The sequence below is a fragment of the Mastomys coucha genome, unplaced genomic scaffold (genome assembly GCF_008632895.1).
Source record: "Mastomys coucha isolate ucsf_1 unplaced genomic scaffold, UCSF_Mcou_1 pScaffold21, whole genome shotgun sequence".
Lineage (NCBI taxonomy): Eukaryota > Metazoa > Chordata > Mammalia > Rodentia > Muridae > Mastomys > Mastomys coucha.
Genome location: NW_022196904.1, coordinates 25,952,737 through 26,006,049, shown reverse-complemented (window position 1 = coordinate 26,006,049; position 53,313 = coordinate 25,952,737). Strand labels below are relative to the sequence as shown.

Here is a 53,313-nt window from a genome sequence, read left to right as displayed (position 1 = left end):
TGGCCTCGAACTTAGAAATCCACCTGCCTCTGCCTCCCAAGTGCTGGGATCAAAGGCGTGCACCACCACCGCCCGGAATAATGAGTATCAAATATTCATCTGGTTCCCTAGGGGAGGGAAAGAGTGGATCTAGATATATTATATCCAGAGAATTATGCAGCCCTTGTGATGGGGCCATGAACTGGGGACAACAGGGCCCCCAGACCTGGTGGAATGGCAGAGCAGGTCTGGTGCCAAAGCAAGGAGAATGGGGGGAGGCCTTCCTCCAGAAGCATCAGACCCAGGTCAGGGTGCCCGGGTCTCACCACTCTCCTATTGCTGTCTGACTGACATCTTGTGCCATCTTGTCTTTTTTTTTTTAAACTGGGGTCAGGGCTGGGGTGGGGACAAGGGAAGGACCTTGGAAAGGACTGCTGCCAAGCCTGGGAGCAGCCATGGGAGCCCCTCCCAGCTTTGGGGCTGGCCCAGAGCCCTAGGGCAAGCTTTTAATAAATTGTTATTCTGACAGACAAAAAAAAAAAAAGCAGTCCTTTTATATGCTGCCCCCAACCCCACCTGGCCGGGGCAGGTGATGACATAAGTGGTTGCTGGGTCCCTGGGAGGAGCCTAGTGGAATCCCCTGTAAGCTAAGAAGACAGCCTGAGTGTGGGGTCGTGTAGATCAGACTGGCCTGCGATTATGTCTGTGAGGGGTTGTCTTGATTGTTCACCACGGACCTAGGGCTGAAGGAGAGTAAAGAGCAAAGGGAGGAGCAAGCAGGCAGACTGTTTCTCTCTGCTCTTGACAGTGAATGTGGTGTGACCAGCTTGTCTCAAGTTCCTGCAATAAGGACTGAAAGCTTAAACTATAAGCCAAATAAACATTTTTACCTCCACCCCCATATTGCTGTTGGTCACAGTATTTTACTATAGCAATAGAGAAGAAACTAGAATGAAGCTATAAATCATACAGATGTAACAAAAAAAGTATGAGGCACATATGAAGAAAGGCAAACAACTAACAAACACTACTTTAAAAAGACCCAAAGATGTATCTCATTAAAGAGATGCTGCCCTTCGCGCGCCCGAAACAACCCCCTATTGAAGATACTACTTTTTTCTAAATCTATCAGTGTCTACTTGTTTTTTTAATTGTCGTTTCAAAACCTTAAAGTCCCAAAAATATTTCCATGGGAGACTGAAAGGAAATGCTGAAGTTCACTGGACAGAGCAGAGCCTCTGAGCTGAGGGGCGTGGCCACACGGACCTGTTAACCTACTGATGACCTCTGTGCCTCAGCCTGGGGAGGACAGCTCATCCCCAGAAGGATCCTACCCTACCCTAGTCCTGAAGGAACACAGAAGGCATGCTTCCCTGCCACTCTTGGGTTTCTTCATTTGTCACTGAAAGGTTGGCTAGGGCCACTACCGTCTTCAAAAAGGGAACCTGGAAGCCCAGTTTCTCAGGAGGGCTGTGTAGACTAGACCAGAGACTGAAGACCCAAGAGGAAATAAAAAACCAATTCTGTGCCATATGGGTCTTTTCTCTGTGCTAAGGGTGTCTGGCCACTGACCTACCATGGACGTATGGACAGACAGACCTAAGTCCAGACAACAAATGACCCAGAAACTTAGCTCCTCCTGCCTGCTGCCTCCATGCTAGATCTGGATTCATTTTGCTGCAGAATTCATGGCAAGGCAGGCAGGGAGCTGCAGGCTTTTTCGCCTTGGAGCCGAGGTTACACACAGGATTCATGGGTGCCATAAACCCGCGCCCTATTTCTGCTCTAATTGAGGCTATTTGTATTGTGACTAAAATAATCAGAGACAATTTTATGGGTATATTTTTAAAAATAATTATGTCCCATATATTTAAGTTATATAACTGCAGTGGCAATTTAGTTGGGCTCCCCAGGGTCCCTAGCTTAAAGGGCCTATGCTGGGGGACATTCATCTGGTCTTCGGTGTCCTGCAAGCTCCCCAAATATCTCAAACAGAGGTGATGTTGATTGATATAGGGCCCTAAGGCCTGAGGCATAGTCAGGGTCCTTCCTGGGAACATGTGGTAAAACGGGCATCCACACCTGCTCAGTGACCCTAGAATGCCATAGGATAATGGACAAGAGGGGGCATTGGGGAACACTCCTAAACCTCCGGCCTTTACAGTGGGCATCTGTACTTTACCACTCAACACAGAATCTTTTGTTTTCTCTTCGCCGCATTCACCCCACCCCCCTTCCCTCGTTCTATGTCTCTCTGCTTCCTCAGCTGCTGTAGGAACTCAACTCTGAGGTAAGCCAATCAGACATCGCATTCCCCAGTCAAGGGTGATTGGATCAAACCTAACCATGTGACTCATTCTGAGCCAATGAAACAATGGCTGTTCTTTCCATCCCATTTACTTCTGAGTCAATGACAGTCTGGAACCAGGGACAGCCATTTTGTCCTTAGGTGGAGCCGACATGGAGAAGGCCTAGACAGAGAGACCTGGCGCAGAGAAGGTCCTGATGGAATATCTGGGCATTGGGACCTGGAGGTTTGGCTGTTGCGGCAACACCACTCTTCCTTTTGGTTTATCCTGTTGAAGCTTGCTTTTGCCACCACATCAGACATCTATTTCTATGACTTGAGCAACCGTCCATTTCTCCAGCAGCACAGGGAGAGAAGATAGACTTGTTGTAATGGCCGTATATGGGCGTTCCCTGTGCAAGTCACCAAGCACAGCACTTGATTGGAGGAACTGCGCAATAAGCAGTGGCACTGACTTCCGATAGGAGTTGGGTGTGGAAAAAAGAACCACGAGGAGATACCACAGTCCAGGAAGAGGCCCCACCCCAGCAGACCCCCAGTGGGCAGGAGCACTTTTCCACAGGCCTAAGCCTATTGATTGCACTCAGCCAAGGCCCCTTACTGTGCCCAAGTCAATTCTGCATTGATCCTCTGTACAAAGCACAGGCTAAAAGGAATGCCTGGGGCAGTGGGAAGAGGGGTACACCGCACCATATTTTAATCTAACTTTAGATAGTGGACCATCTGGGGCTTTGGTCACAGTGGGAGGTCCCGGGGCTCTTTAGCATTCACCGAACTCTGTGTTCTGTATACCCATACCCAGGAGTCTGCAGATACCCTGGGCTCCTGCACACACACAGCTGAGTGGTGTGTAGCCGGCATGCCCGTCAGCCACCTAGACCTACCAGGCCCAGCAGGCCAGAAGGACATCCAAACTCCACCGCTCTGAGCAGATGCTCTCTACCACAGCAGCCTTGGCCATGGAAGTCACATCAGTCGAAGCCACGAACAGGACTGCCCCAAGAAAGCTGCCCCATTGGTTTCAAACCCTGTTCTTGGTGATGAGGGTCTCAGGGACAGCCACCTCTGTTTACATGTGGAAATGACACCTATATTCCTGCTAGTTTATCTGACACTTCCCCCACCTGGCTGGAGCTAGGACTTCAGCCAGCTCTCAGAGCCCCAAGCCCTCCCAAATGCATAATTTAGTGCAGACACAGAAGCTTGTAGACAAGCACGTTCCCACACAGGCAGAAATGGACCCATGCACACCTTTGCATGTACACATGACTACTTACATATGCACACTATCATAGGTGCACACATGTACATACTTACCCACATATGCATACATACTTACCCTCATATGCACACATTCAAATGTGTATACATATACACATTCTTACAGATACACAGCATATAAGCTCACAATACACTTGTATGTTCACTTACACATGTCCATACACATACACATGTACATTATCATGTGCATACACCAGCATGCTTACATTTTTATATAACATGCACATTTATATATGCACATAAACAATATACTCTCACATGCATATAAGCAGAGTCATATATATGTGCACATGTATGGACATGTTCATACAAATGTACACTCTCACATACACATATACACATCTACTCATGGACACACACATACCCACATATCAACATCTCACACATGTATACCACATACATGTATACATTCATGCATGTGCACACACACATGTATACATATATACAATACATTGATCACATATACACACATGCCCATGCTCAGCTACACACACTTTCATATATGCATGTACCATACATGTGACCCTCAAGTATACACATGCACATTTTCACAGATACACATATACATACTAACCTGTGGTCATACTCATAGATATACATACATGCACAAACACTCTCAATATATATGTGCATGTACATGCTGTTGTATATGCACACATGCAAATGTACACATTTATGCATGTGGACATATGAACATACTTACATGTATATACAGTTTCATATATGCACAGACCAATACATACACACATTCTCATGCACACCACCACAGTCACACACATTCCAAAATGCTTGCTGTTCTTGCCAGTAGCCGAGTGGAGAAGCCTAGGCCATGCCCTTTCATGGTATTCCATAGGATCCACTCACTCTAAGCACTGTTTGTTGCCAGCTTGGGAGACTAACTATGGCTTGTCACTGTGCCCTCTCCACTCATCCATGTCTCAGCTTCCACTGTTTCTTATAAATATTGACCCTCACCTAGTCTATAGGAGGACAGTCTCCTTGCCCATGCCCAGGAGCCTGACCAGAAGGCCTCTCATTTCCAGCATCCTGTCATCAGACCATAGATGGTCCAGCTACCTTCACTGGCCTAGGCAAGGGGGTTCTGAGGACAGCTGACACAGGAGGACATAAACCCTGTCTCAGGAAGAGAACAGATCCAGAAGAGCCTCTGGTACAGCCCCAGCGTGTGTGTGGTGGTGTGTAAAGGATGCACTCTGCTCTCTGGGTTACATACTGTCCTTTTTGGAGTAGGGTCCCAGAGAGGACAGCCTGTCTTTTCGCAATGACCTGAATACCTCTATCTCAGTGATGATGACCCCACAAGTGACCAGGCATCACCCCCTCCCTCTGGGATGCCCTCCCCCAAGCACTCCACAGAGCCAGACAATTATTATCTGGTTGCTAGAATGTCTTACAGACTCATGCATTTGAACATTTGGTCCTCAGCTGATGGAGCTGTTTGGGGAGGTTGTGGAACCTTTAAAAAGGCCTCTCTGTAGAAGATGGGCCCTGGGACGGGGGCCACCTTGAGGGCTATAGCCAGCCTTTCATGTCTCCTGACCCACTGAGATGTGAAGTGTCCCAACCCAGGGTTTGTGCCACCATGAACTCCAACAGACTTTCTCTACCGAGATGGTCCCAAGTCAAAATAAATCCTCCCTCCCTCGAGGTTTTTCTGTCGAGTGTTTTATCACAGTGATGTGCAAGGTAAGTAACGCACCCACCCTCTGCACACTCAGGGCAGTCAGTGTCCCCTGTGGTACTGCACGGGGTCTCTCCCTCTCACTGTCATTGTGGCTACAGGGCATGTATCTACAGACCTTGGCAGCATCTTAAGCACATACCGGTGCACTCCTTGTCAACCTTACCACTTTAGTATCACTGGGCCAACACTACCCCACTGAGGGACCCCTGGGTCCCCCCAACCTTAGCCAGGCTGCTATGCCCTTCCCACACTCCAGAATGACAGGTTTTAAAGAAAGACAAGATAGCTGGAGGGCCCAGACACGCCAAGGAGCTAACCTGAGGAAGACCACATCCCTGACCTTCCTCTTGGCAGGAGGCCTGGGTCAGGACAGAAGGTTCTTTTGTTTTTGTTTTTGTTTTTTTCAAGACAGGGTTTCTCTGTATAGCCCTGGTTGTCCTGGAACTCAGTAGACCAGGCTGGCCTCGAACTCAGAAATCTGCCTGCCTCTGCCTCCCAAGTGCTGGGACTAAAGGCATGCGCCACCATTGCCCGGCAGACAGAAGGTTCTTTAAGGGGGCATTGCTGCATTGTGGCCTTAAGGGTAGACATAGAGCCAGGCCTGCAGGAGTACAGAGCCCCAAGGTATTGCTTCTGGGCTTGTGACTGGAGCTTTGGGAACCATTGTTCCTGTTCCCTGCTGGTGCTGCTGGACTGGTCCAGATAACCTGGAAACATGCAGAAGAAAGAGGGAGGGAGGGAGTTTGGCATGCAGATAACTTTTCTATAGTCTGGAGCTTGGAGAGAGCCTATGAGTACCCAGCTGGTAGAGACTGTTAGATGGGCAGGCAGAGAACAGTTAGGCTTGTGGCCCCATGGTCATGAATGGGTTAACCTCTGTAAGGATTCCAGAAGACTGCTTCTAGGACCTCTGAGGTAGTGCTCCTAAAGACTCCCCTCCCCTACTCCTGGTCTGGAGATGGTCCTGAAGCCCAGAGGTGATGTGTCTGCTTGAGGTTCCACCACAAGAGACCAGAACCCAGGCCTCTGGCTAGCCTCTTGAACCGTAGCCCCAAATCACTTCCTTCTTCAGCCCACAGTTTTCCTCATAAGCAAAATGAGGCCTTGGGTCATGCAATACTTAATGGTTTTGCCAACCCGATAGGATTAGAGTCATCTCAGATCACAAGCCTAGAGAAATACCTGTGAGGGATTATCTAGGTTAGGTTAGCTGAGGTGGAATGGTTTACCTTGGGCGATCGCATTCCCTAGGCTGCCATCCTTGACTGAATGGAAAGGGGAAGGCAAGTGAGCTTCCTGGCTGGAGATGCCATGTGACCAGCTGCCTCAGGCTTTTGCAGCCACAATGGATTGTACCCTTCCAACTAAGAACCAAAATAAACTCTTCTTCCTCTCAATTGCTTCGGCTGCTTCTCGTCCATCAGTTTGCCCCAGCAATGAGAAAGGTTAACTAGACATGGCTCGCAAGGCCTTTAGTGCACATTGTGGCTGGGATATGCATATTTAAGACCCCCCTCCCGCAAGCCTGGGAGTGAACAGTTAGCTCCCCTTCCTCCCTCTGTCTCTGATGTTCAGTACATAGACCTTTTAAAACAGTGGCTCTCAACCTTCATAATGCCACGGCCCCTTAATACAGTCCATCTTGTTATGGTAACCCCCCCCAACCATAAAATTACTTTAGCTGGTTCTTCATAACTGTAATTTTGCTACTGTCATGAGTCATACTGTAAATATCTGATATGCAGGATAGCTGATATGTGACCCCTGTGAAAAAGTTATTCGACTCCCAAAGAGAGACCCATGGGTTGAGAACCCCTGTTTTAAAAACGTTAGCTCTGGGTTAGGCCAGTGAAAATGGCACAGGAGCTAAAGGTGCCTGCTGCCAAGCCTGAAGCCCTGAGTTCAACCTCACAGATTCACACGGTGGAAGGAGAGAATGGCTCCCACAAATTGTCCTCTGGACTCCACGCGTACACCATGGCGTGTGTACCCCACCCCCACCAATCTACATACAAAGAAATGTAAAACAAAAAAATTAAATTAGCTCTACAAGACTCTGAGATATAGCTCTATGGTAAAGTGCCTGTCTAGCATACACAGGGCTCTGAGTTCAGTCCCCAACATTGATTTTTTAAAAAATAAATTAGTCCCCTGAATTATAGAGGGAATGCCTACTTGCTTGTTAACATACTTCAAACAGTAAAAAAAAAAAAAAAAATACAAAGTAGAAGCCAGAGTGTCCCCTATCTTCCCAAGCCTACCTCTGCTAGGTCCCATGTGGCCTCCAGGATGTGTGTTTCTGCTTGAATAAATCCCCTAGCAGAGTCCCATCTCCCTCTACACATCATCAGCCACTCTTTCTACAGGATTAAGGAGAGGGCACAGATGAGCCAAGGACATCCCTGAGCTCAGGTCTGGGAATCCCTCACCAGTCCTTTCTAAGCACCATTCACTCCCCCAGCCACGCCAGCCCCCTACCGCTGTACTCATCGGTACTAGCTCATTATTCTGTCCTGCCTGCCTAGGACGCCGCGGAGTGACAGCTGTTCTGTGTTTAATTACTGATGGGCTGAGGCGACGCCAACCCATGAATAAAATTACAGTTTTTCTGCAATGCAAATGCCGCAAACTCCTCGGTGGAGGGTCTGTGAGGTGCGGCATCCTTTGATTGGCTGGCTGCGTTTAATGAGGAAAGTTGTATTACATCTTAAAGAACATTAGTAATGATGCAATTCACACACCTAAAGATTTATATAGCACCACAAATGAAGAGCGGGGGTTGGGGGGGGAGTTATTTATAACTCAACTCCCTCCTGCTCTCTGATTGCATTGTTTTAGGGAGCCCAGAATCTTTAGCTGATAATTGCTTTCATGATAAATGTGGGAGCTTAGGCCCAAAAATATCTGAACTGTCCTTAAAAGGTGAGAATCTCGTATTTGGATTGGAATGGTGGACACCGTTGAGGGTGTGAACGGGAAGTTTGTTCTTTAAGGTTCCTGAGATACTGAGAATGAATTGCCAACAGGGCCAGGTTAGCAGAGAGTTTGCTATCTGTAGGTGCCCGCCACACAACAGTTCGGCTTCTGCAGACCAACTAAGGGATGTGACTCCACCCACAAGAATACTTCTTCTCCTGTTATGGAACCTTCCCATGCCCCTGCAGCTGGAAATCCCATCTGAGCCACAGCTGGATGATAACAGTTTCAATTTGGCTATCTGAGGTGTACAGACTCAAACACAGAACATCTGCTTTGATTTTCCCTTTTGCTTAGAAACTGGAGCCTCCCGCCGAAGCACCTTATAATGAACAGAGGTTGGGAGGTGCTACTGCTCTCTAGGTAGATCCTGCTCCCTGAGACATGGTTGAATTCAGAAACCCATGCAGCAGAGGGGAGAACTATGCAAACAGAACAGAACCAACTTCAACCTAACACCGGTGGTGGATGCATTTGCCCCTCGATCCTGCCGGCATATATTCACAAAGGGCTTACCCTGAGCCAGGTTCCCTGCATACTCAGATGAGAAGATAGTCAAGGCAAGGGAGACACAACCAAGTCTCAGTAATCTTCAGCAGGACAAGGAAAGTATTATGGTTTGAATCTGAAGTGTCCTTCACAATTGTCTCCTAGCTGGTGGTGATCCTGAACTATAAAGGAAAAGAGAAAGCTAGAAATTAAAAAGCTAAAAGTTGGCGGGAGGTGAGCAGCTCTGGGTGCATGGAATCCAAGCTGCTGACTTCCTGTCCAGTCACGGTGCTGTTAGTTTGAAGGCTGGGGTGAGATGGAGTGTGGCTGAGGAGAACGCTCTCCTCACTGAGGTGCCTTCTGCAGCTCAGAGCACGGATGCTTGGTGGGGGTGTAGCCAGCAGGCAGCTAGAAGGTCAGTTCTTGAGTCTGCTCCCCTTTCCTTTGAGGTCTCTAGTCGGATTGGCAAAGGGTCTATGCTAGCTAGTTTTGAAATGTCAACTTGTCACAACTGAAAATCTCCGGGTGAGGGAGGGGGAGCTCGGATGAGGAACTGTCTAGATCAGCTTGGCCTGTGGCTGTGTCTGTGGGGACTTGATTGTTAATTGGTGTAGGAATATCTATCCCACTGTGGGCAGCACCTTTCCCTGTGTGTTTGGGGTGGGGTGGGAGGAGGTGCCCCAAACTATGTAGAAAAGGAGAAGCTAGAGGCAAGCAGGCAGGCAGAGTGGGTGTATTCCTTTCTCTCTGCTTTCCACTGGGGATGTGTTATACCCAATCATCACAAGCTCTTACCACCGTGACTTTTCTGCAGCCATAATCTGGAATTGTAAGCCAAATAAACCCATTCTTCCCTAAGTTGCTTTCGGTCAGGGTATTTTATCTTAGTCATAGAAAGGAAGTTATAATGGGGTACTTTCCTGCAACAGGAGCTCGGAAGGTGAGTAAGCAGGATTTCCAGAACGCCAGCAGCATCTTACCCCACTTGAGTATGAGTCTCCAAGCATGACCGTTTGCTGCAGGTGTATAACTCTGCATATATGGGCATGTGTGCATGCTTTGTGTGCAAATGCCTATCTATGTGTGTTTGTACTATGCAAGCGTGTGCTTCTGTGTTAGTGTTTGTGGAAACGTGTATAGCATGTTTGCATGTGTGTATGTGTGTCTCTCTGTGTGTATCTTTCACATGTAAACAGGAATGCTCAGGTGGCTGAGTATGGCATGACTTTAAGGATGTGGGGCTTTGCAGATTTGAGTGTGAGCACAGGTACCTGCATTTATCTGAGAGTCTACGCCAAGCCAGACAGTGGGGTGGTGTTTTCTTTTTGTGTGTGTGTGTTTTGTTTTTCATTTTTTAATAAAGTCTGACACTCCGGAATTGACGCAGTCTGACACCACCGCTGGAGATTCTGAAATGAATCCCATACAGCTCCGCGCACAGCTCATGCCCTCAGGCAGCTCGGGTTCCAGGTCTCCTTGGTGAAGAGAAGAAAATGGGAAATTAAACAGCAATGTCTGCCTCCTGGAACAGCCCAGGCCAAGCCCAGGGCACTGGGACAAGCCGGCATCTAATGATAGCTAGTCTGCTCTTGCTATCGGGGCTCATTGGAGCCAGGGGGATGGGTGTCACCCTGGCCAAGGGGAGACTTGAGGAGGAGAAAGGCATTTGAATTCATATAGAGTTTGAGAGGATATGCACATGGGTGTGTGTGCAGGATGTATATGTGCAATATGTGTGAACATGTGTGTGTGTGCATATCTAGGTAAGCATGTATCCATGTTGCAGATATTCTCCACGTGTACAATGTATCCTATGTTTCCTTTTCCGGAGACAACCATCTTATTAACTAATGTAACCCAGAAGTGCATTGAAGTTGGTAGGCACAGGGCAGCAGGGCACACATCTTGTTCTTGATATACCTCAAACTAGCCCAGACTTTCCAGGACTGGCACCATCAGGGGACAGTCTGTGCTAGTGGCTCCAGAGAGTGACCACTTGTTACAGGACATACTCCAGGGCTCACTACAGGGTACTACAGTGGGATAGGAACTTACCGTCAGCAGGGTGTCTGTCTGCTTCTTAATGGCTTATTTGGGGTTTGGCTGGTGGCAGGCATGCAGTACAGGGGTCATTATTGGGTCTCTGGAAGAATCCTGGGTTCCTGAAAGAACTGGAGTTCTGTTTCCCCTCCTCCAGGCTGATGGGGCAGGGGTGGAGGAGGCTGGGGCCTGGGTGGCGTCAGAGGGATTTGGTGACTAAGTGAGTGGAAATTGCCAGCTGAGGTCAATCCACCGGGCTAGAATAGGCCTCGTGGAGAAACCTGTCTGAATTAAGCAGGAGTATCTATAATGACAGTTAAGTGGAGAAAAGATTTGACAGCTAGACAAGCCACTGGGCCACTGGAAACGAGGTATTTAGTGGATTCTGCATGATGCCTTTCCCTACAGATACCCAATTTTTCAGACCCACAGATTACAGCTCCGAGAAGTTGATAAGCTGCCTAGAGCCTATCACCAGGTATGGCCAGAGCAGAGCCAACACTAAGGTCACATGAGCCTATAGTGTTGACTACTCCATGCAGCCGCCCCTCCGAAAACAAGAGCAGAAGAGCAGTAGAGGACAGTACGTAGCCAAGGGAAAAGGTGAGTCCTGGGGGCACCAGGCACACACATGGTGCACATGCATACACACAGGCACAGACCCAGACACCCACAGAGAGGGGAGTATCAGGGATCACCTGCAGTGGTGCAATAGCATCCTTGACACAGACACTGGACCACCACGATGCTAAAGAACACACACGGTCTCTTTTCCTCTCGTCCGCAGGATACAGAGACCCCTTGCCAAAGTCATGCCCCCTTTGCCAATTGTCCTTTGAGGGGGAAGCTCTTATTTTGAATTTTTGGAAAGAGTGCCTGTTTGTGGGTTGTGAGGCCGCATTCGGGGACTCAGGGGTCTGAGCAAGAGAAGAGCCTGATTCTTACTCCCAAGGGAGAATCCCGTCTAGTTGGATGTTGTGGAGGTTAAAGGTGGGCATCACTCTGGCTGTCACAGAGAAGACATTCCTTTGCATGTGTGCATGTGTGTCACAGGCAGGCAACCTTTAAAGTTGGGATCACATTCCGAGAAGTGTGTCATCTGGTGGCTTGGTGACACAACACCAAGTCTAGATGATCTAGGTCCACTTGACACTCCTTGTTGTCACAAGAGATGCATGCAGCTATATAGCTGGCATAGCCTGGTACGCCAATGTTTTGTAGGAAACATTCTTTTAATTCATAGAAGAGGCTATTCTAAAATAATGATTAAAATTCCATCTCTAGCACCCACACGGCAGCTCACAACTTCTATAACTCCAGTTCCATGGAATTTGACAGCTATGGGCACCAGCTATGCATGGCACACATACATACACACAGGCAAAACGCCCATATACATACAATAAAAATAAATAAACACTAACAAGGCAGCTTGACAGCCACTGGGTAGAACTGCCCTTACTCAGAATAGCGGGCGTTTAGGAAACCAATCATTTCAAGATCCACTTATAAGGAAAGTCTTGGGGGTCTGCTGATCATCTGAAACCCTTCCTTGTGTAAGTCCTTTGACATGCTACTTTGGCATGTCAACAGGTATGTGCACAGAATGTTTTCCTGACACTGGCTTTCCAGGCTGAACAGTTCTGAAAGTCTACAGCCCTTACTTGGCGTTTGGCTCACATTTCATTCCGAATCTGGAGAGCAGGGTAACATCTGGACAAAGTCATTTAAGAACGGGGGTGGGGGTGCTTTGGATTGCCCTCTACTTTATTTCATTTTTATTCCGACTCTTGCATTGCTCTCTGTTGCATCCGGGATTTCATTCCTGGTGAGATTTGTGTCTCTTGCCGTGATTCTCAGTTTCTTAAAATGCCTTTGAGGATTCCTGTTCATGTTTCATTTTCTTGCTTCACCCCATCTCTCTTGTTTTGTTTTCCTCCTCCCTAGTAGTATTACTATTTCTAAGTGCTCTAAATGCTGGTTTTTATGCAGATGGTTTATGTTAAGCTTTTAACACTTGAGATTGTACTTTTTTCTATAGAAATGCTTGTAATTTTCATTTCCCCCTAATGGATTTAAACTTCACTCTTATTTACTATAAAACATTAAAACTACTCGTGCTTGCACAAAAAAAATAAATAAATCTTTAAAAAATACATAAAATAAGCCAGGTGTAGAGGTACATACCTGCATTCCCAGACAGAAGGATTGTCACCTTGAGGCCAACCTGGACCACACAGCAAGACCCTGTCTCCAAAAGCAACTGTAGAAAAGTAGTGGAAGGGGCTGGCGAGATGGCTCAGTGGGTAAGAGTACTGACTGCTCTTCTGAAGGCCCTGTGTTCGGATCCCAGCAACCACATGGTGGCTCACAACCACCCGTAATGAGATCAGACACCCTCTTCTGGTGCATCTGAAGACAAAAAAAAAAGAAGAAGAAGAAGAAGAAGAAGAAGAAGAAGAAGAAGAAGAAGAAGAAGAAGAAGAAGAAGAAGAAGAAAGAAAGAAAGAAAGAAAAGAAAAGCAGTGGAGGATAGGAAGCAGCCAAGTGCAATGCTGGGGCCTGTGGGATTAGCTGATGAAGAAGCTGAGGCAGGAGGATAACTTGAATCCAGGAGTTCATGGCCAGCCTGCATAAAATAATGAGAACTTCATCTCAGAGAAAAATAGCAGTGCATTTTACATATGTATAAAGTACATATACATACATATATAAACATCATAAAGGAGTCCAATATTTGCACACTAATTAAAACCAACAAGGAAAAGAAAAACATGGCTAGAGACATGGCTTAGCAGGTAAGAGCACTAGCTGTTCTTCCAGAGGACCCAGGTTTGATTCCTAGCTCCCGTGTGGTAGCTCACAACCATCTGTAACTCCGATTCCAGGCTCTCTTCTGGCCTCCAGAAGCACTGCATGAAGCAGACACACATACACATAAGATTTTTTGTTTTGGTTTTGGTTTTTTGGTTTTTCGAGACAGGGTTTCTCTGTATAGCCCTGGCTGTCCTGGAACTCACTCTGTAGACCAGGCTGGCCTTAAACTCAGAAATCCACCTGCCTCTGCCTCCCAAGTGCTGGGATTAAAGGTGTGCGCCACCACCGCCCGGCTAAGAATATTTTTTTAAGGAAAAAAAAGCACAAACATTGCCATATTGCCACATTTTTAAGCAGCAGGCAGGGGCTCTTTAAAAATGGTTTACACCAAAATGACCATAGATGACACGTGCCCAGTGCATCTTGCTGTGATGTGACAGTTACACCATCCTCAGGTGACAGAAAATAGCAGCTCTGTTAAAACCTTTAGAGACCATTGTCACATTCATGGTCAGTTGTGGATGGAAATATCACTGCACAGCACCCTCACAAACGTGTATGTTTCCTATATTCTTCTTAAAAGTGTCTGGGACAAGGTTCATGCAATGGGTTAAGCCAAACCAGCCCAGCAGTTTCTCCATCCCCTCAGCGGTGGCTTGCCTGCCCATCAGTGGTCTACAGTCAAAGTTCTTTGGGCTTTGAACGCTGGGCAAGAGGATGATTCCAACCTTAGGGCCCTTTTGTATTTTAGAGATTTGCTATGTGTGTAGCTGTAAATACAGAATGTGATTCGACCGTAGCATAGTGATTTGACCTGAGAAAATGAGTTGCAACCGGAAGAAAAGTGATTGTTTTTATAGAGTAAATAACACACCTGAGAATTGCTTACCCATCTCCCCGTGCAGGGCACTGAGCTAAGCTCTTTGTAGGCGCAGGCTCTCTTAATTACTTTCAGCCAGAGAACTTGAGTACATCCTATTATTTTCCCCATCTTCAGAGCAAGCCAAACTTCCTCTTTCCCCAAACATGTCATCAGCCTTTTATCACACACACAAAGTATTTTTGTCCCTTCCTAACGTCTCAGTGGGAAAAATGACTCACTAGGTTTCTTAGCCATGGCTGACATGGTGTGCCAATTATCAGGCGTGAGGTGTGTAAATGAAGACGATAATGTCAAGAAAAGGCCTCTCCTCTCCTCTCCAAAATGAGAATAATTGGAGGAAGACAAGTTGGATGCTTGACTAAAACTTCTGCACCAACTCCAGTTTGCAGTCACATTACTTTTGTGTGAATGTGACCAAAAATATTTGACACACACAACTTAAAAGAGGAAAAACCAGAGAAGGGGAGGAGGGTGGTACATGCGGGGATAAATTTTGGCTCACAGAGGCTTCCGTCCATGGTTGCTAATCATCATACATTTGGGTAGAACATTAGGGTGATGGGAGTGTGACAGAGAAAGTTTTGTTTCGTTTCCATTTGTACTGTTTTGAAGACAGGGTCTCTCTATGTAGCCCTGTCCATCCTTGAACTCACTATGTAGAGGAGGCTCTACAAATGTATGTATGTATGTATGTATGTATGTATGTATGTATGTATGTGTGTGTGTGTGTGTATGTATGTATGTATGTATGTATATATGTATGTGCCTCAATCTATGTAGATCTGCCTGCTGCTGTTGCCTGAGTGCTGGAATTAAAAGCCCGTGCGCAGCAAGAGGACCTTCTATACCTCACGACAAACAGGAAGTATGGCATGAGAGCAAGACAGAGAGACAAAACACACAAGCAAACAAAAAACAAATCCCAAAACCCCAAAACAAAAAAAAACAAAAACAGAGACAGAGACAGAAATAAAGGTCAAGATACAACCAAGACCCGCTTCCTTCAGCCAGGCCCAACCTCTCAACGTTTCCAGAACCAGCTAAGATAGTGTTGAGCAGTGGACCAAGCTCCAAGTGAATGAGCCTTTTGGGGACACTTCATATTCAAACTCTAATAGTATATTTCAGGGAGCCTTACTAGGTGTGGGACAGCAGACACCAGAGTGGAGATGGTTAGTTGAAGTTGCTCTAGATCCCTTTCTACCTAAAGGCAGCATGGTGTCGGGGACAGGCAGACAGGACACACTGGAACACCATGCACATCCTTTCTTGTCCTGATGAGTCAGTGAGCACAGTCATAGGAGTATGTGGCCACAAACTGCCATATTTCAAGAATTTCCGAGGCTAGAACCCCAGGATTACAGATAGGCTTGGCTGACCCAAAGCTTGAGGTGATCGAAAGTTTCCCTGACCTTAGGTAGAGGAATTCAACAGTGTACCTTCTCTTACCTCAGAGAGGTGATCTAGATACAATGGAATCTATGACAGTGCTATTGATGGGGCGGGCTTGTATTCCCAGGTTCTCTTGAGGCTGAGACAGGAGAATCACAAGTTCAAAACCTAGATGGGTTACAGAGGGAGTTCATGTCTTTTCTAGTCAACTTAGTATGACCATGTATCTTGCTAAAAAGAAAGGGGTATGGCTCAGTGGTAGAGCCCCTGCCTAGAATCCTCCAGTGAGGGGCTGAGGGCATGACTCAGTGGTAGAGCCCCTCCTGCCTAGAATTCCCCAGTGAGGGGCTGAGGTGTCACTTAGCATAGCCTGCAGAAGTCCCTGGGTTCCATTGCCATAACGCATGCACATGTGTGAACTCACACAAACACATGCGCATGCACAGCAGGAGGGGATGAGGAGCAGCCCTTTGCATGTGAACCTCTTGCCACAAGGAAGCTGCTAGCTTAAGAAGACCCAGTATTCTCAGGCTGACTCTGTGGCCAGGTTCTTCTTAGACTGCCCTTTACCACTACACTGAGCTTAGCCTGATCTCAGTGTCCTTTCCTGAAAAGAGGGGAGCAGCCTCACAAATGGCATAGGCAAAAATCCACTTTGATAGGCAGAAACCTGAGTATGAGAGTAAACTCCATTCAGCACCTGAAGAGAAGGCAGATGGAGCAGAAAACTGTGCTGCAATAATATTAAGAAAAGAGAAAGAACAAAATTCCAAAAATATTTACTCCAGGAAACAGATTTTGTCACTGTTGTTTTGAGACCGTTAAGGCTGGCCTGGAACTCATCATCTTCCTGCCTCAGCCTGCTGCGTGCTGATGTTACAGGTGTGTTTTACCACACCTGGCAAGATACAGGGTTCACTTTGTTTTGTTGCATATGGTAATTGACTCTCAAAACCAAAAGACAAAAGAAGATGAAAACAAGCTGTGACTGAAACGATGCTGGAAGCTGGGTAAATAATCCGAAGAAAAACCGCTGAATTTTTTTATGTTTGCTTTTATTTTTATTGCTTGTGCTGAAAAGATCAAACTCCGGGCTTGAATGCACTAGACATGTGCTCTACCACTGAGCCATGCTCCCAGCCCCTCACTGGGGGATTCTAGGCAGGGGCTCTACCACTGAGCCATGCTCCCAGCCCCTCACTGGGGGATTCTAGGCAGGGGCTCTACCACTGAGCCACGCCCCCAGCCCCTCACTGGGGGATTCTAGGCAGGGGCTCTACCACTGAGCCACGCCCCCAGCCCCTCACTGGGGGATTCTAGGCAAATGTTGTACTATTTAGTTACACATCATCCTAAACAGCACTTTAAAACAAACAAACAAATAACAACAACAAAACCCCTGCTGATTGAGAGTATATTAAAAAAAGGCCCGTGGACACTGACATTTCAAAATCTCCAAAAAGGTGAGAGAAGTAAGGAGAAGGTAACACATCTGAAGAAAAAACATTGGAAACCCAATCAAGATAAGGAGTTTTAATAATGAACAGTATAACAGGTAAAAGCAAACATCAAAAATAAAGAGATGAAAACTTTGTTGAACTAAAAGACAGATCTCTATCTGGAGATTGCCAGAGCTCTCTGAATAACAGGCAGAACTAATAAGGTTTCTAGGGTTTGAATGCGCCCCAGATTCATGTGTTATAAACTTAACCCCACATTCCATATTAAATTTGTTTGGGAGAGGAGCCTTTGGTTGAGGTAAATAATTAGAAGAGGTCATGAGGGTGAGACTGACATGTATTAGTGGCTTTATAAAAGTGGACAAGGGGCAGGCAGGATGACTCAGTCAGAAAAGTGATTGTGGCACAAGAATGAGGAGTTGAGTTTGAATCCCCAGCATGGATGTGAAGGGGCAGGGTTTGAAGTGGAAATTTCTGGTTTGTTTGGAGACTCAGTTGTGCCTCGTGATGTTTTTCTGGAAGCTGTCTGATGAGAGGATGTTTTGCAGGAGCAGACACACGATGTCTTTCTGGAAGATGTCTTTTGAAAGGGCATGTGATATTTTGCTGGAGCAGATGCTTGAGAGGACACGTGATGCTTAGAAAGGATATAAATATAACCCCACAGACAGTGAGAGGACACTTTGCACTGGTTCACCTTGCAGTGCTTTGCTGGTCTTCACTGATCTTCATGTGTTGTGACTTTGTAGAGAGAAATGCACCAGAGAACTTCCCATGGTATTTTGGTCGCTTCTTGCTGTTCCCTTGGACTTGTGCTGGTTCAGTGGAGCCTCGCAGTTTCTTCTGGATTGAACCGCTGCTACTGATTTGTGTTTGATGTTTTGGACTGGACTGCTGATATCCTGACAATGAAGGTTGGAATCACCCCCAAAGAAATACTTCTAAGCAGGTCCACATCTCCCTCGTCTTATTAAGCATCTTCTTCTGCTACCTCTGGTCAGTGGGCTAGAAGGGAGGTTGAAGCTTTTAAGAACCCTAATTAGAATACATTTTGACAAAATCTAAGCCTACAAGGAGTGGTGGTATGAACCTGCAATGCTAGTCAGGGGTGGATGGCTACAAAAGGATTTCTCGAGCTGGCTGGTGGGACAGTCTGGGTGAATTAGTGAGCTCCAGCTTCAATGATAGACTGTGTCAAAATAAAGTGGAGAACAATAGAGAAAGACACCTGACTTCCACCTCTAGCCTCTACATATAAGCACATACATGTGCTCATGTTCATGCACACACATAAACACACACATGGGGAGGGGAGTGAAAGAGAGAGAGAGATTGGAGCTACCACAAGAACCCTTACCGTGTGATATCCAATGCAGTGGTAAGATATAGACACTGACTGGGAGACAAGCAGGTGCCAACACAAGGATCTTGGTTCTTCCATGACTCTAGAACCATAAGCCAATTAACTTATAGTCCTGTAAATCCTGAGGGCATGGTGGGGCATGTCCTCATCCTGAGCCAGATGGCACACTGCTGATTCATCCAGGCTAAGCCAAATGCCACTGACTGCACTTCCAGAGGTCCTGAGTTCAAATCCCAGCAACCACATGGTGGCTCACAACCATCTGTAATGAGATCTAACACCCTCTTCTAGTGTGTCAGAAGACAGCTACAGTGTACTTACATATAATAATAAATAAATCTTAAAAAAGAAGAAGAAACTGAGGTGGGAAGATAGTGAATTTGTGGCCAGCAGGGGCTATGTAAAGAGATCAAGGCCTGAATACACTAGACATGTGCACTACCCCTGAGCCACACCCCACGCACTCACTGGGGGATTCTAGGCAGGGATTCTAGGCAGGATTCTAGGCTCTATCACTGAGCCATGCCCCCAACCCCTCCCAGTGGAAGGAGGAAGAAATGGAGAAAGTAGGAGATCGGAGAAAGAAGAGGAGGGGAAAAAGAGGAAACAAAGGCCCCATCTCAGGCATTGTGTTATAGGGACACAAATCGATTAAGACAGCCCACAAACGTTGCATTGGCTGTTTATTAGCCAAACCTCCCAGATTAATGAGAAAAGTAAGAGTAGCCACAAAGGTGTTAATACAGGCTGGCTCTGGGTTCCTTCCTCGCCTCTCTGTGTTCCTGTTTTTCTGGCATGGCCTTTCCTTGCCCTTTTAGCAACTTCCTCTGCTTTTAATCTCTGCTCACTGCATTTGTTTTGGGCCTGTCATCAGGAAATTGGGGCTATTTATCTGCCTCAGGCAGGGAGTGAGTCCTCTGGGAGCACAGGCTGTCCATGCTCTGTAAGCTTAGCCTCAGCTGGCCACACCTCTCCAACAGAGTCCCTCTGCTGCAGGTGAGACAGGCAGAGAGAAGGGACCTGTCCTGCAAATTCATGTCGACGATGGGATGAGCCTTGAATAGAAGGAGCCACAATGGAGCCACGTGGGGGCACGTTTGAGACCCAATGGGTGCCACATGCTAACCAAATGGATGCTGCACACACACCAAATGGGTACCCCATGTTCCTGAGACAGATGGCACACTGCCGATTCATCCAGGCTAAGCCAAATGCCACATAGTGGGGTGAATTCCCTGACATGGAAAGGAAAGAGCCACTACCCAGTCTCTTCTGCAGAGACATAATTAAAATTTCCAGTGCCTTTTCCCAGGGGTCGCTGCAGCGGGAGTGCCTAAATGTCATAAGGGTATGAATGTGTTGCATTTATTATTCTCACCATGGAGACGTCCAAGAAAGCTGACCTTTTCTGCCTCAATAAAAACGGATTTTTGCTGTGGCTCCTTTGACAGCAGCTGAGATCATAAGCTGGGCTGAAACGCAATATTAAACGCTAAAGGACAGAAGAAAGAGATGCCTTCCCTCGGTGTGTGAGAGTGATTGGCACCTGTTCACAATTAGATGGAGAAGAGACCGAGCCATTCCTGGACCCAAAAGGCTCAGGTTTCTCCCCTACATCTGTGTGGGACCTGATAGTCACACACTCAGTTCAAGAATATTTTTACTTGGAGAGAAGACCCAGAAGCAGACTGCTCCGGAGTTCTGTGGGACTGAATTCTGCCCTGTATGAGAACCAGCATTCCCTCCTTGATATGCCTGGGAGCACAAGCCACCCCATTTTGAAGCAGCTTCCCAGAGAGGCAGACCATAGCTGACCCTCTTGCAATGACTTGGCCACAATGGTGTACAAGACCCTTCCAAACTCAGGATTCTACTTCTTCTGACTGTGAGAGCCAGTATACAGAGGAACATAATAGCACTCCCTCACAATGGCTGCTCCTTACAAAAGAAGTGTAAGATGGTAAAACAAACAGAGAAATACCCCAGGTGTTCCCTTTAGGGACACATGGATAGGTCTCTGATACCCCTCTGTCTGATCTTGTCACCATGAAAGCAAAATCTTTTAGAAAGACCAGATGAAGACAGGCAGATGAGGAGGGCAGAAGGCAGTCTGACTGACTAGAGCAGAGAAAATGACATTTGAGGTAACTCAGGGAGGAACAGGAGGCATAATTGGGCATAATGGTCATAGATGCATAGGCACTGACAGAGGGCTAGGAAGGTTCTGGAAGCTGGTGCTGAGAGAAGGGGGTTAGGCGAATGATAGAGAGAAGTGAAGTCACAGAAGGTGACAAACAGGAGAAATGAGTGATGTCATAGACAGTGACAGTGTTGGCAGCCACAAGGACCTGTCTCTCACTCAAACCTTTGTTGAGCTAGCAACAGCTGTCTGAAGCAATTGTGTAGAACTCTGCCATGTAGCTGAACACTTGTAGGATTTGAGTGTGACAGAAACACTGATTTTATTGCTTATTTTTCTCATGCTGTGAAGAACATCAGACACAAACATCTTAGTAAAGACATTTACTGGGCTGGAGAGATGGCTCAGTGTTTAAGAGCATTGACTGCTACTCCATAGGACCTGGGTTCAGTTCCCAGCACCCACGTGGCAGCTAATAGTCTTCTGTAATTCCAGGATCTGATGCCCTCGTGTAGACATACATGCAGCAAGAAACTGGTGCATATAAAATAAATAAATGCACCCCATGCATCCATCCAGGTGCTCTTGGAGGCCAGAAGAGGACATCAGGTCACTTGGATATGAAGTTACAGGTTGTTGTGACCACCACGGGGATGCAGGAAATTGATCCCAGGTCCTCTGCAAGAGCAGCCAATGCTTTTAACCACAGAACCATCTCTCCAGCCTCAGTTTTTTAAAACAGAAAATAATAACTGTTGGCAGAGATGTCAATAAATCAAAACCTCATGTATACTCCTGGTAAGAGTATAACACAGAAAGTGGTAGCATGAAACCCAGTGGGAACCAATCTGAAACTTAACTAACTCTAAAAGTTAGAGAGGGATTGGCTTGACAAGAGGGACTCCATTTTGCATTCATGTGTTTTCCATACTGTGCTATTGAAGTAGCTGTAGAATATTTATTACTGGTTTTAATGTGTCCTGGGTTATAGCATAAAATTAAATGTGTTTCCTTAGTGATGCCACCAACCCCGCTAATACATACTTCTTTAAAATATTTATTGTTCATCATCATCATCATTATCAGTGTTGGGTGGGATGCATGTGGAGGTCAGAGGTCAACTTTGTGGCATCGCTCCTCTTTTCTACCTTTACAGGGTTTCTGAGGAGCGAGATGAGCCTGTCAAGCTTGTCTGGTAAGGCAGTAGGCGCCTTTACCCACTGAACCATCTAATCAACCCTCCCCCTTTTTAAGTAGGATCTTACCATGTAGCTTAGGCTAGCCTCAGGTCTGTGATCCTCCACCTTGGACCTCTCTAATAGATCATAGACATACATCACCATGCCTAGCCTTGTTTTTATTTTTAAAAATTCATTTCCTTCCAATTAACATAAAATTGGATAGTGTTTCTCTTTCTCAAAAAAAAGTTGAGGGACCATGGAGTTGATTCTGTGGTTAAAAGTACTAACTGCTCTTACAGAGAACTTGGCATTCAATTCCCAGCACCCACATGACAGTTCACAACCCTCTGTAACTCCAGTCTCACAGGATCCAACATGGCTTCTGGCATCCACAGGCACTGCATACACATGGTACACAGACATGCATGCAGGATAAACTCTCATACACATAAAACAACAAAAAAAAGTTTTTAAGCTTAACACAGAGTTCCCATATATTGACCAACAATTCTGTTCTTGGGTATATATCTAAACTATCTGAAAATAGAGACAAAGGAAGATATTTGTGCACCAATTGTTCAACAACAGCAGAAAAGGTGGAAACGACCCAGGTCTCCATCAATAAATGGACGGATAAAGATAATGTGCTCTACACACAGTGGAATGTAACCTGACATGTATGTAACTGAATTCAGGGGCATGCTACAGACACACACAAAGCTAGTAGACACTAAGCTGAGTGGAAGAAGCCAGGCGTGGAAGGGATGTTGTATGTTGCATGATTCTGCTTCCATGAAACACCTAGAACAGGCAGATGAGGTCCTTGGTAGTAGGAGCAGCAGATGAAGGTGGACCCCACTCAATGCTCAGGAGGTGCAGAAATATTGTGTGGGATAGTCACAGTTTTCTGGAGATGGATAGATGTGAGGGCCATGAACATTGAAAGCACACTTAAAACCATTAATCTGTACACTTAAAATAGAAAATGACCCAAGGTCATGAGAGCAGGAGAGCTGGCCCCACCCCTCACTGGCTGAAGCACAGTAGATCCGGCCCTAGTAGCAAAGGCACAGGTGAGCTGGCCCCACAGGCAGGAGAGCAGGAGAGCTGAGCTTGCCTCTTGCTAGCTGCAGTACTGGCAAGAGGCAGTGCTGGAGAGCTCACCCTGGTGGTGCAGATGCAGGAGAGCTATTGGGCTGAGCAACTCAGCTACCTCCCAAGCTCAGATCCAGGGCTTTGGGATGTCCATCCCAACATCCAACCCATCTATGACCCACTGGAGCACTAGAGTGAAAGGGCCATGCTGGGCAGTGGTGGCACATGCCTTTAGTCCCAGCACTTGGGAGGCAGAGGCAGGTGGATTTCTGAGTTTGAGGTCATCCTGGTTTACAAAGTGAGTACCAGGACAGCCAGGACTATACAGAGAAACCCTGTCTCAGGAAAAAAAAATAGGGGGCAGTCCTTCAGATACAAACCTGAGCATTTCCATGACCCAGGGCAACAATGGGATATCTAAAAAGAGTCCCAGTGACAATCTAGTATAGATGCTGTAGCAGAAGCCAGAGGCCTCGAAACAGACCAAAGAATCATTGTAATGAATGTTTGAAAGTAACAATGTGTGGACAAAAGGGTATGCTGTGGGACACACTGTGACACACCACAGTTTCCACAACAAGATTTTTATATCTTATATCTTATTTTATTTTATGGGGAGGTTGCAAGGGCGGAGGGCAGATACAAAGGGACGAGAAGATGAGGGGGAATGTAGTGCATGATGTAAAATTCACAAAGAATCAATAAAAAGTTTTTTAAAATAGAAAATAAGCCAGGTGGCCATGGCACATGCCTTTAATCTCAGTACTCAGGAGGCAGGGGCAGTCAGATCTCTGAGTTGGAGGCCATCCTGGACTACAGAGCAAGTTCCAGGACAGCCAGGTATCAGGTCCTAAAGAAACAAGGGACAAAATGGCTGTCTGTGGTGCCTATTAGCACCAAAGCACATGCTGGCCTCCAGGCTCTCAGCATTGCAAGTGCCTGTTACACAGACCATGCTGGCATTCTGGCTCCTCGCAGCTCTCCTTGCTCTGTCCCCTACCCTAAACTTCTCTCCAGATCATAGGCTTCCCTTTCCCCAACTTCTCATTCATATGGAACCCTGCCATTTGACCCTGCATGCTCTTGGCTCTCTTGGTCCTCTTGCTCACCTCTCTTGCCTTCCTCATTTCCTGTCCTGCTCCCCCTGCTCTCCCCTCATGGCCCGATTCAGTTTGCTGGCTATATCTAGTTTATTTTCTCTCCCTGCTCTGGATTCTTCTGGATGCCTCTGGCTGTGCTCTCCCTTATATCTAGAATAAAACCCTTCTCCTCAACCACACCTTGGAGTGGTCACATCCTCACTTTATACATCTGATACCCAAATACCTACTTTATACACCAGGCTACACAAAGAAACCCTGTGTTGGAAAACCAAAAACAAGAAGAGGAAGAGGAAGAAGAAGAGGAGGAGGAGGAGGAGGAAAAGGAGGAAGAGGAAGAGGAGGAGGAGAGGAAGGAAGCAAATAAGAAAGGTAGGAAGAAAGTAAGGTAAGAAGAAAGAAAGAAAGAAAGAAAGAAAGAGAAAAAAAAAGAAAGAAAGAAAGGGTGTTTTATGTTTGTGTGCATGTAGCCAAAAATTTTAAAAGCAAATAGAAGTTAAAAAACAACAACAACAACAACAAGAATTGATGAAAGCTACAGTTAAAGTTCTGAGAAAACCTCTCCCCTGGCATTCCAATCAGGAAATGGAAGGCTAGAGATTCATTTTGTTAGGGAATTGAACTTCAACTCATCAGACAGAGGAGAGGCCTGTGGACAGTGAGGATGGCCAGACTTCCAACTGGCCAGAGATGGGATGTCGTCCATCACACAACCTCATACCCACCCACAAACACACATGGTGACCCACTATGTACAAACACACATACTGACTCACTACACACACACATATGAATGAATATATATATGTGCCATTCTGGCTAGTTTTATGTCAATTTGACATGAACTGTAGTCAGTTGAGAGAAGGGAACTTTAACTTAGAGAATACCTCCTGTAAGATCAAGCTGTAGCAAACCTATAGGGTGTTTTCTTAATTAGTGACTGACGGGGGAGGGCCCAGGCCACTGTGGGTGGTATTACCCCTGGGCTGGTGATCCTGGGTTCTATAAAAAAGCAGGCTGAGCAAGCCCTGAGAAATAAGCCAGTAAGCAGCACTCATCCATGGCCTCTGCATCAGCTCCTGCCTCCAGGTTCCCATACTGTCTGAGTGCCTGCCCTCGATGCTTTTGATGATGAACTGCTACAAAGAAGTGTGAGTGAAATAAACCCTTTCCTCTCCAAGTTGCTTTTAGATATGGTGTTTTATCATAGTAATAGTAACCCTAACTAAGGGTTACTGATCACATACGCGGCCAGGCGGTGGTAGCACACACCTTTAATCCCGGCACTTGGGAGGCAGAAGGCAGGTGGATTTCTGAGTTCAAGGCCAGCCTGCTCTACAGAGTGAGTTCCAGGACAGCTAGGGATACACAGAGAAACCCTGTCTTGGAGAAAAAAAAACACTGAAAAAAAAAAAAAGCACACTGAACCCACACATATATTGCACTGTACCCATACTCACACCACACCCACATCCACACACTATTATTGTGTATACATACAATACATACACTGCACCCACAGGTCATAGTAATACATTCACGCAATCATATACATACCACTCCCCTACATGTGTGTGTGTGTATATATATATATATATATATGCACATCATACTCAGTACATCCATACAGTATATCCATAAAAACATATCACACTCATAGACATATACTGAATCCATACATATACATTCATATGTCCATTGAACCCATACGTACATACTGACTGCACTTGTACAAACACCCACATTCCACATGTACAAACATAAAACATCCACACACATATCCATCCACCCACATACACTACACTGAAACACACACAACAGCCATACACAAATGCCCATCTCTACACACTTAAAACACCCAAACATATACCACGTCCACACATCTACATTACAACACAACACACACACACACACACACATACACACACACACACACTACACCACATTCAAGGACATAGACAAAAGTAAAAACATTCACTATGCTATGCATACTTTGTACAGACAGTACATACACTGCACACAATACACATGTCCACATCATCCCCACATACACACATCATGAACCCCACTGATGTACTGAATATACACACCCACAAGGAGATCACATGTATACACACACCACAAGCTCTGGGCTAGAACTTAGCCGGTTCTTCCGCTATAAGCAGGCTGAGAGAAAAGCCACATAACCAGTTTCAGACTCAGACCCCCTAGAGGTCCAGAAAGATAAGAAATCTGAAAAACTCAATCTAGTCTACCAAAAGAAGTTCAAAAGAGAGCTGCCTGTAAGGAATACTGGGACGCAGAGAAGCAGGACTATTGTCCCCATGGTATGTCCTTTGCTTTCCGGGCTATGTGTGTGCATGTATAATGCTTTTATAACAACATTTAAAAGTCAGGCAGCATCCACCCCTCACAGCTATAACCTGGGTGGCCCTCAATCTACATACAATTTCACATGCACCCAAAATTCTAACAACTCAACCAAGACTCCTGCAGATCTGAGCATGACAGCCCGGAGATGGATTGCTCTCTCATGGCCCTTCTGGCCTGGCCGCTGACTCTGCCTAATTCCTATCCTCTTTGCTGTCTCACGCCTCTGTGATTTACTTGTCATACCTTGCCCAGCCTCTCCAAGTCAACTAGGAAAAGAGAGTTACTGGCTTCTGCAAGGAGCCGTTTGCTGGGCAGCTCCCTCCCCCCACATCTGACCAGGGTACTGCTTATCCCCCACATCTGACAAGGGCACCTCTCTCCCCCACATCTAGCCCTGGCTCCCACCTGATGCCAGGGCCCACTGACTCCTTGCGCTGTGTGCTGGAAGATGCCTCCAGGTGTGCCCAGCTCAGACATGGATGACATACATACATATACATAAGAGCCAGTGAAGAAGAAAGCAGAAAGGAGACTGTTGGGTGAGTGGTGTATGCTGTAGCCCCAGCATGCTGAGTTCGAGGCCAGACTGGACTGGAGAGTGAGTTCCAGGCCAGCCAGATCTACATAGGGAGACCCCCCCAACTAAAAAACACAAACAAGACTCAGAACTTCATTCCGTCCTCTTTAGAGAAGAGTCTTCGTGCAATAGATGGTAATTAACACAGATCCACAGCTGGACAACGTGCAGAGAACAAGACACTTAGGAACTCTCAGGTGTAAACCGGAGGTCTTCGTCGAAGTCCTCGGGGATGTGTGTGGAAAGATTGCTAGAGTCAGACAGAAAGCAGCATCTCCCAGACACAACAGGACTAATGCCCACATGAACTCACAGAGGCTGTGGCAGCAGGCACAAGCCATGCAGGTCAAGCCAGATAAAATCTCAGCACCGAGGGAGAGGTAGACATAAAGTCCCATCCCTGACCAAGAAGCTATTTGCAATTGATACCTGCAGAGAAGAGGGACATCAGGGTTTTTTCCCCCCAGTGGACTGTCACCGTGTAAATCAGCCACACTTCAGGGCAGGCCTGTGCCCAGGAGTAGCTAGCAAACACAAAATGGTCTCCATGTCTGTTGTGTGTACACTTTTAATTTTGTTTTGGTATCTTTTATCTTACCGGGTTTTTGTTTGTTGTTTGTTTCTACTTTTTTGAGAGAGAAAAAGGGAAAGAACATGAAGCTAAGTGAGTAGGAAGGTTGGGGGGGGGGCCTCTGGAAGGAGTTGGGGGAGGGGATAAATATGATCAAATATATTGTATGGGAAATACTTAAATAACCCAGTTTAGGTAAAGACCTAAAATGGTCTTTCCTTCACCCAACTCCACCTCTCAGAAAGAATGATGGTTACGTCACAATTCTTCCACTGCGCATCATTCTCTCTACACACTGATGACCATGAGAGCCACGGAGATGGTTCACGGCAACAACCAGCCAGCAGTGTGCACTCTGGTGATGACCATAGACCTCTTCCCACAACTGGTGGCACTACATACTCATACCACAACATCTCAGGACTTTGGAGGACAAGTTGGAAGGACAGAAGCATCAGAAGTCCTGAATGGCAAGGACCCTGCTAGGCCTGGAGAGCTTGTTCTGTGCTCCAGTGCCCAGCCCACTTCCACGTACTTTATCCCATTGGCCAACCTCTGGAGGTCTCATCTCAGGACTGCTTGCTGCTTTCTCCAGAGCCTGCCTACTTGCTGCTTGGGAAACACAACCTTCCCAACCCATCCAGGTTTCTGAGTGAATCCTTTAAGGTTACTGGAATTAATTTTTTTTGGGGGGGGGGGTTGTTTTGTTTTGTTTTGTTTGTTTGTTTGTTTGTTTTTTGTGGGGTTTTTTTTGTTTTGTTTTGAGACAGGGTTTCTCTGTGTAGCCCTGGCTGTCCTGGAACTCACTCTGTAGACCAGGCTGGCCTTGAACTGAGAAATCCACCTGCCTCTGCCTCCCAAGTGCTGGGATTAAAGGTGTGCGCCACAACCGCCCAGCAGTCACTGGAATTATTAGGAAGACTCCATACCCCGCCCACTCAACAGCCCCACTTGATCAGAACTCCCTTCTAGAAACCTTCCTACAGGTCATGGGAGGCAAAGACGTTGAGGGTGTCTATACCAAATGCCAATCGCATATCTGTACCTTGGATGCCCTTGAGCATAGTAGGTTTGCACCCAGCATTAGGAACCAGGGGCCATAGGGCTGGTATCGTGTTCTAGTGTCATGCTCCCTTCTTTTCCCATCATCAAGCAGGACAGAACCCTGGAATGTACCCAGGCTGGTTAACTGGTCTTCTCCTAAGCTCTAAGACACTTCCAAGGTCCTTGAGTCCTTAGTGGAACCCCTTTATTCTTGGGGGGCTGGGCTAGAGCATTAAGTGTACTATCTGTGGTTTTCTGAGCAGGGTGGAGCCGCGTGGGAGTCACGTTGTCCTAAGGAAAATCTCCGTGTTATAGAATTAGTACACATCCCACCAGTCAGGAAACTCTCACCTCCCGCCAGCCCTGCTGGTTCTCTCTGGCCTCTAAGTCACTGCCAGGTCTGATCGATACCAGTGTAAACAGCTTTGTCCTGCGTTGTTGGTTGTCCTTCCTGGTTTGGGATGTAATCCATAATTCAACTACCATTCCCTGGTTCCACGGGAGCCAAGAGGGTGCTAAAGAGAGGAGTATCAGGTGAGGAACCAAGGTTTGATGTTCTTGGGTTTAGTTCTAGAAAAAAAAAAAATACAGGCCTATCCTGCAGGATGGTAGCCGCCCTGATCTGGATAGATGCGAGCCCCTCCCCGAACGTAGCCGATCTCACGTGGCTCAGCTGCCCTCACGTCCCTGTCTGTCAAGCTTTCTAAAGACAATTCGTTAAGAAACATCAGCTGAGCCCATAATGAGGCTCAGCCCTTCCATTCCTATTCTGGTTGGGGGTGTTACACGGAAGCCGGCTTTCCAGGGATGTTCATGCATGGCCGTGCCGTATCCTGGCAACCAGATCCAAAGCCAAGTCCTCCTGAGATCCCGGCTCTGGTCCAGCACTGGGCAGGGTGGAGGGGTGGCCACCGCACAGGGTTACTTTCATTGTACTTGAGGGGTTCCTTCCTATCAGACCCTGATCTGGGGCTGTATTTGGCATAGAGAGGTGCTAGCTTAGCTCCCCATTTTTAGCATGTGTAGGATATTGTACCTCCAGTCCTCTCCCATGCACCCTTGCTGTACTAGAGGCCTTACCTATTTTAAGGCAAACAAGAATTCTCCCACTGAGTTATGTCCATCTGAGGTTCAATCTTACTAACTCAGGCTGACCTTGAACTTATAATCCTTCTCCCTCTACCTCTCAAGTGTCTAAAATGACAGGCAGGTGTCACCAGGCCTGGCTGCCTATAAAGTTATTTAATAGCTGTTGAGATGATAGATGAGGCTTGGGTTCTGCAGAATTCCAGATAGGAACCTCCCTGGCCTCTCTCACAAGCTCGACTCATATTCCCTGGGCCCCTTTCTCTGCTCTTCTGATCCAGGAACTGGATGAGGATTCCCAGCACACTCCCAAGCCAGGCCCTAGGTGAGCCCCTTCTGGAGAAAGAAGTGTGATGCAGGGCCTTCCTTTGCCAGAGAGTTCTGAAGAAGTCTATTTTGCTCAGTCCGGCTGACCGCACTTTATAGTAACGATCCGATTCGGGAGACCAACCCCAGACAACAGTCCTCCATGTACAGGCCGACAATCCTGTTCTTGGGTTGCTAGGAGTTTCCTGCATTTGTTTCATTTTCTTTTTATTGATTCTTTGTGAATTCCACATCATGCATCCCAATGCCACCCATTTCCTCATCCTTCCATACCCACCCTCCTCCCTTTTCACCTCCCTACAAAACAAAAATAAATACTGAAACAAAACAAAAACATTTCACCGAGAAAGCTGTGTCCAAGCAGCTTTACTTGTAAAAGTTCATTGCAACGAGTGATTGATCTGGTTCGAAGCCTCTGGCTTCTGCTGCACTATCAATCCTGGACCCTCCCTGAGAGTCCTCTAAGATATCCTGCTGTTGCCCTGGGTCCTGGAGATCCTGTAGCTTTGGGTCTGCAGGACCAACCCTGTCACCTGCTCCAGCAGCTCATAGATGGGGTAGATGTTGGGGTGGGCCAGCTCAGAATCCTGAATCTGGGCCTGGATGGTAGCTGAGCTCACCAGGCAGGGAAGCATTGCTTCTTGGTCACAAGCCCTTTGAGGGTGTCCCCATTTCCAAAGACTGCCTGCCCTATATGAGAATACAAAAGACCTGCCTCTTGCTCCTGTTTGGACAGCTTTGACTGGAGGGCAAGGCTGGGGCTGGGGAGATAAGGAGCAAGAGCATGGTGAGGGGAGTCTGGGGAGGGGGACAGGGTGGATCTCTTTCAGTACACTCTTTTCATACTTCCTCCTGGTAGCCTGGAGCAAGTGTAAAGATGCTCAGTTCAGTTTGAGTGTAGTGATCCAAGCCTCAGACACCTTTGGGCACTAGGGGAACTGGGCAGTTGCAGGTACCAGGCACTTGCTGGGCTTGCCTGCTCAGGAATTTTTCCTGTGAGCTCAGAGCTGTTAAGCCCTCCTTAGCTGTGAGCTTTATGAAGACGCCCGCCTACAGTGAACTCTACGGTGGTTGCTTTCCTCCAACCCCCTGTTTTCAGATAGCATCTCAGGGCCTCAAACTTCCATTTTCCTACCTCTGACTCCCAGGTACTAGGGTTACAGAAATTAGCCGCCACCAGTGGACACTGTGGCATCTGTTCCCAGAAGCCCTCTGTTTCCCTGTGCCTTGCCATGTAGGTGTTTTTGCTACTCTGCAATTCCTGGGAGCATCCCTGCCCCCTTGACACTCCCCTCCTCAAGAGGCACAGAGTGGAGAAGGCTAGGAGCTCAAGCACCCCTGGGTACTTCTTAGAGAAAGCTGATGGGGTAGAGAGCCCAGTTCCCCTGCCTCATGGGGACAGTGACAGTTTTGCAGGATCCCACTCTTGCGTGGCTCACTGCCTTTTCCTGTCTGTGGATGCTCCATCTGAGGCTCTGCCCCACCTGAGACCCTTCACTTAACAGGAGAGAGTCCAAAGAGCCCTGAGACCATGCACATTCATCCCTTTGAGTCTGGGGAACTTTTAATTTGTCAGCCTGGAAGATGTTTCTCCCACCCAAGGATCACGCACCCACAGGTTCCTGCATTGTTTCTGAGATCTCCATTTGTTATCATGAGATCTTTAATCCACAACTTGAATTTCATTTTGGTACATGGTATAAGAGAAAAACCTATTTAATATTTTTTCATAAATGGTTAATTATCACAGCGCCGTTTATTTATCTGTGTAATTTTTAAATTAAAAATAAATTAGAACATGAAATAATCCCGAAGAAATTATTAAGTAAAAAGGAAACTAAGAGGCCAGAGCAGTGGGTTTAATGAGCTGTTGTTTTGCTTGTTTTGCTTTTGTTTGCTTGTTTAGTTGGTTGGTGTCTTGAGACAGGATCCCGCTCCTCCTCGCCTGGAACTCACTGTGCCTCCCAGGCTGACCTCCCACGTGCTGGAATTATAGATGTGAGTCACATTTCTTGGCTTTTATTTGTTTTCAAGAAATACATACAGAATGGATGGTGAGGTAGTTCAGTGGGGAAAGGCACCTGCTACCTACCCCGAGGAGCTGTGCTCCATCTGAGGGATTTCCTTCCTCCGTGTGGAAGAGAAACAACTCCCATGAGTTATCCACTGACCTACACACCACACACACACACACACACACACACACCACACACACACACACACCACACAAGCCACACAAACCACACACACACACACACACACACCACACACAAACCACACAAACACACACACACACATACATACTAAACAAACATACACACACACATACATACATACATACATACATACATACATACATACATACATACAAGAGATTGTGTGTTCATGGGCAGTTTTTCAAAAGATTTATAAAAGGTGTCAGCTGAGTTTGCCTCCGGATCATAGGACAGGGGTCTGGTGTAGACAGGAAGCCTATTGTTCATAAAGAATCCTTAATTCTTTGTGGCATTCAATTATCACTTTTTAGTCAAAAATGAGTTAATTAAAAACTTCAAGACTCATTGGGCACTGTAGTACACACCTTTAATCCCAGCACCCTGGAGGCAGAGGCAGGCAGATGTTGAGTTGGAGGCCAGCCTGGTCTACAAAGTGAATTCTGGAACAGCTGGGGCTACACAGAGACACCCTGTCTTGAAGAAGAAAAAAAACCACACAAATAAAAAACTAAGACCCTGTTAGTTACAAGGAACAATGGGTGGCAGTGGCAGACTTCAGCATCGAGCGTGCAGTTTCACTGTGTGACTCTTGACTCTGAGGTCCTCTCCCCTCAGTCTTCTGAGTTCTGGGATTACAGGCAGATGCCACCACACCCAACTGGGGTGCCCTTTGGAACGATTTTGAAGGTCACCCTGAAGCCCGTGCTGGAAGGGCGGTCAGTGTTGGAAGTCCAAGGACCAGAGGTATAAACCTTGCAGGGTGCCCTCCTCTTGCCTGTCTACCTGTTTTGACTTGATGTCACCAGAAAGTGTCTGAAGCTTGGCATTTCTGATCACCCTCCTGGGTACAGAGTTCATTCCCTTCTTGGAGGGAACGCTTGCCCACCTCCTCTGAGTTTGTTCTCCATAGTGCCAAATACAGGCAGAGTTCTAATGACATCTCAGCATATTCCATGGACATAGTGAATTTTATTATAAGAAAGGCCATGTTGGACAGGAAAGGTGACTCAGTGGCTAAAGAGTGCATAGTGCCTTACAGAGGAGCCAGATCTGGTTTTGAACGCCCACATTGGGCCTCTCACAACCTCCTGTAACTCTAGTTGTAAGGGGTTCTTATGTCTCTGACCCCAACAGACACCTGCATTCATTTGCACATATTCACACACACATGCACATAATTAAAGATAATTAGAATAAATCTTAAAAAAGAAAAGCCACATCGAGAGCCTTCGAGGGACAGAAGCATAATTTGGTGGCAGGATGCTTTTCTAGGAATCTCAGGATGCTGAGTTTGATCCCCAGTACTGAGGAGGAAGAGGAGGAGGAAGAGAGGGGGAAGAAGCTTCTGGAATCGCCTTGCTGAATGTCATTTCAGCAGTATAGCATTTGATCAGCATGCTCAGCGTACTGGATTCAATCCCAAGCATCACAAGAAAGAAACTTGCAGAACAGAATTCCGGTCTACTCATCTCTAAAGCTGGTGACATCACTTCCTGCCCTGAGAGAAGGAGGCAGTAAGAGAGCAAATTGGTTTCTGTCCTTCCATAGTTCTTTTCTGTTGAACTGTTGACCCTGGGGTTTTCTGCTGGGCATGGAGCAAGCTCTACCCAAAGTCCTGTGGGATCACCTTGTGAAGAAGCCCTGGGAGGTCCGCAGAGGGAGCTGGGTGTCCTGACTCAGAATCACAAGTGCCTCCTGCCCAGGTTCCGTTCTTTCTTTCCTTTTTCTGCTAACACACCTTTAATGAAAACCTGATTCATCTCATTACGGTGCCTCCTAAGGCCTCACTCTCCATGGGCTCCTACTCTTAGAGCCAGGAGCCAACAAGCACCAATGATTACTTCTCTAATATGTAAATCCATTGAGGAGGTTTCTCAGTGTGGGTTGGGAAGTCCTCCTCACCAACTTTCTTGCTCCCATACTGTCCTAGTCAGGCCATTGTCCTTCAAAGAGACTGTTAATTTACAATCCCACTTCTGGTACCAAATTCGGTGCCTGTTAATGTGCATCTTGTGACACGGTGCAATCAGAGCAGGCTTAACACCGTGTTTATGTATTTGCTTCCTTGCTGGCTGGCTTTGACATGGTTGTATCTGTCATTAGGACAGAATGCCTCAGGCAGTCAAAGGTGAAAAAGATTTCTTTTTGCCTGTGGTTTCAGAGGCCTCAAAGTATAGCCAGTTGGTTTTCTTGTTTCTGGGTTGTGCTGAGGTGGCATGCCATGGGGGAAGGGTGTGGGTGTACAACCTTGCTTACCTTATAGTGAACAGGAAGCAGAGAGAGGGAGAGAATGCTAAGGCTTCCTCCTTTGCCCCCTGACCCCTAGCTTATTGGATAACGCTGCCTACATTCAGGGTGGGTCTTCCTTGCTTAGTTAACCCTCCCTAGGAACGGCATCATAGACATACTGAGAAAAGTCCGCTTTCCCACTCCTCAATATCCTCAGCCCGACTAGGTCGACAAGTTTCTCTCTGGGTTTCAAGCTGACAAATTTAAGCTGTCCTCTTACCGCCGCCTCCTCCTTTCCCTCCTCTTCCTCCTTTTCCTCCTCCTCCTCCTCTTCTTCTTCCTCCTCCTCTTCTTCCTCCTTACTGCTAAGACTGCTGGCTAAAAAGTGGGGGGTCTGGGGGTTTGTTTTTCTGGCTGTTGTTGTTTTCTAAGTTTGCAGAATCCAGTTAGAGAACTCCAGCCAGACCTCAGCAAAGCTATTTCTCAGACTCTTAGCATCACACAGCTGCAGGCAAGGCTGCCCCCGTCTCTTCACCAGTTTGGCAACGGGCATGACTGATAGATTCCAAACTTGTGGTTCTCATCCATCCTGATGGCTGTTGTTAGGCCCTTGCTCACTTCTTCCTCTGCTTCTGTCTTAGAAGGACGGATGCCCTTCCAGTTCCTTCCCCCACTGCTGTATTCATAGTAAAGTTTACATTTGCCAGGTAGCTGGCTAGGAACCTCCAGCTTACTTAGCAGAGACTTCCTAGTATTTGATCTTTCTTGCCCTCCCTGTTGCATCAGAGAGACTGAAGGCAGGATCTCACATCCCCTCCTGGGAAGGTCTGCATAGTGAGCCCTTGCTGCCCTTGAGGAAAGAAAGGGTAACCAGGTTTTTGGTTGCTAAATGATGGGCTTAAATGGTTCATCAAATCAGGCCTATTGTGAATGAACAAGAGAAGATGAGGGGTTTGTTGGCATTTGAGGTGTGTGATAAACAATGCCCTTTTCTCTCCACCGTGTTTTGAAAAAAATAAAATACAGTAATCAGACAGATGGAGAGGAAATCAGCCTTGGGTTTGATGAGGCTGATGTGCTCAGTTGGATCTTCAGCCCCTGGCGCCCGATGGGATATGCTGATGCTACAATCCACCCCGCCCCTTGCCAGATGGGGCATAAATATCTGCCAAAAGTGGATCCAATCAGAGTCTATATGCTTGGAAACGTGCTTTAGTGTCTTCCAATATGAATCTCCATTAATTGGCATCTGTGTTATTTTAACAGATCATCAAGAGGGCTTCAGTGAACATTCTAAGTCCGTATGTTGTTCACTATCTGTTAGGTGCTTCCTGTTTACAAGTTTATTTGTTAAGTTATGTGTTTTTATGTCTGTATACAGGTATGGGCACTCGAGTGCAGTACCCACAGAGGCCAGCAGGGGCGCCAAATACCATGGAGCTGGAATTAGTAGTAGCACAGCCATGAGGGTGCTGGGAACTGAATCCAAGGCCTCTGTAAGAGCCTTAAGTATGTTGATAACTCTTCTAATAAACTCCAGACTCCCCACTGTGCTTCTCAGTGCCTCTCTCATAACCCTGTCTAACAGCTTTCACTTCCCAGGCAGTTTTGATACACCCCCAGGATGGGTACCCCTGGCTAAAAGGGTTTTTCTTTATCTGTGACTTACCTCCTCAGCATCTTAATTTTTCAAATAGTTAGATTTATTTATTTCTGCACGGGGGTGAAGGGAGGGCCCCCGGCAGCCTAAATATATCAGTTATCTATTTCTGCCCAACAGTCCTCACTAGAAAGTACCATAGCTTACAACAGTAACCTTGCACTTTTTAATACAATTATCTGGACGACTTTTGGAACTACTTCAGCTGGCTGCCTTTTCTGTTGGACTCACCTGGGAACACATACAAGGCTGAGGCTGCCAGGTGGCTCAGGGTCCCTCAACCTGCTCCACCACAGCACAGTGGGTGGTCTGGGAGCTCCCAGAGGAGGGTAACTAACCTTGGTCCTGGGACTCATTTTTGAAGTTTGGGGTCTGGCCTTGCATTAATCCTCCTGCCTCAGCCTCTTGAGATTACAGGCATGCTCTGCATTGATGGTGTCCTGCAGTGTCTCTTGAGGTGGGAGTTGCAACTTCCCTTAAGGTAGAAGGCTCAAACAGCACAGGTCAGGGAGCTGGGAGCTTAGTGTGTGTGGGTTTGTGGGGGGGTGCGGGGGGTTAGTGGGGGGGTTAGTGTGTAGGGGAAGGTTAGTGTGTGTGTGTGGGTGTGTGTGTGTGGGGGGGTGTTCTTTGTTAATCAAAGCAAGTATGGAAGCCCATCTAGTTCAAAGGTGGAGTCCACTCCTCGATACAAAGGACACAAAGCCACAAGACAGACAGACAGACACAGGGGAGGGAAATATGATTCATTGGATGCCATTGCTACAATAACCAGCAATCTAAGTTATTAGAACCAGTCTTTTTTACAGTGGCATCTAGGATTTCTCCTTTAGGTAAAATTTATACCGCAAAATGACTTCAGGCATACACACATACATAGATGCTGAAGCATTTAGTATATTCATTTCTTCTTTATCTAGTTCTGAGACATTTTTATCACCCCCAAAGGAAAACCTGGGCCCCTAAAGCAATCACTCTCCATTTTCTACCACATCCCTTCACAGTCTGCCTCAAATCTTTGTAGATTTATCTCTCAAGGAGGTTTCATGCAAATGGCATCATAGGACATCTGGTTTCTTTGGTCCAGCATCTTCCAGTTAATGCGGTGTTTTTGAGATCTACAGGGTTGATGCATATATCAGAACATCATCCATTTTTCCTGGCCAAATAAGATTCCCTGGTGTGAATGTACCACACTTGGGCTATTCGCCAGTTGGTGGTTATTTGCATTGTGTCTGTGTCTAGCTATTCCTAATAGAACAGCTATGAGTATCTACCATGCCTGATTTTTTGAGGGGTTTTGGGGAGATGGGTATGGGGGGATTGAACCCAGAGTCATGCATATGCTCAGCAGGTATTCTACTGCTGAATTATCTCTGTCCGTTTGTTATTCTGAAACAAGATCTGACAGCGTAGCCCAGGGTAGCCTCAACTGTCTGAGTAGCAGGGATATATGTCACCATCCCTGACTCGATTTTTCTTATCATAAAATACCAGTTTTGTACATGAGATAAGAAACCTCTAAAGGACTTGTTGCCCTTTTCAGTGACTTTATCTTCCTGCTAATTCTATAATGCTCTGTGTCCTTGGCCAAGTTAATTAACATCCGTGGCCTCCGTTTCTTTGTAAGCTTAGGATCATTATGTGGGGTATTGTCAAGATGAGGCAATATGCAAGATCCTTAGCCCCAGGCCTAGCAAGTAGAAATCCCTAGGCCAACTTTCATTATGGCTGTTGGCAATCCAGCTCCCTCCGTAGGAGAGAAGATCATTTTAGTTATCCATCGTAGTTTCCAATGAGCATCTCTTTCTGTCACACTGTGATATCCACTAACACAAATCTACTTTTACTGTTCCTTTTTAAATTAAAAAAAAATGTTTTATGTATGTGTGTGTGTGTGTGTGTGTGTGTGTGTGTGTATGAGTGTGTGTCTGTACACAATAGACACAGAGAAACACAAGGAAGCCAGATGAAGGTTCTGAGTCCCATGAGACCAGACTTACAGATGGTTGTAAGCTGCCATGTGAGTGCTGGGAACCAAACTTGAGTCCTCTACAAGAGCAGCTTAACCACTGAGCCATCTCTCCAGATTCTCCTCCTCCTCCTTTCTCCTCCTTCTTCTCTTCCTTCTCCCTCCCCTCTTCCTCCTCTTCTTCTTCCCCCTCCTCTTCCCTTTAATTCTGAGATCATCTTAGTCATTTGGCTTTCTTCTCATTGATTTTACCAGCTTCTTCCTTCTGAATCCAGCTAGGACCTTTATTGGAAATACATCTAGAGATTGGTTTAGGGAGGAGTTTGAAATATTTTTACTATCCAGTCTCTGTAGGCTATAACATGCCTCTCCGTTTATGAAGCTCATATTTTGTATCCCACAGTCATTTTATAGATTTTTTTTTTAAAAAAATTCAGACCCCATAAATTTCTTTTGCTTTATTATTCCTGGATAGTTATGTTTTAGTTGCTATGGTGAATGGAACAGCCCTTCCCCCCATCATATGTACTTGGTTATCATTTGCATGTAGACAATGGTGGATCTCAGTTCTATTTCTGCTTTTGATACTCTGCTTTTTTAGTTTATTGAGTGCCTTGAAATAATTACCTTCTTTTCTTCTTTGTGTCTATACTTTTTTCTTGACATATTGCACAGGCTAAAATGCTCAAAGGATACTAGACAAGAGCTAATGGCTGATAGGGGAGGGCTTCTGAGGGTTAGGGGTACGAGGCATGGAAGGTGTTTCTGAGGATCAGTGTGAGCAGGCACTTGTAGAAAGAAAGATCACACATTCAGGGAAAGAGGCAAGAAGGAGAAGCCAGCCTTGGGTCCAGGGTGAGGACTGTATGGTGGGTTTGGCAAGCGGTAGGTAGCTACCTGACCACAGAGTATCAGACTTCTTTGGCCAGATGTATTTTAGAGTCCCAGTTCAGGCAGAGGTAGAGGACCTATCATGGAAGAGGTGGCCAGGTAAGTTCTTGAAAATTGTCAAGTGAGAGGTGGTAGGAACAGGAACGGTGTGGGCGTGTGATGGAGGACACGCAGTCTCACAGTCAGTCAGTCAGACGTATATTATATTCAGGTTAGCACAGGGGCCTGAGCAGTACAGAGTAGGTTCCTGCTTTCATCTGAAGGGTTCAAGTGAGCCAGAGACAAGCTGTTTCCTGTCTGACATCAATTCCCTCCCTGTCCAGACTGCGGAGCCTCACACTTTCCTGTCTCACCCCTACAAGATGTCCACAGTCCTTGTTGTTCTTCGAAGAAGCACATGGCCTTACATGTTTATTCTTGCTATTGTTTGTTACACATAACATAAATAATCGTCTAGGTAAACTAACTTTCCCCTGTCCCAAGGGACTGTGGCTTTGGCCTCCAGCATAATTAACCTCCCAAATCAACCTTATCCTTAGTGGTCAAGATGTCCCCATCCTGCTCCATAACATGACCTCCACTGGCTCAGACCTATGTGGGCCTGAGACCACAGTGCTCATCCACAGGTTGGAGATGGCTGGACCTCCAGAGTGTGGTGTGAGGATGGGAAGGGCTGGAGAGGCAGTGAGTGCCACCTCTTGTGCTGCACAGCCAGCATCTTCCCACTCTCCCCACCGCATCCTAAGAACAGCAATCAGACTCTGTCCTTCACATCCATTCCACACAGGAGCAGAGGAGCAAGAAGAGCAAGGCCCAGCCTCCATTGGGAGCAGGAGAGAGAAGCTGCTCAGCCTCAGAGCAAGGCCACCCACTGCTCCCAGCAGGAGCCACAAACCTTGGCAGTGTGCAAGCAGACAAAAAGCAGGGCCTGAGGGGCAGGGCTGGGACTAGGTGGGTGAGAAGCAGCAGGGATTCTGTGAGGGAGCTGGACAGAAGGGTGTACATTTAAAAATAAAGACTTTAATGGAATCAATGTCCAGAGATACGACAATCCTATAAATCCTGATCATAAACTATAAGAAGGAATCCAGTTCAAGTGGTGGATTCTCTGTGGGCCGTATTCCAAACCCCACTCAGGGGTTTATACAGTTGGAGGCAATGCAAAGGGACACTGAATTCTGGGACATCAGGTCCATGAATGGTTCTATACAAATGCAGTCCTGGATTACGACTGGGGACTTTGACTTGGTAGAGAGCAAAGGGGAGGTCACTGGTGACGTGGGCAGCAGGCTGCTGGGTGGACTGGGTTGTTCCTCTGAAGCTGGATGGTCACAGCTCTACCTGGTGATGCACTTAGCTGGGAGTACTCAGAGCTTTACCTATGCAGTTTAGAAACTCAGATCTACCCCTGGAAACAAAAGAGACTAAAGAGACTGACCCCCAAATAAGGTCAAGCTCAGAGCAGCAAGCTGCCCTGTTTATTTGAATTGTGAAGCAAGAAATTTAATTATATATAATATATTATATATGCATAGTATATTATATTATGTATCATGTGTGCATGATATATATGTATATATGTACACATGTATATGTTATCTATTATATACAATATACACATGTGTATAACAATATATAATAAATATATGTAACATATATGATTATATTTATTACATATACTATTTTTTTAAAGATTTATTTATTTACAATACATAAGTACACTGTAGCTGTCTTCAGACACACCAGAAGAGGGTGTCAGATCTCATTACGAGTGGTTGTGAGCCACCAGTGGTTGCTGGGATTTGAACTCATGACCTTCTGAAGAGCAATCAGTGCTCTTCCTCACTGAGCCATCTCACCAGCTCTGCATATACTATATTATATAATAAATATAGAATTATATTTCTAATATATAATTATATATAATAAATATGTGATTAATTATATACACATATGTATATATTATATATAATATACACATATATGTATACATGTATAATATAATATATAAACACACATATTTGTTATGTATATAGATGTATATGTGTGTAAATAATGTATATAATATAGTATATATAATATATGTTTAATATAATATACACATATACATATTATATATATAATCAGGTTAGTTATATTTCCAAGTCTGTACAATGTAGTTGATTCAGCCTCATTTCTGTGCTTGCTTTCTCTCTGTATTGCCCAGGTTCACAGGGGCTCAGGCCCCATGCTAATGAGATGTCCTCCATCATAGCCCACACCACTCCTGTCCTGGATATCTCCTACTTCTCAATTTGTAAGGACTTACCTGGTCATCCCATCTGAGTCTCTCATTACATATTGGCATCCTCTGCCCTCTTCAGAGTCCAGCCTCTTGCCTGACAACCATACTCAATATACATACTAATCCCATGAAATCTACACAGGAAAAAGAATTTAATTTTCTCCTTAGAAGTGCCACACCCAGACATTGTCCTTGATATAAAGTTACTTATTATATACATATATATCATATACATATATATATGTATATATATACATATATATGTGTATATACATATATACACATATATATGTATACATATATGTGTGTGTATATATATATTCCCATTTCCCAATGCTGTGATAAACTATCCAAACAAGCTGGGCAGTGGTGGCATACACCTTTAATCCCAGCACTTGGGAGGCAGAGGCAGGTGGATTTCTCAGATCAAGGCCAGCCTGGTCTACAGAGTGCGTTCCAGGACAGCCAGGGCTATACAGAGAAACCCTGTCTCAAAAACAAAACAAAACAAAACAAACAAACAAACAAAAAAAAGTGACTCACGGGGAAAAAAGGTTTATTGAGCCAACAGTATGTGGGTACAATCCATCGCCATGACTAAGTCATGGCAGCCAGAGACTGGGATTGGTGGTCATGCTCCATCTGTTGCTAGGATACAGGGGTGACAAATTCTACAAGTTGCTCATTCTTTTTTTTAAAGATTTTATATTTATTTTAAAGTATGAGTATGTGTTGGGGGCATAGTATGCGCACATAAGTGCATGGCCCCCCAGAGGCCAGAAGAGGGCATTGAACCCACTGGAGTTACAGGATATTGTAAACCTGCTGTGGCTAAAGATGTGACCTGGGGTTCTCTACAAGTGCAGGGCACAGTCTTAACTACCCAGCCATCTGTCCTGCCCCATGCGGCTCATTTTTTATTTTGAAATTATGGGCTCAGTTCCAAGGTACAACTTAAAATTTGGGACTTTTCATAGCAAACAAGTGAGATAATGAAGCTGAGCAGTCTTTGACTCTTCAGAATGGGGTAAATCACAATGCTGGAGGTGGGACGCTTTGGCTGGACACTCGGTCTCAGTGTGGCAATGTTGTGAAGAGCTGAGACAGTCAAGAGGAGGAGCCCAGTGGGAGTCAATAAGATCTCAGGGGACACTACCCTCGGAAGGACTGAGGTAGCTCTACAATGGGCTGGTGGGTAGGGCCCCCATTCCATCTCTGCTTGGCTTGTTCAGAGTTGGCCTGAAATCTGATTTGGGCTCTGTGCTCACATTTGCTGAGAGTAAAGCCCTGGGAAACCAGCATGGCGGGAGAGTTTTAATTAACAGAGCCGCTCTGTACATTAGGCTGCTGTGACTTCGCTCAATGCTGGCGAGGACTGCAGTTTAGCATCAGGGGAAGAAAGCTATGAAGGAAATGGATCAGATGAAGCAATATTGGGAGTTTATGAAGTCTGTGCATTTTCTTGAGGCTTCACGGGGACCGCTTTTAAACTGGCTGTCACCCATGCATGAATTATCCCCTCCACCTGGGAGGACAGAGGCTGACAAGGCATACATTCACACTCGGGCACGAGCCACGCCAGCCTCATAATTCTTTCTTATGCTGCTCAAGTGGAGAGTGGTGTGAGAGCAGAGGGAGACCCGACCCTTGTGATGTCCTCAGAATAAAAAAAAACAAAAAACAAAAAACAAAAAAACAAAAACACCCTGGGGGCAGAGGAAGAAAGAGGCAAGAAATAAATAACAAGCCAGGATGCTATTTACATACAGAGGGGAGGCCTCTGAGACTCAGCTCCAGGGGCTTTCCATGTCAGTAATAACTCCGTGATGGAAATAAAGAGATTCTTCCGCAACCCCACATCGCCTGAGATGCTATCAGCTCGGGTTTGCCTTTGTTTCCGGACGGATCTTAACACAGCAGAGGGGAGGCAGCGCTGTCAAAGGCAACTGTGAGGTGGGGTGTGGGGGTGAGTTCGGTGGTCCCCATGATAACTCAATTATGTTGGCTGTGAAGAGATTAATTAGAATCGAATGTGCTATTGATGTAAAACCGCCTTTTGCACCTGCCATTGGTACCCTCATTACTGGCTTCCCATTATAGGGGATTATATGGCACAATGAAATGGAGTTTATGCTTCCTGGGGGACACTCATAAATAGGTTTACTGTACTTAACTGGTAGTGAAGGGGTTACCTAAGAGAAACATGACTCAGTCTCTCTCTCCTCTCTCCCCCACCCTCTCTCTCTCTCTCTCTCTCTCTCTCTTCCCCCCCTCTCTCTCCTTATAAAGGAACCTCCACCCTTTTCAATAAACTATAACATAGATATTCCCCTGCCCACTGGCCAGGCTACAAGTTTCATCACGTCTTGTGCACTTTGTGTCTGCATCATAGGATGATGGAATCAACGGGATGGTTGTCAACTCCTTGAAACGAAATGCATCACATCACGTAGCTTCTCCTCCTTGCATATGAGAAGCTTGGTCCCCAGTGTGTGGATGTTGGGAGACGGGTGCCTGGTGGTGCTTGGCTAGGTCACTGTGGGGGTCAACCCTTGAAAGAAGTTAAAGTAGGGGCTGTTCTCTCAAATAGGTGACTGTGTGACAGCAAGCTGGTTCATGTCTCATCATATGATCTGCCCATCTGCATGGTCCTCCCCCATGATGCCATCCGCCAGGAAGTGATAGAGACAAAGAAGCCTTTACCAGAGGCCACATAGGTGGGTCTGCTCAACCACAGACTTCCCAAAATGGTTGGCATTTAAAAAAAAATTATAAAGTATCCAGTTTGGGGGAGAGGTTGTTTTACAGAATCTGAAATAGACTAATGATTTACACAAGAGAATGGCTCTCTGGAAGAAGTGAGGTACAGAGCTAGCTGAAGTAGTTGTGATTTGTGGAGTTTGTCTTTTGGGAATGGGGAGAGAGATGTGTGTTTATAGGGGTGGGCAACATCTGCGAACTCAGAAGAAAACTGTTAAGCAAATTCCAGATGAGAGAAACTGCCTCCTGACCCAACAACATTCTTTTCTTGCGAAGCTGAGCTGAGGAGCTCCAGGTCAAGATTAGGACCACCTCAGCCCTAAATGACTTAGCCAATGCTGGTTAAATGGGAAACAGATAGGAACCTGTTGTTCTATCCAACTGGCACAATGAGCGACTTTTGGTACTCAGGTATCCCACCTACTGAATAGTCCCAGCCCAGGAAGAAAGGGGCATCAGGAATCAGTGAAGTCTCAGCCAGCAACTGGATCTCATCTGATTCAGTCGGTGGATGCTGCCTTTCCAACATGCCCTAAATTTGGATCACCTCGAGTGAAGGTAGCGTTATGTATTTGTCTGAAGTTAACTCCTGGAATACCCATGGTGTTGGGCTCTGTCCTGGTCACCTTTGTCAAACTGAGCCAGCCTAGAGTCATCTGAGGGATTAAGGAGTTGCCTAGATCATAAGGACCTGTGACCATGTGGGGAGGTTATCTTGATTATTAATTGATGCAGGAGGGCCCAGCCCACTAAGGGCGACACCATCCCTCGGTGGGTAGTCCTGGGCTGAATAAGAAAGCCAGCTGAGCATAAGCCAATGAGCAGGCTGGAAAGTGATCCAGTCAGCAGCATCCTGACTTTCCTCGGTGACCGATTGTGACCTGGAAGAACCAGATAAAGCAAACCCTAGTTGCTTTTGGTCAGAGTGTTTTATCGAAACAACAGAGCAAACCAGGCCAGGGTCCAAGGACCTAGAGTTGAGAGCCTGGATGGGAGGTAGAAATGAAAGACACCACACAACCACGCCCACTAGAGACAGGCAGCGGGTACCATCTCTCCCTGATGTCTTTTAGAGGAGTCCTGGGCACCGAAGCTCACAGGTGTCACTGGGTTCCTTGACTGGCCACAAAGACAAACGCATCCCAACATACCATGTGCCTTTCATCACAGAAGTGTCAGCAGACCAGAGGTCAAGCGACAGGTCTGCTCCACCCCACCCCTAGCTCAACCAGTTCCTATCTGGTCTCCTTTGGAGACTCTAAGACATCTTTTATAGGTGGGTTATGAAGAACAGAGAAGTTCTTGGGGCTTTTGTGTCATCTAGTTCAGATGATGGGAGGGGTGGTGGCCCAAGGAACCATGAAATGACCTTAGCTATGCAAATGTTGTTGGCTCAGAGACAGAAGGGAGCCAGACCTTCATTGTGGGGTCAAATGGGCTTTAATATGATGGACACTGTACATTTCACAAACTATAGGGGAAGAATCCTGAGTCTGGTTTCTGCTTTATATTCCCTCAACCAACACTTCTTAAGCTGCTAAGTTCATCTGGGACTTCAGCATTGAACATGCAAGTGTGTTCTGTGGCCTCCAGACCTTATGTTCTGGTAGAAACTTTGCATCTCAAGTGGCCCAAGGCATCATGTTGGGAATTCAGTCACTGTTGCTACTGTCACTGCTGGATATGTGCAGAATGAGGAATAAGCTGTGAACTGAAGAACAAATGTTAAGAAATACTGGCGGCTGGAGAGATGGCTCACTGAGTAAAAGGATTTTGTAGAGACCCAGGCTCTGTTCTCAGCACCTGAATAGTATCTCACAACCCTCTGTAGCTCCAGTTCCAGGGGCTCAGACGCCCTCTCTGCTCTGCTTGGATACTGGGCATGCATGGTGCACAGTCAAGGGCAAACCCTCATACACATAAAATAAAAATATGCTTTTTAGTTGCTCTACAAAAGAAATACATTTATTGGTAAATTATCAGGAGTAATGATTTATCATTATTCCCATAGGTCTATGCATCTCTGAACCCTCATCACAAAAGCTTCCTTTGGTGCTAGATGTGGATTAACACAGAAACCTGGTCAAGGTACAGACAATAAGAGACTTTGGAGTGCCAGGCAGTGGTAGCACACACCTTTAATCCCAGCACTTGGGAGGCAGAGGCAGGCGGATTTCTGAGTTCAAGGCCAGCCTGGCCTACAGAGTGAGTTCCAGGACAGCCAGGGCTATACAGAGAAACCCTGTCTCAAAAAAACAAGAGAGAGAGAGAGAGAGAGAGACAGACTTTGGAGTGCTTGGCCCGTAGCCAGACATCTATATCACATTGCCTCCTCCTAAGGCTCAAGGGTCAGTGCAGAAGAGATGTTCCAGAAAAGATGAAGTTATAGAGGACAGAGAGAAAAACACGGGCTGCCAGGCAGGGTCTCTGGTGGTGGAGAGGGACAGACAAACAGAGCAGGAAGGGAGGAAAAATGACACAGCTATTATGAACATCATATCAGTGAATACACACTCTTACCTACATTTCATAATCTACCAACATACAACGAAGTGTGAATCTCAGTGTAAACCATGGGCTTTGGTTGATGCCGGCAAGGCTGGCACATTGGTTGTAGTGTGCAAACCACACTGCTGTGGGGCAATGATGGTGGGAGGTGCTGTGAATCTGTGGCAGAAGGCACATGAAAACTAGACTTTCCAGTTAACTTCATTAAGACGACTGCTCTAAAAGCTCAGTGCAATTGGATTTAAAAACAAAAAACAAACGAACAAACAAAAACAAGACAAAACAACAAAACAAAAAGCCCTAATGAAAATCTGGAAAGGTGGATCAAGGTTAAGAAGAGCAAATGGTTGCTCTCGATGAGAACTGGAGTTAGACTCCCAGTACCCGTGTGGTAGCTTATAAGCCCTGGAACCGGAATGTGGCGCCGCCCTCTTCTGGCCTCCAGAAGTACTGCATGCATGTGGTATCCAGCCGTACATGCAGGCATACACACACACACACACACACACACACACACACACACACACACACACACACACATTTTTTAAAGCTTTAATACACATACAATAATTCTTCCATTTCTTTTTTTTTTTTCTTTTTTTGGTTTTTCGAGACAGAGTTTCTCTGTGTAGCCCTGGTTGTCCTGAAACTCACTCTGTATACCAGGCTGGCCTCGAACCTAGAAATCCACCTGCTTCTGCCTCCCAAGTGCTGGGACTAAAGGCATGCACCACCACTGCCCAGTTAATTCTTCCATTTCAAACTCAAGATTATTGGTTGTTTAAATTCTTTCTGATACCTTGTTCTGCTTACTCTTTTCATGGTGGTGACCAAATGCATGGCAGAAGAAGAATGAAGGCTTTACTTTTGCTTATGCCTACAAAGAATTCAACTGACAGTCACCTGGCTTTATCAGTTCTGGGCTGGTATGAGGCTGAACATGACCACTGGAGGAGTACACAAGGGGTAGCCTGTTCCTTGCCTCATGTTAGTCAGGAAGCACACAGTGAGAAAAAGACTGGGGAGCCAGGCTAACTTTCAAAGTCATGTCTCTACTACCCTACCTCCTCCAACTAGGCCCTTCTTCCCCAAATTTCCAGAACCTACTCTCAATATAAACAAACCAAAAACCATGAATACTCAGAACCAAACACTTAATACAGGGAGCCATTTCAGATCCCAACAACAGATCCTAATTCCTTTTGCTCATCCAAGCATGCTGGCTCTCTGACACATAGACGACAACAGACTCAGAAGGCCCAGCTCACTTCCTCTACCCCCTGTCACCCATAGAGTGGTCAGTATAAAGCATAAAGCTATGTCAAGCAACAGCATCATGGAAAATAGTTAATTTTTTCCTATATGCCCTTCTCCTTCTTTTGTCCCTTAGTGTAGTATGGACAGCTACATTATATCTGCATCATCAGAGTATACACTCAGTATATGCTATACTCTTTCTTGTCAATCCTCAGGTACTCCTGTTTCCATTTGGGGTGTATGTGTGTTGTACTAATTAATAAATCTTGGCATGGGGGTCCTACCTGCCTCAGTGGCTTACATTCCAGAATGAAAGACACACACACACACACACATACATGCACAATCTTTACATTTTCATATGCCTTATGCAGCACAATAGCTGGGTGACTAACTCCTGCCAATAATTCCGAGTGACAGCTTGCTAATTTCTGTGTTCCATCTCGGCTGCTCTTAGTCAGCTGTCTGGGTCATGCTTTCCTGGTTCAGAGACTGGGGTGCTCTCCATGTCTACCCCATGACAACCTCTGTGTCTCCCTCTCTCCACACTCTCCTAAACATGGCAGATCTCCTTCTTCCTCTCCTCCAGGTACCAAGCCTGGGGAATCCTAAAATCCAGGCTCTCTCTCTCCTCCCCAGTCATTGGCTGCTGACATCTTTATTTACCAGTCAAAACCAACTGGGGGCAGGTTCTCAGAAGCTACCTGCAGACCCTCTTGTGCAAACACTTTTTTAGGGAACATAATTAGCATTCATAATCCAAGCAGCTAAGTGTGTGTGTGCGCGCGCGTGTGCACTCGCATGTGTGTCTGTGTGTGTGTGTGCCGCAGTGCACTCGAGGTCAAAACACAACTTTTGGGAATCAGTTTTCTCCTTTCACCATGCAGATCCCAGGGATTTGAACTCAGGTCTTCAACCTTGGTGGCAAGCACCTTTCTCTGCTGAACCGTCTTGCTAGCCCCTTAGTCCTCACCTTTAACTCTAGAACTATATATTGAATATTTACCTCCTTATGTTGGTGCTGTCCTGATCATCTTTGGCTCTTTGAAATTAATTTTCTAGAAAATTCTCAGGAAGAACGCCCGCGTAGCATTGCAATGAGAGAAATAGCCTGAACATTTTTCAGCTTCTTACCTCTCCCTAGTCCCTGCGTTTTATGGTTTTTTGTTTTGTTTTGTTGTTTGTTTTTAATGGTTAGATATGCAAAAGATTTTTCTTTTTCCTTAAAGTTCCATCATTTTAGGAGATTGTGACCCCACATGGGTCATCTGGGTCAGTATTCTAGGAACACACGCTACGTGACCTTTCCACGTGTAGCTTCAAACCCTGGTTTGGTTTTTTTGTTTTGTTTTGGTTTTTGTTTGTTTTTTGTTTGTTTCTGGGCTGCCTTCTTGAGTGGCAGCTTCTAGTGAGGTCTCTTCTCTACTTTGGTTTTCTGTTTTTCTTTTCTTTTTTCCTGGATTTCAATTGTCTGTGTGTTGAATCACTTTGACCTCCTCCAGAATTTGTATCTTTCTCTTTAATCTTTTGAGTCATGTCTGTTTCTTTGTATTTTGCACATTTCCCTTTCTCTCTCTCTCTCTCTCTCTCTCTCTCTCTCTCTCTCTTTAAATTTCTTCTAAGGCTTTAGCTATTTTGTTCATTCATTCTTGTATCTTATCCCAGTTCCATTTCAGAAAAAAAAAATTTTTTTTCTCCTAAGCCTGCTCCTCCCTGGATTTGTGGTTCCATGTCTGGGTTCTTCTGTGTATGGAGTTCTGCTGGGTCTTCAGACCTGACGTCACTTTCTTGATTTCTTTGTGTGTGTTCTTGACATACTTCCTTGTAGTCTTTTATTTTGTAGGTGTGGTTTCTCTCCTGCATCTTTTCATTCTCTCCGCGGATGCTGTTCGACTCTTTATTATCTCTTCTTCATTAAAATCACCTTGCATGGGAGGGGATCGGAGTCCTTTATTGTTGCTCACTTCTGCAAAGGTGAAATTAATTTTTCTGAACTTATACAAGACGGTTGAGCTCCAGAGAGCCTTTTTAACTTCACAAAGCACCTGTTTCTTTTTTGCTTTTTTGTTTTTTGTTTTGTTTTGTTTTTGTTTTTTTCTGGCAGTGTTGAAAAAAATATGGCAGCCTGTTTTCTGAGATTCCTGACTCTTACAAAAATATCTCCTGTTACCTGAACCTTCTCCCCCTTTGTTGTTCCTGTTTTATTTATTTATCCATTTGTTGCCATGCTAGCAAACTGAACCCAGGGGCAAGCATATGCTAAGGATGTCCTTACCATTGAGCTACATCCAAAGCTCCCTTTATCCAATTGTGATTCTTTATTCAGTCATTTTTTTTCCTAGTGTCTGCATAGAAAAACCCAGATAGCTTCTGGACTCATCGGTGGGGACGATCCATCCTCTTCAGATCATCCTAGTGGATCATCCTTCAGAGGAGCCACTGCACACGGATAGTGCTGTATGAAGCAGAACCCCTCAGTGGATGTCCAGATCTGGTGTTACAGGCCTACTATCCCTCCTGCTTTGGAGGCTGAGGCGGTGGGGGGGGGGGGCGTCACAAGTTCAAAGCCTGCCTAGAAAGTTTAGGCACTGACTAAAATGGAAACTAACTAGAAGGCTGGGGATGTCCTTGCCTTGTGTGAGATCTAGGTTCAGATCTGCAGCTCCAACAAACCAGAAGCAAAAACTAGAAAACCACGACTCCAGCCAGCATTCTCAAAGTAGGACTCTGTGCTTTTCAGTAAACATTTATTGTCTATTCCAAGAAGAGATGGCCTGCTGTCAAGGATGGCAAGCAACATCTCTTCCTTTCTTCACAAGTATCAGTCTTAGTTCGGGTTACTATTGCTGCACAGCTTGTTCAGCCTGCTTCTCTCTCTCTCTCTCTCTCTCTCTCTCTCTCTCTCTCTCTCTCCTTTCTTTCCTTCCTTCCTTCTTTCTTTTTTTAAAGATTTATGTATTTATTTTCCGCATATGAGTACAGGTAGTTGTGACCCTTCATCTGGTTGTTGGGAATTGACTTTTAGGACCTCTGCTTGCTCTGGTCAGTCCTGCCCTACCGCTTGCTCCAAGAGACCCTGTTTGCTCCGGCTCAAAGATATTTTTATTTATTATTATAAATAAGTACACTGTAACTGTCTTCGGATGCACCAGAAGAGGACGTCTGGTCTCATTACAGGTGGTTGTGAGCCACCATGTGGTTGCTGGGATTTGAACTCAAGACCTTTGGAAGAGCAGTCAGTACTCTTACATCTATCTCACCAGCCCCCCATGACAACCTGCCCAGGGACAGCCCCACCCACAATGGGCTAGGTCCTCCTGCATCAGTCACTAATTAAGAAAATGTTCTACAGGCTTACCTACAGCCTGATCTTATGGAGTCATTTTCTCAACTGGAGCTTCCTCTTCGCAGATGACTCTAGCCTGGGTCAACTTAACATAAAACCAGCCAGCACAGTAGCATAGGGCTTTGCTAATGATTAGTTTTTGAAACTCACTATGCAGTCTAGTGTGGTTTCCAGCTCCTGAGCCTGCCTCAGCCTCCTGTGTGTGCCTCCATGCCTGGCCGTTTTGCTTAAGTGTTTCTGTAGGCTTTTGGCTTGGCTATCTTGCTGGTATGTCTGCTCTTTACTAGTGGCACATTTAAATCTACCCTAACATTGTTGGTATTTTTAAAACACCCCAGTCATGCTGGGCAGTGGTGGCTCATGCCTTTTAATCCCAGCACTTGGGAGGCAGAGGAAGGCGGATTTCTGAGTTCGAGGCCAGCCTGGTCTACAGAGTGAGTTCCAGGACAGCTAGGGCTACACAGAGAAACCCTGTCTCAGAAAAACAAAACAAAACAAAACAAAAAAACAAAAAAAACCACACACCCCAGTCATAACCTACCATTAACCTCAGGCTGGTTTTTTAAAAAAATCACATTAAAAGAGAAAATACATTGAGTCCTTGGGGTAGTGTTGTGTGTTGACTGGGACTCTGAGGTGGACCAGTCCGATGCTTGTCTGTGTCCCTGAAGCCGACTCAAGTTCAACGCCAGGGCACAGTTCTCTCCCGAGAGCTGTGCCTGTCTCTGCCAAAGCTTGATGCCCTGCCATGTGCTTTCTGGGGTCACACTTAACAGCTTTGCCTTCTGTGTGTTTTTGTTGGGGAGACCACAGCCTAAGACAGACACCAGCTGTGTTCCCATAGCATCAGCCTGTTGCAACTACCTGCTGATGACTTTTTAAAGTGGGATAATGTGAGTTTGATCATTTGAATGGCCTCTGGTGAAGTCTGTGCCTTGTTTATAGCATTCTCATTCTCTCAAGCCCTGCACGACAAGTGCCTTACCCTGGACCTTGACTTTTCTAGCATTAGGCTTGTTTTCCAGAATTCGGCAATTGTTTAACTGCCAATTCTGGGTTTTTTTTTGTTTTGCATTTGCGTGTTGTTCTTTTCTGAGTATGAAGCAACAGTTCTTTTGTCTGTCATTGCCAGGGTACCCTTAGTGTTTCACAAAAACGCATATTATTATCTTTCTGATTCTCTGGGGACATGAGTCCTGCTGAGAATGAATATGGGTCAGGCCTTCGTCACACTGAGTCCCTAATCCCAGGGAATGTAACTTAGCCACTACTAAGCCAGAGTCTGATAGTTTTAACTATCAGAGTTTGCTTTGCCTCCTGGTTGGAAGTCTTGCCTGTCTTCCTTCTTAATGGTGGGCTTTTTACTTTGGCATCCTGCTATCCTATCTGTAGAAGGTTCTCAAGGACTTGGCTAAGCAGCCTGCACCTGGGGACAGATGGTGCAGGTACCTGTGCAGGGAGCTGGGCCTCATCACAGAGCCTGGCTCTAGCTTGCACAAGGGCCTGGAGGTCATGTCTGCACACCTAAGCTCCATCGTGCCTGTGCCCTGCTCCCTGAATCTTGGGATAAGGTATGAATACAGAAGCAAGCCTAGACTCTCGAGAACCCTAGATACCACTGCTTAAGCCCCAGCAGGGAGGGTGCTCCATCTGAGTGAGGACAGGGATGGGGGATGGCCAAGCCAAGCAGTGTGCGACAGGCTCCATGCTGGGATCTTGATGGCTACCTTGTGCCATGTGGCTTTTTTGCCTGGTGTCAGAAGAGGGGATGTGGACTGCCTTGCTTTCTAAAGGGAACTTTAAATACTGCTGACAGCAAGATGTCTCCTGAAGGAAAGCAGACAGGAAGGCGACTGTCTCCCTGTTTCCATGGCTACAGACAGGACGCCACTGGGCAGTGTTCTGAACTCTGGGCTCTGCCTGCAGGATGAAGTTTCCTGAGCTTGGGGAGAACTCAGCAGCAACATGGTAACTGTTTGTTTTGGCTCCGGCACCAAATGCCTTCT

At 46.1% G+C, this 53,313-nt stretch overlaps 1 long non-coding RNA gene across 2 annotated transcripts; it reads left to right on the top strand.

The window, feature by feature from the left end:
• Positions 1–28,072: 28,072 nt before the first annotated feature.
• Positions 28,073–30,526, top strand: LOC116100463. Of its 2 annotated transcripts, XR_004122587.1 has the most exons (3): positions 28,073–28,396; positions 29,038–29,308; positions 30,142–30,526. It is a non-coding gene; the product is annotated as an uncharacterized LOC116100463 (long non-coding RNA). The 2 variants fall into 2 exon arrangements; XR_004122586.1 differs by lacking the exon at positions 29,038–29,308.
• Positions 30,527–53,313: the final 22,787 nt, after the last annotated feature.